This window comes from Coffea arabica, chromosome 7c (assembly GCF_036785885.1).
Source record: "Coffea arabica cultivar ET-39 chromosome 7c, Coffea Arabica ET-39 HiFi, whole genome shotgun sequence".
NCBI lineage: Eukaryota > Viridiplantae > Streptophyta > Magnoliopsida > Gentianales > Rubiaceae > Coffea > Coffea arabica.
Window position 1 is genome coordinate 36,775,173 of NC_092322.1, and position 72,089 is coordinate 36,847,261.

The following is a 72,089-nucleotide window of genomic DNA, read 5'->3' on the forward strand; positions in this document are numbered from 1 at the left end:
GATGGTTGACGGTAGTATGGTAGACAGGACGAGAGTTTTGGTAATATGGATAGGGTGATGAATAGGTGGGGCGGTTCTGAAATTTGGGTCTAATTGAGGGGCCTTGATCCCAAATGAAAGCGGTTTCTCCTTCATTCTTCTTGAATTGAGGTTTCTTTCCACTGTTATTTTGACCTTGCAGGGTTTCCAGTTGCATTTTCAACATTGACACGTTAACTATCTTTCCTACCTTGACGAACTCATCAAACTCTTCCAATTTGTTAACAATAGTTGCAAATGAGCATCCAGCCATACGAAAGATCTCCTCAAAGTACGGCGGGTCATGGGCTTTGATAAATGTGCGAACAATTTCTTTCTCGGTCATGGGGGCTTCTACTTTAGTAGCAAGCTTCCATTTAGCATATGTTTTATGATCTCCCGACGGCTTCCTTTTGGTCTCTTCAAGCATGGTTTTTGTCGGCGCAAACTCACAGTTGTACTCATATTGCCTCACAAAAGCAGTAAAATCTAACCAAGTCTTCATCTTCTCAAGTTTTAGATTAGAATACCAGTCGAGAGTGTCACCCTCTAAACTTTTATGGAACAGACGCACGGGCAAGTTTTCATCATCTACTGGCTTTCCTAACTTGTTCGCGAACATCCGGAGGTGCATCTTTGGATTTTCGGTGCTATCTTATTTGCTAAATTTAGGAGTCTTGAAACCTATAGGCAATTGCATATCGGGAAAACACAGAGTTCGTCGTAATCCAAGCTTCCATGCTTGTTCAATCCCTGGTTCTTTTGCATGAATTCATCAAAATAATCCAATCTATTTAATAGATTTTTGCCATTTGACATAGAAGGCTCACCTATTTCTGTCTTTGCTTGAAAGGCGGTGTTTAGCATGAATGGTTCTATGGTGAGATGATGAGATCCTTGAGGGTCAGAGGGAATGTGCATGTTAATTGATGAATAACTTTGGGGAATTTGATGGCTAATTTGGTTGATGAAGATATTGCTTAAGTATGTATGTAGCAAACTGGGGATGGGATAAGTAAAAGCGCCTTCAGATGGACTTGTGAAAGGCGGAATAAAAGTAGTTTGCTGGTGTGACATGTGAGGTGGTGGATTTTCTAACTTGTGTTGGTTATTTTCGACAGGTATTTGATCGTTTCGGATACCACCAGTGTTGTTCGAGGCCAATTGATCAATTATGCACCTCTGTGTTGCCATTTCTGCACTTAATTCATTAAACCTATTCAGCATTTCGCTCAATTGGGTCCCCAGACTTGCAGCGTCTGAAGATGAAATTATGGTAGATCTCTCTGACAACTCTGGGTGAGAACTCATGTTTTCACGATTTTTCAAGGTTCGGCTGCAGGACCGCGTAATGATGGGACTTCTACGGGTAGCTATTTTGAAAAGTACCTAATGACAATGAAGAGAAATTGGCTCAGGAGTGTGTTTTCTATCAGATTGCTATAATTTATTGAAAAGAAAAAGGAAAGGAAAAAGAAAAAGGTATGAGTTAGTAAACATCACAATAATTCGGATGCATGTCCTAAGAGGGAGCTATTTTTATGCCAAGGGTCGATCTAACAAAATGCAACACCTTCAGAGTGGGGTCCGTTCATCAAACCTATTTTTAGCAACGGTATTGCATGAAAGAAATAAGTCATTTCATTGCTAAATTTGCAGAATATTTACGTCATTTCTCGAAGGCAGTTTCGTACAAATTCATTAGTACTTTTCAACCTATCTATTACAGCGTCTTTGGATTCTCGGGAATAAGGATGGCTCATGCGTTCCGTTTGATCATACAACTCTCCGCATTTTCTTTTCAGTTCTTGATGCTTTTCTCGCATTTCTTCATACAACCTTATGTTTTTCTCTGCCAAATCCTTAGTAGTTTCGACGGATTTCTTCAGTTGTAGATTCTCCTTATCCTTTGTCTCGATAATAGCCAATAGTCTCTTGACCTTATCGAATCGTCCTTCTTGTAGTCCTCTTGTACCAGAGTCTCTAATCCAATCCTCGAATTGTGGGGTGACCAAAGCTTTTTGCTTGAGTTTTGGAATGTAGGCAATGCTTTCATCATCAGACAATGTTCCCCAAGTTTCGATGATCGACACCTTCATTGGAACTTCACTCGGACAGACTCCATTGTTGAAAATGATAGTGAACTCAGTTAGATCAGATGTAGGCGGTAATCCTTGGACTTGTCCTAACTGTCTAAGAAATCTCTTTGGCATGTTAGCCATGACGCCTTGTGTTCCTAGTATTGAGATGAATTCTGATGACTTTGCACGTAAAACAGGTTTGAAACAATCAGTCCAATCCGAAACTCATCTAATCTCTTGATCCGACAGCATCTTCAAGAAACCCACGTATTCCGACACACTCTCGGTAAATCATTTTTATCAATCCTCTTGTAATGGGTCGCTATTCAATTGTACCCAACCAACGGCAAACTATCTAAAATGGGTAATTTTCTCTTGAAATGTTCCATAACTCACATGTGAAGGATCAAATTTGGACCATGGAAGAACTTCGCTTCTCTCTGACAGTTGGTACAGGCGATAAATAGGTCGGCTAAAATGATCGGTACTACAGAGCATGGTCAGTTTTTAACTCCAACGAAGAGGTCGAATATAAGCTTAGTGATCCTAAAGGTGATCTTTTTGTTTCTTCGTGATCCTAAAGGTGATCTTTTTGTTTCACCATTTGACTGAACGTTTTTGAGATTTCCAATTGGCCCCAAATGAGATGCTATTTAGTGGATTTCACCTGGTGAAAGGAGTGTGGGCCACCTCTGAATTTCGATCGGAATTACCAGCAACTGTTTGATTCGTCGAGGGCTGTCCATCTGAATTACAAAATCAGGGTCAAATACCTTACCTTCGAGCCCCACCCCTCTAGTCCCATAGCGATTCAGATACCCAGGAGAGAAAAGGTTGGCATAATCTTAAAGTGGGATTCCCTAAATGGTATTCCCTTCTAAGGTTGATACATGATACCAGCTTATTAAAACAAATAAATATGCAATAATGGGGATTAAACGTGACCTGAAGAAACCCTTTTATATGTCAGGGTAGGCCTAAAATGATGTGCAATATTAAAATGCAATAACTCATAATTTAAACATGTGAGAATCCATCTACTAAGGTGGGCTCTAAAAGAATACCATACCAGAACTCTTATTTTCTAAAATTGGTAAATGCAAGAGAAAACAAGGAAAGGTTAGTTTAACAAATAATACATAACACGTTGGAGCAATAAATGATATAAAAGCGGAAATTGAAGAAAGTGGGATAGAATCCCTCCCCTCGTGTTTAGTGTTCCTAATAGGGTAAGGTTGACTCTATTTTAGGCAATTTCTAACATGGATGCATGAGGTTGGGTTCACTAATGTATATAGACTCCATAAAGTTTCAGACTCCCAAACATTCAGACCAAAAGACGAAGGGTCATCAATCCCAAGGCCTTTAGTTGATGGTTCGAGTGATTGCTCAGACATTGCTACGTGCATGTCGTGCCATAGTCACATGTCCAAGTAAATCGATTCTAATCCTAATAGGAAGGAGTCGTGTGACAACCACTAAAAAGAAAATAAGATGCGGGGTTAGAAATAAATAGTGTATGCATGTATGAACTGCTCCTTTGAGAGGAGGGATTGACATTAAAATACGCGTGAAGGCTCTAGGATAGCTATACCACCCCACTCAAGATGCAAGGCGCGATATAAATACATGAGAATAAATAAATAAAATATTCATCGTATACACGGATATCGAGAGATGATTACGTGTGTGAAATGCAAATACCCTAAAAAGAAAAAAGAAAAGAAAAATACAATCTAAAACATCCCAATGTGAAATGTAGAAGGGTTAGAAAAAGAAAAGAATTGACAAAACTAAATGCTTGGACTCTCTAAAACTCCTCAGTGGAGTCGCCAGCTGCCGCGTCCCATTTTTTGAAAAATAAAATAATTTTATATTATATATAGGTTATTGAAAATTTTGAGTTTATTTGGAAATGATGAGTGAAAAATGAGTTTTTTATTTTAAAGAATAAATAAAAGAAAAAGGGCCTAAGATGGGGCTTAAAAAGTGCGATGATTTTGACTCAAAATAATAGTCTAAAAATTATTTTTAGAAAAAAATAAGAGTCACCACTTGGTATCGAGTTTAGGTGTATCAAGTCACATAAAAATGTATTTTTAATAAATAATAGATAAAACCTTTTTTAGACGATTGTAGGTTTTTAAGAACAAGAGAAAAAAGTTCGGGAGTCACGGTTGAAGAAAGGAAAGACAAAGATTTGATAGAATCAAATCTAAAACACCCTTTCAACCTAACTTAGTTGCGAGATTTAGTCGAAAATTTTCTTAATATAACATATAAAACTTATCACATTAGGGTGTTTCCTAGATGGATGCAAATCTAGACCTAAAAAATATCGAAAGGGTCAGAATATCTCTTCAAAAATTAATTGGTGCAAATCACATTAATTGTAATAGCAAAAAATGATTCATATAAGAGGTCACGAATGTGCAAAAATGAGACTTGAAGAAAAAAATTATAATATATAAATATACGTGAACTAAAAGAGAGCAATGCAACATAACGGGTACGAAAGACTAAGGTTCGTGACTTCAATTTTCCTTTTTATAGAGAAGATATGAGCGTGCTAAGATTAAGAAGCCATACTCGTGCATTTTCCATATATTCCTTTTGTTGTAGGTATTTCAGCGATGGTGAACCTAGAACTTGGAACCCTGATTCAACTAATTTGGAGATGTTTTTTACAAACAGTTTCTGAATAAAAGTTGTTCAGATCCCTACCAAGAAAGTATAGAAACAGAGAATCCGCTCCAAGAACTCAAAACAATATTGGAATTTAGTGATGAAGAAGGCTAACGGCTCAACCTGGTTACCGTATTTTTCCAAAAAATCTATTTTTTTCCTTTTCTCACTTTTTTCTCTCTTTTGGTTTCTTTTCCACCACCTCCTTACTTGTTCCTCTCCTTCTCTCTCTTTCTCAGACCCCATTTTTATCTATTTATATGGAATCAAAATCTCCTCCAACCCTAATGTCAATGGGTGTGATGAAACCGATTTTTAGGGATGATTTTGAGCCTTTATATGGCAGATTTGGGATAAGAATTGGAAGATGATCTGTCCCCTGTACTGGGGGGCTTAAATGAAAAGAAAAATGCAACAAAATTGAGTGGAAATGAGATGGAGTTTGTTGCTGCCATTTTGTACCTGGGCTCCGTTCATGGCGTTGGAATGAAGCCATGAACTACGCGCGTGAGCAATTTTTTTTTTTTTTTTATAACAAAAGCTGATTTGATTTTTCTTTTCTTTTTCTTTCTTTTTCTTTTCTCCGATTTTTCAAAAAAATCGATTTTTTTTCAAGAAATGGAATTGAAACAAAATAAAATAAAATAAATAAAATTTAAAAAATAAAATGGTAAAATTTTGGTGTCTATACTAACAATTGGGCTTTGTGAATGAGGATTTCAAAGTCAAACTTGGTCAAAAGGAAAATTTTCTATATTGGACTCAACTCTTATTTAAAGCTCTTAAGTGGGTTAGGTTTTAATCAATTTAACCCTAACTTAATCAAAATTTGGTCTATTATTTAATTGGGTTTCAAATTAAGGTTCAAAAACTCCATCAAGCTCTATTTTTTAGAGCTTGAATGGGCTGAGTTTGAGTCAATGCAAATTTTTATATATCAAAATCCTTGATTTACGTTATAATTCTAAAGTTTCAAACTATTCTATTTTAATAAAATTTATAAATATTAAGTTTTTATTAAATTATTTTATTAAAATTCTAAATTATTTTATTAATATTTTATAAAATATTAAATTATTTTATCAAAATGAATCTGCAAATTAAGTGGTACTTTACTCATTAAAATAGTAATGTTACCTCATCCAATCTCCAACCAAACTAAGGATAGGATTATTTTCCAACATATCTTATCCAACTCAAAACCAACCAAATAATAGATAATTTGGATTAATAATCTGAGGATGAATCAACTTAAAATTAATAATTCGAACGTGAGTCAACCCATCTCATTCGATTCGTGAACCAAATTGACCCTCACAGTGTGTACACTATCACCTTTGAATATATAGCACATATGTACAAAATTGATATTCAAACTTAATTTAGGATTCAGTGGCATACATGCAAGATTCAAGAATAAAAGTTTATATATTGTTAATGTACACAAGATTAATTCTTGTTAATATATTTAACATAATAGGATGTGGGTTGGGCTCTTATCGGTCCAAGTTTAGTGTAGACCAAATTTAGCCCATTTCAACATTGTCCATTTCAATAATGTCAGAAACCTCCCCTGAGATTTCTAACAATTTCACTTAATACTCCTTATATTTCAAAAATTACACCTACGTCCCTTGTCCATTTAAAATGACAATACTAATCTTAATATTTTAATAAAACTATGCTATTGCCATATTTATACAAGTGAAGGATTTTTTTATTTTATCATTTTTTCCTTTTCTCTTGTTATTCATTTTTCTTATATTTCATTAGAAATATAGAAAACTATTAATATTGTTTCTAACTTCTATCCTGATGTTAACTAGTAATATTTTTTTGATAACTTTTAAAATCATCCAATTTTTTTGTAACTCTTATTTTTTTGTATCAAAATCAAGAATAAATAAAAATAACTAAAAACAAATAGCTTAAAATCACTAGCAAACTATGGTGGTTTCATCATTGAATAGTCCATAAACTTTGCTTAAAAAAATAGTTCATAAAATTTTTTTTAAAAAAAGATAATAATTTCTTCCCTATCTTAAAAGGAATCTACATCCCTAATAAAGTAATATGAAAAGTAGCCTATTATAGCAAAAGATTTATTGTTATAGTTAATTATCAAACAACAAATATTGGCATGAAAAACTTGATGCACATTTCTTTTATAATTGTGCAAAATTACTTTACAATTATTTAGTAGAAAAGATTAAACTTTATAAGATAAGGGCACTTTAGAATATTCATTAGATTTTTGACCTATTTTAAGGTTTGGTTACCAAAGTGTCAAATCAATGGAGCTAAGTGTAATTTTTAAAATTTTGAGAGAACTAAGTGAAATAGTTAGAAATCTCAGGGGAGATTTTTAAAATTATCTCCATACTTTTAGCCTAGACTCAGTTTAGACTGTACTATATCAATTGTGTCCAACGATTAACTTTAAGGTTAAATGGGCTGGGCTTGGGTTAGCCTAACCATATTGACAATCTTGTCATCGGATTTAAAGAAACTAATCCATTATAGTTGGAGTTGTTCAAGTGCCTAGATTTTGTTCTTTTTCTTGTTCTAAATCTATATTCTAATTATTCTCTATTTTGTCACAATATTTAGTTAATTTATAATTGAAATTTAAAGTTTATGTATTGACAAAATAAACTAAGGAGCAAATATATATTTGGGTAACTACAAATCTTCCAAAGTTTGATTTTTCTTCTATGAGGTAGAGGGTGAGGTAAGTATTTTTTCTTTTTCTTTTTTTTTTTTTTTTAGGTGTGTCCCGCAGGGAGTGGACCCCGCAGACTATTCACCACCCTCAGCAACTTGCTGGCAGCAAGGTTCGAACCAGGGACCTGAAGCTCCATTTTCAGCAATCTCAACCACCAGACCAAGCCCCTGAGGGCAGAGGGTGAGGTAAGTATGTTTTGAGAGAGGTAAGCATGTTCAAGCTTAATTTGAAGCGCAAACTTAGCTCGAATCCCTAAATTTAAGATAAGCTAATATTAAATTTTTTGTTTTTGTTTAGTAGGGAAGGGATGACACTTAAGAAGCGGGGAGGGGTTGTGAGATTTGAACCTAAGACCTTCAATTCCTTGGATATTAACTTTAATTACTCGACCAAGACTTTCTTGGTAACTAATACTAACTTGTTAAATCCTACACATGAAGCGCAATTTGCACACCAATGAAAATTTTAGGGATAATTTCAGAAACATCGCCTAATGTTTCTGACAATTACACGTAAATACCTTCTAATTTGAAAAATTACATTGCCTTCCCCTTGATGGACATTTTTTATAACAAACAAAGTTCATGTCAGAAAACTAATCCCTAAAGTGATGAATAAGTCTTGTCAAACAACTATATTCCAAATTTACCTTCATTGACCCCATAACAAAATAAAATAACATTTTTTGTTGGCAAGGAAAATAGCAATTAAAAAAAAAGGAAGGAAATTTAGGTGTAAATTGATCCTTTCAGGACGTGAATATAATATTAAAAAAAATCGATGTGTTGGATCATCAAGTGCCAAAAGAACCGTTGGAGGCAACAGTGGTGCTTTGAAGACAATGCACAGTATAAAATGCCAAGGAAGGTTCCAAAACAGAGGTCATTTTCAACCGAACACAAAGGCAACCAGAGCCATGGTATCATCAATGAGTATCATTCACAAGCACTGCATTTGAAGAAACATGTCTTCATCAAAGCTACCAACGAAGCTCATTTCATATAGGCATATCATTGAGGATCAAGAACAGAAATTGTAGGTGTGGACGCAAAATATTATGAAGCTGAAGAAGTGAAACAAGAAGATCCAAAGCAAGTTCAAAGATCAAATAGCATTGGCAGCAATCTAGTGTCACTTATCCATATCCTAATAATGATCAGCCTCAGCATACTAGCTGTATTCATATTCATTCAAATTGTAAAATCCATTTGAAATCCTTGCAAAACAGTCTACCGTCAAAGTTTCAGCCTTGAAATGCCCCACACTCACAAGTTCTCTCTGAAAAATTAGATATGTAGCACTTGTCAAAGTCCATTACTTCAAACAATGTCTCACTGGCCATGCCAAGCTCACACTTTCTAGATTGTGTAGCAATTTGCTTCAGTTTATCTACAATCCTTGGAGGCACAAACCTGTGTATGTCCCCGACCAAGGCAGCTTTAGCATTTAAAACTATATCTTCAATTCCCAGATTCTCTTGTCAATGACAAAGGTGGTTGTTGTTGTCCACCTCAGGCATGCTAGGAGGAATTACATCCATGTATACCACAAACACGTTGCTTACTAGCTCATTTTCATGTACCTTAAACATATCTAGAGCTGCCTTGTCAGTGTTATTGCAGCACTTCTTGGAATCCGACACCTTATACGTAGCAAGTAGTTAAGATTTCTAGGTAATTCATTAAGTACTTTTTCACACACATCATTCAAGTGCTCTACTTACAAATACTTATCAGGATCCACATTCGGAATCTTGATTTTGCTCCCTATGTAGTGAACTATAATATCATGTGCAACCACAAATGACATCCGGTTTCATACAAATGAATCATCAATATCATACTTGTCATTTACTAACATAAGACTCTCAATAATGAAAAATAATTTTCTTTTCCATATACTCAAACCAGAGAGCAAGTTTTAAAACTACAAATTTCAAGCTGAACATCAGTGCAACCAAAAAGCTATATAATTTAGTAGAAGCTGAATTTTTTTTTTCCTAAATTAATGGCACCAAAGAGATCTATAACTCATCAACTCTTCCTATACAAATCCTTCAGCTATATAAATACCATTGGCTCAAAAATCCATCAAATACACCACATGTATGTATTACCAATCACTGATTTATTATTAAAGTGATCACATACATGTATGTTCTGCCATAAAACCATCATCTAATTCTACTACCTAACTTTTGAAACTATATGACAGCCATATCTTCATCTTATAATGTTAAGAATAGATAACAAGCATATGGATCATTAAGATCCACTATTACTGTCTGGTACTTTGTAAATCGATACAATATACCTGAAAAAGTTGTGATCTCACATTCCAATAGCTACGACGGACCCAATATGAAGCAGATCGGCCACAGTTGTCACTGGTCCTTCACAAGATAAAAGGATTTTTAGCAACTTTCCTATCTGATTCCTCTCCTTCTCTAGAGCTTTCTCGACAAAGCACTTCAGAAGCAATATAACTGCTCTAGCACTTGAAGGTCTATGTATCACAAGCTTAATGGTGCCAATTTGAATAAAAAATTATACTTGTTAGGCAAGACTTTCTCTGCATTTCTAGTATTTGGGGGCTATTTTTATGAGGGCCTTTTGGTTTATACGTTGCTGCTGGCGGTGACATCCTACCACATCCAAGTGAAAGGGGAAGGCAGTGTAATTTCTCAAATTAGAAGGTATTTAGGTATAATTGGCAAAAATTTCAGGGGAGGATATCGTACAATATACACCACGTGTGTAATATTAAATAAGCCATAATTCTAGATGTATAATTTTTTAAAGCCTTCTAGATGGATAATTTCAATTTTATAGTTTTATTTTTGTACTGCTACTTCAAGAACTCAGATTCTAAATATGATTCGTCATGCTTTAGTACCTAAGCTTTAGAATATAATTTTGTTATTGAACCATATAAGTACCTTTTTTTTTGTTTTTTCTACTTTTTTAGAATGAATCCAATTGGTAAATGTTATATTGTGTTTTGAATCTTTACTTGGACAACAACTTAGTCCTAGATACCATAATAATTGTCAATTGCTTTACATGATAGCCTCAATATATGATGTTCATTGTAACACCTTTGCTTGCGCTTTCAGTTGCCCTTGAATTTGTTTTAACCATAACTTTTTAGACAATATCATGAAATTGAGGTAGGAAAAGGGTAAAAAATGCATTTGAAAGTCACATGTATAAGGACATTAGCTAAGAAAAAGGTTATGTACATACATTTGCCAAACATAAAGTGTACTGTTCTTGGAGAAAATAAAATTACATGGACTCAATCGAATCATACACAACACCTGTAAATGCTTTCAACGGAGTTAAAGGATAAATGCTTCCTACTTAGCTAAAGAAAGATGCCTTTGGTGTATTTTTTGAATTAACATATGAATGGGATTCCATCTAACCACAAGTTTTTAAATTCAAATTCCACGAAATAAGTGGAATTCTTTATGTACCAGAATTAGCATGAATAATCACATAACAAAGTTAATTTTAATGTCTCATAAAGAAAAGTTTAACATTTCTAAGCTAGAAAATCCCACTCTATAGACTTTTAAACTTGAGATTGAAATAATGTCACAAAATCATGGTTGAAATATAGCAGGATAAATGCACGATCTACATAATCAAAATTGGTGAATCAATAGTAGAATATCTTTATTACTCAATCAACCAGGGATTTTTGTAGTGGAGAATTGGTATCAAACTTAAGAAACTAGCATGCTGGTCATATACGAAAATACGGTTCTAGGCTTAGAGAGTGAAAAAATTACAAACATGCTAGCAAAATAACACAATGCAACAAGAAATATGTAAGCGATTTAAAAATAATGACTGCAAAAGGTAATTAATCATTTTTCATTTCACTAGAAAAACGTCGAATGGTTTCTTCCTTATGTAATGTAATTATAACCGCATTCTATAATCTCATAGAATATCAATAAAAAGAGGAAATATACAAGAAAGTAAATTCCAACAACTATGGTATAGGTCTAGGTACTTTTTTGCTCTACCAACTTATCAACTTACTAAATACAATCATCCCATGTATAGGTAAAAATAAAGAATTCCTAAATTTTAGCCTAACATCTAAAAACAAAAGTATTGATACACTATTAAATTTATTGAGGAATTCATAGATAACTAAACTAAACAAAACAAAAATTATAGGAAAAGGAACAAGCAATTTTTCCATTTCAAGACATAGTCAAAGGAGACAAGAAAAGGAACAATTATACATTTAAAGAGCACCCAACCTTAAATCTATCAAGGCAATTGTGCCCACTTAATTTTTTAAATTTCTCTATATATTATGTACTTTATGGTAGATTTTTTGACCCATAAAAAAAAAAGGACATTTGGGGTCAATATTAACTCGGACTAAAGTGCAAAAAATTAAGAGACTCGTAACTCAAAATGTAAAAATTGCCATTTTTTATTTTATAATAAAGATAGACATAATGACAAACGAGTCTTCTCCTCTTTCTTCCTTATTTTGTACCAGCAATACTTCACATATTTTGCACGAGAATATATTTTCCTAAGATATGACATCTTTAAGATATTAATTGTTTCTTTTGGCAAAATTTTGATTGTTACCATAATATTGACTAAGAAACTATGACAAACAAAATCAGGTAATTGCAAGTCATTTAAAGCATTTTTTTCTTTAAAAACAAAAAAAGGAATTGGATATTTATTATACTTTGGAAATTACAAAAGCTCCAAAGATGAGAGGTCACTATATCCAATTAAGCTAAATTGTTGTACTATCACTTTACTAGAGTTGCAATAGCAAGAAGAGGAAAAATTTCAAGATCTGCTAAATTCATACATGCAATCAAACTTGAGTAGAATTTATTTGCAAAAACATGCATAATTGTAGCCGTTGCAAAAGAGATCTTGGAATAACCCATTCTTGTTTGCTGTATAATGGATGGTTCACAATTTAATGTTAAAATTTGGCCCCACTGTTAGTGTAGGGTGTTCACTCGCCACTATTTTGATAGGGTGAACGTACTCCAGCTAGAGCATCCTTGAGAATTCCATAACAAGAGAATGAAAAGGTGAATCAAACCTGTTCTTTTGGGCCAAAAATAAAAAATGTATCGGAGAGGTCCTTTTTATGTATCACGGTTTCTCACCCACCATCTTGTTAAGAATTTAAGATCATTAAATAATAGTTAATGCCCTTTTTTTTTGTCATCATTGTGGGTATCCGGGTCTACACCCGACTAATTCCACGGGCCCGATCGATGCTGAAGAAGATAACAACTGGATTGCTGTCCGGAATCGAACCTAAGTGAAACTCATCTAAGGAGACTACTTCCACCAGACCAACCCAGCGCGGGCTACAAGCTCTTTGAATTTTATTACTGGGGCAGAGGTTCCAACCTTATCTGCAAAATTCAAATCTTATTGCCTTTTCTTTTTGTCAATCATCAACTCTTATCTTTACTCCTATTCTAATTTATACTAGGAGATGGTCCAATTGAACCAAAGGAGCTAAATAAAAAAGATTCCACCTGTAAACTAACTAAAGGGGCGCACTACCGTACAAGCTCTTTGAATTTTATTACAGGGGTAGAGGTTCCAACCTTATCTGTAGCCATCAAATCTTATTTTTCCCTCTCAATTCGTTCATGAGGGTTAACTTTAGTTGGCCCTCTATGGCTGGATGTCATAGCACTCTATCCCTAATGTAAAGAAGAACTTTGCACAAAAAAATACATGATGTTTGCTCTTTCAACCAAGAAATACACTAATTATTTTGACGGTCCAAAGTTGTGACAATTCAACCTTTCATAAAATAGTCCTAAAAATTTGTCTTCTTGACCAATTTGTACAATTAATGTACTCAAGCATAAATCCTCGAAGTTTGATACTTGAAGTACATAATCAAATCGAAAAAATGCAATACTATTTAGAATTTGTTTATTCTATAATTGTTAGGGAATAGATGAATACTAGATGTCTTCACTATGGAATATAAGTAATCTTCCAAATATATATATATATATATATATATATATATATATATATATATATATGTAAGTAATCTTCTATGGTTTTCTCAAACAAATAAACAAAAAATGTGGCTAATAGTATGAGAGCATGTATACTTAAGAACATGTCTACGTATACCACATATTTCTTTCATTTCATTCTCTTACTGCATCAACGTAAGAAGTTCAATAAGTACATTGAAGACTTGTATATTGACAGAATGAGAACATATTTTATCCAGTGTGCTTACTCCTTTCTTTCATAGTAGTAAAATCAACAAATTATTGTTGTAAAAAATGCAAAGCAAAAATCATTTGCATAAAAAAAAAAAGCATCGGATATGAACAAAAAATACTTCTATAATTTAACCAATATTCGTTTAAGGTAAATGTGTATAACCCACAGATTGGTTGCTTATTTTCTTTAAGATAATACAAAAGTTTTATTCTGGCCATTTTTTTTCTCATCTATTTTTCCATTTTTCATTCACTGTTTCCTTCTTCGATCGAAATGAAAAGAAAATGTAGTGAAATGAGAAGAACTAATGCATTTCTTCCGATTTATGTCATCTTTTATAAGTAATCTTCTATAATTACTCAAGTAAATAAATAAACGAAAAAAATGTGGCCAAGAGTATAATAGCTACTATAATTAAGAACCTTTCTATTAGCAATGATGGTCAATTCATTGCTGATTTATCTAAAAAACAATTAAGAGCCCAATTGATGTTGAACTAGGAGAAGCACTTGCCGCTAAAGATGCATTTTCACTTGCAAAGGTCTTGATGATACCAACCTTCATTTTGGAAGGGGATTCATCATAAGTTATTAAACTAGTACGCTATTCTGAAGATATACTCTCAAACATAGGTTTGATAATTGAGGATGTATGCCTAACTCTATTAGATCAACATATGGTGGATGTAGTATGAATTCCTATAAAGGCAAATCTGGTTGTGCGTAACTTAGCACATTATGCTAAGACTGCCAACCAATTTGAATTTCTTTGAAATTCTCCTTCGACCTCTATAAAGCAATTGGTGATTGATGCATTCCAAAAATCTCATTAATAAATTCCTAAAGAAAAATGAACCTTTCTATGTATCCGACATATTTCTTTCATTTTATTTTCCTATTACTTCAATGTAAACATTAATAATAAGTACACTGAACTCATATAGTTTGATAGGATGAACGTATGTTATTTAGTGCACATACTTATTTCTTTTGTGATAGTAAAATAAAAAAGAATTGATAATGTAAAATTTGAAATCAAAAATCATTTTTCAATATACAATATAAACTTTTTTTCCACGTGACAAGCATTTTATAGACATAACATAATTTGAACAAAACATATTTTATATTTCAATTAAAATTAGTGTCACGTAAAGGAGCTAAGGCGAAGATCCCAGGATTTAGAAGCTCTGGATTCAAGTCTTCGATCTCTATCCCTATTTTTTAAATTCCATCCCACCCCTATTTGGAAAAATAAATTAAAAAAAATAGTGTCACATAAGAGATAAGAGTTTGACATTGACCATCTTATGTTCATTTCTTTTCCAACTTCCATTGAATGCTTTCTCTTATTAACGTGGATAGTACAAATACAAAGTAGAAGTGCAAAAAATTTTAAAGCAAAAAGTTGACAAAGAATATAAAAGAATTTAGAATATTTGAAGTATGAATGATCACTATTCTTAAGATTTTAATTGCCCCACTCTAGAGAGTATGTAGTATAGGAATATGACAATTTATCCCTAAGATACAACAAGAATAGCGAAAAATTGATAGCAAACATCAAATTTCTCAAACTAAAAAAAGATCAAATGATTCAAGTTGGTTAATTTGTTTGAGACTTGTTATTGATAGTTAAAATGTATCCAGCTAAGACCACACAATGATCAGATATATGCACTCACATTCTGGATGCCAGAAGGCAGCATCAAAATCTTTTTCAAACATGGAAAGGTGTTAGAAAACGTATAACAAAAGCTAACTGTTATAAGGGATCTGCGTAAGGATCCCCTTGCCCTAAGTCACCGATCCATCTATGGATCAGGTTTTGAGAGTAAGCAGTGGTGGAGCGAAGACCCGGGACTAAGTGGGCTCAGACTTTAATACAATAAAATTTTTACAAAATAAAAACTATAACATAAAAGGCATGAAAAATGCAAAACTATAATATTACATATATATTATAATTGTCCTCTACTAGTACTCATCTTTTGAAAATATTGCAAAATCAACTCATTGTCAATTTTGTTAAGTACATCCTTTTCAATGTAAGTAATCAAACAATCATTCATCCATTGATCTCCCATACGAACGATTGCGCGATAGATTTTTGACAATCTTCATTGCTAAAAAGGTTCTCACCACAGTTGCTGTTGCAACAGGCAAAGTAAGTGCTAATTTTATTAGCAAATAGATCAATGGATATACAATATTCCTTTATCTTGATCAATTGGGTCATATTAAGAAATCTTAATACGTAAACCCGGATCTGAAGGAAGATCAGCCAAATTAACTGGAGCTCTTGATTTTTTAAAAAATATTTCACGAACCACTAGCAACTTGATCTTCTACAAGCTTCCTTTTAAGAAATTTATCCATAACCTATTATAAATAAAAATCATAAAATAACTTAATTTAGTATTATAGCATGAATTTCAGCATCTAATTCAACATATAAAGGTTGAGGGGTTGAGCACAAATATATAGCCCATTTAAAAAATGAAAAAAAAATTATGAATAGAGCTAATTTAAGCTTCACTTTTGAGGTCCAATATGTACCTACTAATGCATATAATAATAGTCAAAATCCATAATTTAGAAGAATTTTCAATATTCTATTCTACTTGAAAGAGAATTTAAATTATAATAATGGAAGCAAACACTACTTGTTGATTATTTTATTGCTCCTAATCCATGTCTAAATTAATCAAATTCCAACTCATATTCTAATATGCCCAATGATCCTTAGTCAAAATTCAATCTAACCATCCCTAAAATTGATAAACAAATCCATATTTAATCATATAGACAAATAGTTTCACAATATCTAATTGACAAAGTAAATAGCAAAAAAAATTTACACAAAAAAGGCAATAAAATATAACACAATCAAATAAAAGAAAGTGAAAAAGAGATGAACTCAACCAAATTTTTTTTTAAAAAAAAAAGGCAAAGGAAAAGAATAACGATTGTTACTTACCAGGATCAATGCAATGCTAAGCCTGGTTCAGCAAGTGGAATGAACAAAGGTGAGGAAGAATAAGGATTGTTACTAATGTTGTCTCCAATGAGACTTAACCTAAAAAGAGAAAAAGAGATCTAAAATAGGATGAGACAAGAAGAAAAAGAAAAAGTAGGGAAGGAGACTTCTAGTACGTGTGTTTGGATCTTTAACTTTTGAGCTTCCAAAACTTTTATGCAAGACAAGCCATCCACTTTGAAATTGTTATTTTAATTTTTTAGTCCTTTAAATTTGTTAATTAAAATTTTGACCCCAAAACCTATTTTTTGTGGGGTCAAGCAAGAGCATCATGTATATAATATATATAGAATTTTAAAATTTAATTAATTTGGAACAACATGGCTCGGCCCTTGAGAGTAAGTTTCTAGGATTCGCAAATGGATCCTTTTAGCACTGAAGCGGATCTAAGGCGTGAATCAGATTCAGAGAATAGGGAACCCCTTAGATTGGATCTGTTCTTGAATCCATTTTGGTTGAAGCCTTGATCTGTAGCCAGATTTGGACCCGTGCATGGTTCCATGGGGTACCAAGGCAAGACCCATGCACAGATCCTGAGCCTAGAATACTGGACTATTCTAGACATCATCCACCCCTTGGATCTGTGGCTTCTAAGCTCGGATCCATGCATAGATCTTCATCAATCCAGAGTCGCTCGTAAAGTTTCATAATGTCAACATGTTTCATTTCCATTTAATTTTACAAGCTATTCCAACATCTCTTTGTAAAGAAAGAAATGGATAAATGACTCCAAATTGTCTTTTACCATTTACGATAATCATATTTGGTTTTTCACTCTTAAAAGTTTTATTAAGGCCAAATCTAATTTGGCTGACATCCCTCTCTTGTATATGAGGTTTGCCACAAAAAAAAGTCTAATTAATACAATTCATATCTCCCATTACAATTTAGCTTAATGTTAGCTTGCCCCCTCCTAAGTTTATAAAATAACTAAATTTCCCCGTCTTAGTAGTTAGATAAACATTGAAATCTTGACTAGTTTGACTAACAAAAAATGACATACCAACTTTGTTAGTTGTGTTCTAGCATATTATGTTCTAATGCGTTGTTATGAATATTATCCTTCTATCATGGGGTTAATTAAAATTTTTTAATATTTGATGATAAATTTAGTGAAAAATACACCAACTATGTAGAATTTTGTGTATCTGAAAAAGCAAAGCAAACAAAGAAGAAAAAAGAAAAAGAAAGCGAAACATGGGAGCCACTATTTTAATTTTATCTTTATGTCATCTTTTATTTTCTAAATTTATCACAATATCTATGGTGTTGAATATACAAAAATAAAATAGAAATTTCATAAAAGTAAAATATGTTTTCTTTATTTTCTTGAAATCTTTTCCTATTTTGCCAATTGTTTTCAGTATGATAGACTTTAAATGGAATAACGATGATGATGAGGTCGATAATAGTAACAATAAATAAAGTCAGCAAAATATTGCAAACAAGTAATATTAAAGTCGCAAAGTAAAGCGTCATTTTCACACGAAACATGCTATAGTTATAATCTGATTTGAACAAGAATATATTATACTACCTACCAAATTCCATAATACAATATGGTGACCCAAAAAAAGCATCTACTTAATTCTCACAGTCCAAGCTCATCCCTGTTTCAATTTTCTCATTTTAGAAACAAAAAGTAATTGTAAAGTGAATGCAGAGATGATAATCTTAAATTTTTGTGTTCTAAATGAACCCCAAAAAGGAAAAAAAATGTTCTTTACCAAGGTCACCCTTTTCATAGCCACCATGTCCATAAAACTCGAGTTCTAGAATGCCACACTAAAATCATAGTATACCTTTTTAAAATCACAACTAATTTCGTTAGTAGTTTTATATTAGTTGAAAGGCACTTTATGGATTGGAAAAGCAACATTTTTATTTTACAAACACATGTTTCAATAAAGATGTTGTAGTAATGCTTTTTAAAACCACTTAACACAATAATTACTAAAGCACAATCAAGTATTCCATTTGCTTTTTCAAATGATTTGTTCTTTAAACCAACCCATGCTGTATTTTGAATTGATTTAACTTAATCAAGTAAATTATTACTAAGTAAATCCTTAGAAAATCACTGGAGTTGATCCAATGATCAGAGGAGGACTTTTTAAATTCTCTCTACTTTCAAGTTTAGGGTTCAAATCATGCATACCTGGCATATCTGGATCTCAGTAGTTAGCTTCTTCTTTGTTACTTTTACTGGTCATTTACTCGTCTTGATCTTTTAGCTCCATTTCTTGAGCAGTCCCTAGCCTATAGTTTTCTTCTTTTTACTTTTACTCCTTTTTTTTATTTGCCTAACTTTGTTGATTCTGTTTTTTGAGCTGTCCCTTGCCTCTATTTTCTTCTACACCTATTGTTGTTGTGATTTGCTAAGTGATAAGGTTCAAGTCCCTCTAGTATCATATCCTCAAATCATGGTAGATGAATTAGTGAAAATAATGAAGAAATTTATTCTGTCTCAACGAGAAATAGGGAAACTAGCTTGGATCTGGGTGTTGCGGATGCTGGCATAGCTGAGTGCCAGAACAGCTTGATAGGAAAGGTTATGGGGGAAAAAGTGGCTAATTACACAGGTGTCAAAAACTTTGTCACTATTGCTTGGGGCTTTCCTAAAGACATGAAGGTAGTAGAATTAGGGCCTAACTTGTTCCAATTCATAATTCCTTCACTTGAGGACAGAGAGAAAATTGTAAATGGAGGGCCTTGGAATTTTGATAATCAACCACTGGTCCTAAGCTATTGGTTTGAAGAAGTGGAGGAGGATAAAGAAGCTTTTAATATAGCTCCATTGTGGGTACAAATTTGGAATCTCCCAATTCACTAGATGTCTAAGGAGGCAGGAAGAAAAATTGGAAGAGTATTTGAAGAGGCAAAGGAAGTAATCATCATACAGACAAGAGGCAAAGAAGGGAGACATATTAAAATGAGAGTGATGGCAAACATTGCTCAACCCCTGCTGAGGGGAACCATGGTTTGCATGAATGGGATGAATAAATGGGCAACATTCAAGTATGAGAGATGCCCTGATTTCTGCTATGATTGTGGCAGAATAGGTCATAATGAAAGATCCTGCAAAACCAACATGATGGCTTGTAAAAGATAGAACCAAAACCAATTTGGACCCTAGATGAGAGTTGTGACAGGAAAGATTCACCTCAGAAAACGACCAATACTAGCACCTATTCCACTGAAAGAAGCTACTTGGGGTTTTCCAATAGAGAACTGGTAAGGAAACAAATCACATCAGAACAGGAAGGAAAAGATGCAGGAGTAAAAAACACACTAGAAAAAACCAAAAAGAAGAAGGATATGGACAAAACTGGCCAGAAATCTAGGAATAAAGAAATAGCACTACAGGTGGAAAGGATGCAAGGATTGAGATTAGCAGAAAGGGAGGAGAATAATAGGAATAAGATCTTGGATATAATTTGGAACACAGTTGGAGAACAGGAGAACAATCAGAAAGATGGAACTAGTCAAGGAAAGGAATGTCTGCAGCAGCAAATCAGAACAAGGAATGACACTACAGAAGTAGCAATAGGCCACACAGAGAGCGTAAGGAAGATCATCAGTGAGATAGACAGGGAAAAACCAAATGAACTGATGCAAGAGCAGAATAACCAAACAAAGATGCAAATTGACATTGAGGTTAATGCAAACCAAAGTGTTGAGAAAGATACTACAAGAAAGAGAACAAGAGGATACATGAGAGTAGCTAACAGAACTAGAACACCATTGAAAGAAAAACCAACACTGAGCAATTAGCACAGCAACAATCGAAGAGGAAATTGCAAATAGGAGATGAAGAAATGGAGGAAGCAGATGTTGCTGGAAAAGCAATAAAGAAAGGGAAAGCAATATCCACAAGGGAAATGTCTAGTAATGTGGTACAGGGGGAAGAGGCTAGCCCTACCTGACCCAAGGTGTAGGGAGCCCCTTAACAATTCCCCATTTGAAGGAGGAATCAAAACTCCTCTCGCCCAACATAATCTTTTTATATGAGACAAAAAATAGGATAAGTTACATGGAAAAAGACCAAAGGATCCTACAAATGGAGAATAGTTGTATAGTTGAAGTTGTTAACAAAGCAAAAGGAATGGTAGTGTACTGGAGTAAGAAAACAAAAGTGATGAACATATACAAAACTACTTTCGTCATAGAAATCCAAATTGAGGACCAAGGAGCACAGTGTGACTGGTGGTTCATAGGGTTTTATGCAAGCTGTGACAAATAGTTTAGGAAAAAACAATGGCAGGTGATTAGTAGAAGGAAAGCACTATGGGGAAACAACTGGATTATTATGGGTGATTTTAATGATATCAAGTCGAATGAGGAGAAATGGGGAGGCAGAATCACAGAAGAAGGAAGTTTTCTGGATTTTAAAGAGTTTATTGGAGATAATAACCTAGTGGACATTGGTTTTGAAGGTCATCCATGAACATGGTACAACAACTGGGAGGAAGAAGGAATGATTAAACAAAGGTTGGATAGAGGCTTAAGTTCACCAGAGTGGGCTTAGTGTTTCACTAATGCAAAATCCTCTCACATCACTACTTATGCTTTAGACCACAACATGTTATGCCTAAACACCAATCTAGACCCACCAAAGAGTAGAAAGAGGTTATTTTTTGATAAAAGGTGGATTAAGCAAGAGGAGGTAAGGGAGGTGGTGAAAAAGGCATGGGAGACACCAATGGAAAGCAACAAGATGTGCAGGATAACAAGGAAAATTAAAAACTGCAAGATAGAGCTACTGAGGTGGAATGGAAGCAGGAGTAGAAATGCCAAGAAAAGGATTGAGGCTTTAAAAAAACAACTGGACCAGATTAGAAACTCAGACATGGAGGACAAAAAAACAGTTCTTGGGAGTGCAAAAAATAGTTAGAGGAGGCATATAGGAAAAAGGAGGCCTTTTGGCAACAAAAATCAAGAGTGAGTTGGTTGAGAGAGGGGGATAAAAATACTTAGTTCTTCCATGCTCGAGTCAGGGGGAGGAGAAAAAAGAATAGAATTCAATGTTTATAGAAACAGGATAGACAATGGATAGTAAATGAAGAGGAGCTGGGAAAGGAGATTGGGGCATTTTTTGAACATCTTTTCACTACTTCGGTTGTAGGTGATTTGGATGAGACACTAGAGGGAATTCCAATCTCTATCACTGAGAATATGAATGCGCAACTCACCAAACCAATAGAGGAAATTGAGATTAAAAATGCCTTCTTTTCTATGGATCCCAACAAAAGTCCTGATAATGATGGTATGACACCTCTTTTCTTTAAGCGTTTTTGGGAAATAGTCAAATATGATGTTGTTAAGGCCATTCAAAATTTTTTTGTGTCAGGTCGTATGTTCAAAGCTATTAATCACACTATTATCTCTCTCATTCCTAAGATAGGGTGCCCAACTGATATCAAGCAATATAGACCTATCAGTCTGTGTTGTGATCTATAAAAGCATTGCAAAATCTTGGTCAATAGACTTAAACCATTTTTTAGAAATTGCATCAGTAAGAACCAATCAGTCTTTGTTCCTGGTAGGCAAATTTTGGATCATGTTATTCTCTCTAATGAATTCCTGCATTTCTTAAAAAATAAAAATCAAGGCAAAGAAGGTTACATAGCTGTTAAATTAGACATGTCTAAAGTCTATGACAAGGTGGAATGGCATTTCCTCGAAGCCATTGTGGCAAAAATGGGATTTTGCAGCAAATGGATATAATGGATCATGACTTGCGTCAGCATAGTACCTATTCCTTCAACGTGAATGGAACACAAAGAGAGTTCATCAAACCAACTAGAGGAATAAGTCAAGGAGATCCTCTCTTTCCCTATGTTTTTCTTGCTAGTTTTAGAAGGACTATCCAACTTATTGCATAAAGCAATTCAAAGGAAACATATCATAGGAATGAAAATCAGCAGAGGTGGACAGTTACACACTTATTTTTTTGCAGATGACTCCCTAATCTTCTGCAAAGTAGGTGGAAGAGAAGCAATGCAGCTCACTCAAGCATTGAAGAAATATGAAGAGGCTTCAGGCCAGCTTAACAACGTGGAAAAGTCTTCAACACTATTTAGCACAAAAGGTGTAGCAGGAGAACAAAAGGAGATCTGCAGAGAAATAAGAGGGATAAAGCAGGTGAACCAAGGTAAATATCTAGGCCTTCCCATGGTTGTCACAAGAGCTAAAGAACAGATGTTTGAATTCATCAAGGACAATGAATAGCTAGAAGAACAAATTGCTCAATGGGGCAAGGAAAGAGGTCTTGATCAAGGTAGTAGCTAGGGCCATGCCTACCTATGCAATGGCAGTGTTTAGATTGCCTAACAAACTATGCAAGGAAATATTCAGCTTAACGGTAGATTACTGGTGGGGAAGCTCAGAAGAGAGAAAGAAGATTCACTGGTGTGCTTGGCACAAAATCACAAGGGACAAAAGCAAAGAGGGGGTTAGGCTTCAAGGATCTTCAAATGTTAAACAAAGCTTTACTAGCCAAGCAAATTTGGAGATTCATCACTCAACCAAATTTGCTAGTTAGTAAAGTGATGAGGGCAAAGTATTACCCCATGGAATCAATCTTTCAGTGCAACATACCCAAGAACGCTTCATGGATCTGGAAAAGCATCACAAGCATACGAGCTGAAGTGGACAAGGAATGGTGAGGAGAATAGGAAATGGTGAGAGTACCAAAATTTGGACTGACAAATGGATACCAAGCAATAAATCAAGAAGACAAGCAACACCAAAACCTGAAAATTGTGAACTAGAAAAAATGGCTGATTTAATTGTTGATCACAGATGGAATAGGCCTCTAATCTACAGAACCTTCTAAAGACAAGATGCAGAGAACATACTTAAGATTCCATTGAGTGTCATAGGCAGAGAAGACGACAACCAATGGATATTCAGTCAACAAGGCACTTATACTGTCCAGACAGGATACAAAATGCAAGCTCAAGCAAAGAAGGAGAAGCAGAATCCAAGTGGAAATGAGAATGGTAGCAAATTCAGTAGAGGCAGAGCTAAAATGTGGAAAACTTATGGAGCAAAAAAACCAAACCAAAGCTAAAGATGTTCTTGTGAAAAGCTCTAAACAATGCACTTCCTATCAGAGAACGAATACACTCCAAGACCAAACAAGAGGACCCAATATGCAAAGGGTGTGTTGAGCAAATTGAAACCATAGAGCATGTGCTATTGCAATGTGAAAGAGCAAGGGAAGCATGAAGGATATCACCGATACAATGGGATGGAATTTAGCACCTAACAGGCTATTTGAGGAATTAGTGGTCTACAATAACTGAAGCTCAACAGAGCAGAGGAACAAATGATCATGTTCCTCTAACAATGAATATTCTCTGGCAAATCTGGAAAGCAAGAAATGGTAGGGAATTCGAAGACGAGTTAGGAACCACTTCATATCATGCACAAAGCTCAACAAGAAGAGCACTAATAGAATAGATGATCTAACTACTAGGAATGGTGCCAACCAAGTAGAAAGGGATGAGCTACAAATCAAAGTGGCAGTGCACAAGCTACAAGGATCAAATAGAGTTGGCATTGGGATCACGGCAATTGACAGTGACCAACGAATATGAGCTGCATGGGCTCTATTAGAAAGAACAATCATGAGCCTGATACAAGAAGATGCAGAAGCAATAAGATTGGTCCTGATGAAAGCAATGGACAAAAATTGGATGAGGGTATAGGTAAGGATAAGCAACAAAATGTTGGTCAAAGGCCTCCAGCAAAGAATCTACCTTGACGCTAGATGTGCAACATTAATAGATGATATCCAGTCCCTTAGCTTTGTGTTGTCAAAGTGCTCCTTTTTTGTACAAGAAATAAAAATATGGATACTAGTAGATTTCTTAGTGAACATGCCCTCGGCATATTTCAAGATGACGAGTAGAATGACTTCACTCTACTCTCTTTCAAGATGAAGAGTAGAATGACTTCACTCTCTTCCCTAGGCATGTTTCAAGATGAAGAGTAGTTTTGTAGGACCTTTGTATTTAAGGATGATTTTATCATCTTCTGTGCTAAGATGCGCCTTTTGTAAATTTGGACCTTTGTCCAATTACGCTATAATTTTGATATCATAAATGCAAAAGCTAACATTTCGAAAAAAAAGGCAATCGAGGTTAAGAAGCATGTGGGGAGAAGAAGGAATGTAACAAAATAAATAAATAAATCCTTAGGAAGGCTAGGTGGAAATTAATCAATATCACAATTTCCAAGAGAATGAGACTATTCTTTTTTTTCCCCCAAAGGCATACTTAACAATTCTCTAGCGAGAGGACATAGATATGACCTATCACTAGTGTACTATGTGCTATAAATAAAAGGGATATTTCAAAAGATCTTGTCCCACATCGAAAACTAAAGGGATTTATCATCATTTATAATGCGTAGTCTGTTATTCGGCTTATGTTAAGTTGGTAACTAGTATGGGTTCGCACGCATGAGAAGGAAGTTGAGTTGAGCCGTTTCAATAAAAACTAACGGATTTCCCCCCTCCTGCGCGTGGGTTAAACGCGGTCCAAGTGAGTTTTATTGCGACCAAGAATAAATTTTACTTTATATTTTACAAATCAAAATTTGACTCTTTCTTGAGAAGATAAACTTTTATTTCATCGATTACAAAGGTCTGGTATATTTCTTAACATTCCCTTTTAACATTACTAATAGTTAACATAAATTTAACGTTACTTTCGGTTACACGGAATAAATTAAATGTTACTTTCGGTTACATAGAACATTAGCCACTTTTTTTTAATGTTATCAGATATTAGTTTTCACCAACGTACACTTTCTGCTACCTATAAATAGCAGTTGTGCTCCTACTTTAGAGATACACCAACAACTGATAGTAGAGACCTTCGTGCCAGCTTTCTTGCTCTACTTCTCCTTCTTTCCCTCTCTGCTGGATTTAACCGAGAAGAAGGCTTGTTTAATTGTGGGAAAATATTTCAACCTCATGAAATAATTTCTTAGAACAGTGTTATTAAGTATGACTCAAACTACATTTTATTAGTTTAGTTAACATTGTTTTTTGGCTATTTCTGACTACAATCTAAGAAACTATGGCCTCCGGCAATGTTAACACCTCACAAGCTGCATCCGACTCAGTTGCTGTTACGCTACCTTTGGCAAGACCTTTTGCAGACGTCTCCAAAATTGAAGTTTTTGTCAATGAAAACTTCAAAAGGTGGCAAGAACGTGTACACTCTCTACTGGACATTCATGGAGTGGCCTACGCAGTGATAGAAGCACAACCAACTACAACTATGAATGTTAAGACGCAAGAATTATGACAATATGCAATAAGGTATGTCGGCATACTATTTTACAAACACTTTTAAATGAATTATTTGATGTGTACTATAGCTGCAAGGAACTAAGACAATTTGGGAAGCCTTGATAACAAAATTCACCACTGAAGACGCCACAAAAATTCGTTGTGGGAAAATACAACCAATGGCAAATGACAGAAGACAGAGAAATGAAAATACAAATCACGGAGTACCAAATGCTACTCGAGGACCACAAAAATGAAGATATAAATTTACCTGAAAATTTTGCTGCTGGCATGCTAATTGAAAAGTTGCCCGAGTCATGGATTGACTACAAAAATAACCTGAAGTACAAGCAAAAAAATTACACCATTGATGAGCTTGTGAAACATATTTTGATTGAAGACTCTAGCAGGAAGGAGTTAAGGATTGTCAAAACTAAGTGATGGCTCTCAAATCTAATCTAGTTCAAAGCAATAATAAAAGGTACGCCAATAAATTGCAGAATTACAAACCCAATAATCCCAACTTTAAGAAGAAGAAAGGCATTTGCTATGTTTGCAGAAAACCAGGACACCATGCTGCTCAACGCAGGCACAAAAGAAAGGTGAGACAAAGTAAATGGCAATCTTCTAAAGGTTAATTTAACTGAAGGAGATGATATAATTGTTGCAGTCATCTCTCAAGTCAACATTGCAGCCAATGTGAAAGAGGGGTAGTAGACTCTGAAGCTACTCGGCACATATGTGCAAATCGAGAAGTATTTTTCTCCTATACTCCAATAGAGGATGATGAAGAGGTGGTCTACCTTGGAAACTCACGAACTACTAAAGTTGTGGATAAGGGTAAAGTTCTCTTGAAACTCATTTCAGGAAAAACTGTGGCCCTCAATGATGTGCTGCACGTGCCGAATATTCCGACAAATCTGGTTTCTGTAGCATTGTTAGAAAAAGTTGGGGTGGAAGTGTCATTTAAATCTGATAAAATTGTAATGACCAAAAATAATGTATTTGTGGGTAAGGACTACTGTAATCAGGGATTCTTTGTACTCAACGTTTCAAATGTGATTGATAAAAATGCATCTTCTTCTACTTATATTATTGATTTAATTTCTTTATGGCATGCTAGATTAGGACATGTTAATTTTAGCTACATAAAAAAATGCAATCACTTGGATTACTTTCTAGTGTTAATAATAATGATATAAAAATGTAAAATATATGTAGAAACTAAAATAACCAAGAAAAGTTATACAATTGTTCAAAGAGAAATTGAATTATTAAATCTAATGCACACAGATTTAGGTGATTTAAAACAAACTATGACAAGAGGAGAAAAGATATTATGTTACTTTTATAGATGATCATTCTAGATATACTAAACTTTATTTACTTTGAAACAAAAATGATACTCATAATGCCTTTTTATCTTATAAGTCTGAGGTAGAAAATCAACTTAATAAGAAGATAAAAAGAATTAGATCAGATAGAGGAGGTGAATATTTAGCTTTAGATAAGTTTTGTGAACATGAAGGCATAATACATGAAACAACACCTCCTTACTCACTAGAATCTAATGGAGGGGGTGAAAAAAAAAATAGGACACTAAAAGAAATGATGAACTCTATGTTAATTAGTTCTCATGCTCCAGGGAGAAGCTATATTATTGGCATGTCATTTACAAAATAGAATTCTACATAAAAACACTGGCAAAACACCTTATGAATTATGAAAAATTATAAACCAAATTTAAAGTATGGGGGTATCTTGCTAAAGTATTATTACCTGAATCTAAGAAAATAAAATTAGGTTCTAAAACTTCTGATTGTATGTTTATTGCATATGCTGAACATAGTGCTACATATAAATTTCTTGTTTTAAGAAGTGATTTATTTGATTGTAATACAATTATTGAGATAAAAAATGCTAAGTTTTTTTAACATATTTTTTCATTATCCAATAAAATTTCTCGTGCACCTGTTGAAAGAAATAAAGAGATAACCTCTAATGAGGAATTGAGAAGGAGTAAAAGGCCGAGAAAAGAATTTTCTTATGGGAATGATTTTCAAACCTTTCTTGTTGACAATGATCCTTTAACTTATTCTGATGTGATTTCTTCTTCTGACTGCAAGTTTTGGAAAGAAGCAATTAAATCTGAAATTGATTCTATTTTGAAAAATAAAACATGAATTTTGGTAGATTTGCCTCCTGGTGTAAAACCTATTGGTTACAAATGGATTTTTAAAAGAGAATATAGAGCTCTGATGATTTTATAGAAAAATATAAAGCTCGTTTAGTAGCAAGAGAATTTTTCAGAAACAAAACATTGACCATTTTGACACATTTGCATCAGTAACAAGAATTTCTTCTATTCGTGTTTTATCTGCCTTAACTTCTATCTACAAACATGTTGTTCATCAAATGGATGTCAAAACAGTTTTTTTAAATGATGATTTAGAAGAAAAAATTTATATGTTTCAACCTAAAAGATGTGTTAAATCTGGACAAGAAAATAAAGTGTGTAAATTAATTAAATCTCTTTGTAGTCTAAAACAATCTTCTAAACAGTGGTATGAGAAATTTGATCAAGTATTGATGAAAGATGATTTTTCGTCTGTAAAAGTGGATAAATGTGTATATACTAAAGTTGTAAATAATCAATATGTGATAATTAGTCTATATGTGGATGACATGTTTATATTTGGTACAAGTATAGATATTGTCAATAGTACTAAATATTTCTTATCCTCTAAGTTTGATATGAAAGATTTGGGTGAAATTAAAGTGATATTGGGTGTTAAAATCATAAGGAATGATGATGGTATAATGTTGTCACAAGAACATTATACAGAAAGACTTCTTAAGAAGTTTGAAAATTATGATGTGACACTTGTAAGTACTACTTATGATGCTAACACTTAATTAAAGAAAAATAATGGTGATCCAGTTACTCAATCTAAATATATTCAGATTATTGGGAGTCTAATGCATTTGATGAATTTTACAAGACCTGACATAGCTTATGCTATATGTCGACTGAGCAGGTATACTCACAATCCTAATAGTAAGCATTGGTTTGCATTAGTTAAACTAATGAAATATTTGAGAGGTACCATGAATTATGGTATCTTATATTGTGGATTTCCCCCTATATTAGAGGGGTACAGTGATGCTAATTAGATCTCGAATTCAAATGAGACAAAATCCGCTAGTGGTTATGTATTCACCCTTGGTGGTGGCGCAGTAGTATGGAAGTCAGCTAGACAGACAATCATTGCTAAATCAACTATGGAATCAGAGTTTATAACTCTGAAGTTGACTGGTTCTGAGGCTGATGGGTTAAGAAACTTCTTAATCAGTATTCCTACGACTAAGGATCTATTGTCTCCTGTGTCCATACACTGTGATTGTCAAGCAGCAATTGCTATTGCTAAAAATAAATCATATAATTATAAAAATCGACACATGAAACTAAGACATGATGTCGTAAAGCAACTGCTTAAAGATGAAATTTTTCTATTGATTTTGTGAAATCAAAATTGAATTTGGCCAATCCTCTAACTAAGCCTGTAGAAAGAAAATTAATTCTTCAAATTACAAGGGAAATAGGACTAAGGCCAACAAGTTGTCAATAGAGACAATAACCCAACCTATGTGACTGGTGATCCCATGAAGTAGGTTCATATGGATAATAACAAGTCAATATTGACCATAAAGTAGTTTGAATTTAAGTCCCTCCGGAGATAAGTGCTTTGATTACTAATAATTGTGAGGGTGAGTTTAAAACTCATATGAATTCATATCCCTTTAGGGAGGTGTATTTAAAATAATATACACTTGATGAATTCATCTATATGAGAGTGGAGTGAGACCACTCCTATAAGATTTATTAGCCGAATCTTTAGAACTCTCATGAATAACTAGGCAAGCGCACGGCCTAAAAGCGCAAAATCGCGATAACAGCAAATTATGGGTTGTAGTGTGATTGATAAAATCTTTGTCATACATCAAGAGTTATTGGTTCATAAAAATTCATATTTCACCAATAATTTTGTAGGTCATGTTTTGTCAATCTAAGTTTGGTTCATAGTCCAAAAGACACCAAACTAATTACATTTCACCCAAATAATCCCAGCAGACTATTTCTTTTGTTTTGACTAAAATCTTTCGAAATAAGAAGGAGATTGTTGTAAATAAAAGGGATATTTCAAAAGATCTTGTCCCACATCGAAAAACTAAAGGGACTTCTCATTATTTATAATGTATAATCTGTTATTGGGCTTGTGTTAAGTTGGTAACTAGTGTGGGTTTATGTGCATGAGAAGGAAGTTGAGTTACGTCGTTTGAGTATAAACTGACGGATTTCCCCCCTGCACATGGGTTACGCGGCTCAAGTGAGTTTTACTGCATCGGTTACGAAGGTCTGCAGCTAACAGTTCCCTCTCTGTTTTTGCTCTACTTCTCTTCTTTTCCTTCTTTCCCTCTCTGTTGGATTTAACCGATGCTTGCTAAAGTTCTAAACCTTCTGTTATAAACAAGAAGAAGACTTGTTTAATTTTGGAGAAATATTTCAACCTCATGAAATAGTTTTTAAGACAATGTTATTAAGCACGACTCAAGCTACATTTTATTAGTTTAGTTAACGTTGTTTTTTGGCTATTTCTGACTACACTATGGCCATAGATATGACTTATCACCAGTGTACTATATATGGCCTCATAATTTGTCATTAATTTCTGAGTTCAACTACTATAAATTTATGGTGAATCTAAGTGATCCTTTTGGCTAAAAAAGAAATGTATCATAAGACTCTTTTGTTATATCAAAGTTTGCACCTACCATTTTGCTCAGAACTTAAGATCATTGAATGATAGTTAATGTCTAAGTTTTAGCCACCATAAGTTTTTTTTCCTTTCAATTCCAAGAATTTAAGATCATTGAATGATAATTAATGTCTGATTTTGAGCCATTATTCTTGTTTTACCTTTCAATTCCATCTTTTTCTTAGTACGGATGTCATTGCACTTCCCCTCTTTGATTGTAAACAAAGCATTTTGCACTAGGAAAAGAAATATGATGTTTGCACTTTTAACCAAGAAATCAATAACTATTTTGTGTTAAAAACTATCGACAATTGAACCTTTTGTACAATTAGCCAAAAAAATGTCTTAAAGTTTGAAAGTTGAACTATAACAATCAAATTAAAAATAAGTGCAATACTATTTAAACATTGTTTACGCTATGATTATTGGGTAGTAAATGAATAGTAGATGTCTTTACATGATGTGGTGCAGAAGTGTGATCAATTAGACGGGTTTTACGAACACCCTCTATAAAAAAGAAATAAGGGTCGATACATGATCAAACCCTAAAATATCAAGATTCAATAAGAATCTAGAAACATGAAAAAACTCACACAATTAGAATTTTCAATCATAATTTGAATATTATTTAATAAAAGAGAGTTAATACAAAAAATCCTATACATGCCCATTTATAGTCTACAAGCACTGCTATGAATACATAAGGAATAGGAAACTAATGAACTAAAAAGAAACTCCTAAAACATCTAATATAAAAAGGAAATAAAAATATAACGAAAATGATAACAACACGCACATTTGCTTATGACAAAGTCTGGCACCGGTCTTCATATTGAATATCCTTGGACCATCAGTATAGGGAGTCCAACGCCAGTCATACATCAGGCCGGACTTCCTTGGGAGTCAGATACGCATACCTGTCTTCTTGCTCTCTTTCGCATGGACCTACACGGCTAATAATAACAATAACAATCCTACCAAAAAATATAAAAACATACATAAAACAATAGAAAAGATTCTAATTAAGAACCCTAAACTAAGTATTATCAATACAAACAAGAGACATGAGAATCTAGGGGTCCTTATTCTGTATCAGATTCCCCCACTTAAAAAGAACTCGTTCCCGAATTCCAGGGAGAAATGCACAAGCCATGAGAAGAAGCAATTACAATTCGTCCATGAATTTTGTAGGGTCAATACTTTTGATGGAACCTCTGCATCCAACTATGAACATAAGAAACCAGGTACGATCCTGAGACAATTTCAAAACCAATAACTTCGTTGTCCACCATTATGAAAACAAATTTTATTATTTTTCCATGATTGACATGAAACTCAAATGTCTCGGTCTTTGTGTGAAATATCAATAAAAAAGAATTTTTCAAAAAACAGTTTCCTCATGAAGACTAATATTTTCCTAGCTTGGTAAGATAAGTGACTCCATATCTTTAGCTAGCAACTCATGGGTGGTAGTGGATTTATTGGTGACAAATATTGGGAAGTTTCATCTACCATCAAATCATTTAATTCTTGCAACACACTGGATTGATATAGCCTGAGAATCAACTTGAAGTTTAACAGTCAAATCCAGAACCTCCTTAACAACATTGGCACCTTCAGCTTTCTTTGTAGCTGCAAATAAATTACAATCTGCATGTGCAATAGGTAACAAATTAGTCCTATTTAGCTAATTGGACTTGGATTTTGAACCTGGGTTCAATGGCACAAGAATAATATATTTTTAGCATTTTGACAAAATGATAAATATTGTCGTGTCTACTATGTGTTGCATCTACGTCACACTACCAAAGGCTAGCAAGCAATAAGTGACAAGCATCCATATCCATGATATCACACAAAAATTTCATTAATATGTTTGTTAATAGAAAACAAAACAAGGCATCTTGTAGTCATCTCTACAGGTTCAACCCCTTTTATCCAACCAACTCTACAAAGGCTGGGGATGCTCTTCAACAGGCAATTTTAATTTATCAACCAATTTTTTAGAAATAGAGTATTTGAAGAGTTACCACTGCCAATCACTAAATCAAAGACTTTAATAAGAATTCTTTATCTCGTTCAAAATAATTGATGTCATCGTGTATCATCATCCCTCCTTGACAAGAGATTGTGAGCCATACATGTGAGTAGAGGTGGCAAATCAATCCACTTAATTAAATTTACCCATACCCACCCGCCCATGAATAGATGGGTATGAGTATCTTAAATTTTTGTATATGAGTATAAATGGGTTACCCAATAATACCCATTTAATAAATGGGTATTATTGGGTAACCCATCAAACCCAATTAATCCATTTAAAATTTTCTTCCCCCCAAGTCTCTTCTTTTCCCCCATCCATTTTTTTTTTCAAAATTTTCATTTTGTCATGATGTTAACTACGTTTGTTTCATTATTATTATTATTATTTGTTGGTTTTATCTTATTATTTTATTTTCTCTTAGTTTGTTAACTTGCTCAATTTTCAGCATTACTAATTTATGATAAATGTTAGCCTATTTTATTATCTTTCTAAAATAAAATTTTAAATTTATATATGAAAAAATGTTAGGGGTTCAAAATTTTTGGATTAAATTTTTATATTAATTTTTATAGTACTTAATTCAAAATTTTATATTCTTATTATTCAATTATTAAATAATAGGTAATTTTGTGACATAGAGTATAAATGAAAAAAATTGGTAATTAAGTTTATTGAACATTATAAATAAATATTTAAAACTAATGATGGGTACAAAGAGTGGTATAAATTGATAACTTAGTTTGCAAAAATGAATTTAAATGAGCTTACAAAAAGTTAAAATAAATGGGTTATAAATAGGTAATTGGGTTACCCAATTCATTTTTTGATTTATCCATTTATACCCATCTGAGTTGACTCACTTATACCCATTACCCATTTTATTCAACCCAAACCCGCCCAAATCACTCATTTTGACACCTCTACATGTGAGCTATTTGTTTTGATGAAAGTCTTCCCTAAGATTAGGGTTTAACCCGACAAAACTTGCCAAAATGTCATTATCCAAAGATGACTCCTCATAGTCTGGCTGTCTACGAGGTTGATGAGACCATGTTAAATAAGGGTACAGTCAAAAGCAGTTCTCCAGGCGCAATCGACCTCTTCTTCATGATCCAAGGTATGGTGATATGCATCACTGCTTGTTGCAGGAAAAGCTTACTCTAATACCACCTGATGCGATATGAAAGCGTGATAAATTAAAGGGGTTTCACAAACACCCTCTTTAAGGGTTGATGCACAATCAAACTCCAAAATATCAAGATTCAACAAGAATCTAAGAACGTGAGAAAACTCACACAATTGGAATTCCCAATCATTTTATTTAACAAGAGAGAATTAATACAAAAGGTCCTAGATATGCCTATTCATAGGCTACAAGCACTAGTATGAATACATAAGGAATGCGAAATAATTAGTCTCAGAAACTACTGAACTAATAAGAAACTTCAAAAACATCTAATTATGAAAGGAAACCAAAATACAATGAAAAATGAAAAACGATGATAACACACGAATTTGCTCGCGACAAAGTCCGACGCTAGTTATGGAGCCAGTCTTCATGTTAGATATCCTTGAATCATCACCGTAGGAAGTCTAGAGCCGATCACGAAGCTGGACATTGGGCTGGACTAGTTCCTCTGAAGTTACTTACGCGCATCTTTCTTCGTACTCCCCTTTTGCATGGACCATAGCCGCCAACAATAACAATAATGATTCTACTAAAATAAATAAAAAATAATGTTAAAATCATAGAAAAGATTCTAACTAAGAACCCTAAACTAAGTATAATCGATACAGACGAGTGACATGAGATTCCGAGGGTCCTTATTCTATATCATCATGTGTAATATAAGTGATCTTCTATGGTTCTCTCAAATAAATAAATGGATTAATTTTACTTTATACCTTCGAGCTTGTACACCGTTCTCATATTCCACTCTAAATTTTAATTTTGGATATTTTATATCCTAATCTCTCAAATTTGTCCTATTTAAATCCAATTGATAATATCATTTGCAAAATTAAAGAAATAGAGGACCATGTTAAATAATAACAATGTATCATTTTCTTCTGATTACAACCCCTTTGCTTTTTTTGACCACACATTACCATTGATTTGCACAATTTTTTGTTGCATTGGATGTCATCACTTGGATTTAAGTGGGACAAATATGAGAGGTTATGTATATAGTGTCTAAAATTAAATTTTAAAATGTAAAGTGAAAGCGATAAAAATTTAGGAGTGCAAAATGGAGTTTGTCCTAAACGAATAAACAAAAAGATGTGGCTAAAGAATGTGAGAGCATGTAGACTTCATAACATGCCTATGTATTCCATTATTTTGTTTGTTTTTATTTTCTTATTGAATGAAAGTAAAAAATTAAATAAGCACATTGAACCACAGTTAATAAAAGTGAGACGGGTATAATACGAGATATTATATATACATATATTATATGAAATTATTTTTAAAAAATAAAATTAAAAATTCAATGTAAAAATGCATGTTTGACAAAATTACAATATAAATTCACACATAAATAGTGTGGATTATATGTTTGAAAATTCAAGAAGTAAAAATACAGATAAATTTACTATAGTTTTCAAGGACCATACTACATTAGCGGGTGAGGCACACCCATATTATAGAAGAAAGTAATGAATACATAAATTTAAAAAAGACAAAGAATACCAAATTAATTAGAGGAATAAGGGGTGTAAAAACATTATGCAACTTACAGTTATATTTTTTTAAAATATTATATGAGTATCATGGGTTACTAGTAGTTTGGAGAAAGTTATGCTAAGTATCATTGAGAAAGAAAGGAGAGTGGGCAAGAGAAAGAAGTTAAAGTGGGCTGTGAAAGTGTGTAAAAGAAGAGGGTAATCTATTAAATGATAGTGAAAGTGTAAAAGAAGAGGGTAGTCTATAAATAATAGAAAATTTTAACACTAAAGGGTGCTTACACTTTAGAGAGAGATGTATAGCAATTTTAGACTTATTTTTGTGTACAAGACATTAAATTTATTAAAATTTTGTCATCTTATTACTTAAATGTGTATACATCTTTTGTTATTATGATATACATTGCTCTTATTTTGTATATAATTCAAAAGTATGTCATTATCCTTATTCAAGTTTTAATTTTTTTTCAAAATTTGAAGTATAATTCATGAAGTATATATAATACATCAAAAGTTTACTATATGTTTTATACAGTTAATTGAAAAGTATGAGTAGATTTTAAATATACGAAATCTGAAAGTTTTTCTTGAATGATACGTACAAACATGTATTATACAATGCGAGTATTTACTAACTAGGCATTGAACACATATATTGAAAGAATAATAACATATTTGATCTAGTGCACACACTTCATTCTTTCATCATAGTAAAATCAACAAATTAAATATTGTAAAGGGAAAATCGTCCAAAACGTCCCGCACATTTTGTAAAATAACTTTTTTCGTCCCTCACTTTTAAAAGTGTAATTTTATGTCCCTTACATATTCATATCGGTCAAATTTAGTCCCTAACTAGGTTTCCGATCATTTTTTGGCCGGAATCCATCATGTGCAAGGCACGTGATCATTTTTTAAGGGTGAATTTGTCAAATTATATTTTACATAATTTGATCTATAGTCCTCCACATTTTATAAAATAAATTTTTTTCGTCCCTCACATTTTATAAAATAATTTTTTTCATCCCTCATATTTCACAAAATGAATTTATCTATCCCTCACATTTCAAAAAATGAATTTTTCATTTCTCACTAATTATGTGTGTGAATACATTTTTTTTAAACACATGTATATGTCTATTTGATTTTGCTTAATAATAATAGCATAAACGCATGTGTGTAATTGGGCCCAACTTGTGGGCTATCTTCTCTTTTTGTATGATTATGACTAATATTTATCAATAGAACCTTAATTTGCATATTCTTATTGTATTTTGACCGAAAATAGCTTTATTGGCCAACTTGACAATGAATGCAAGATTTTTTACTAGCTAATACCAAATAAAATCAAATGATCACGTATAATATATGGTATTCATATTGTTAAGTGAAATTAAATAGACACATACATATATTTATGCTATTCGTATTATTAAGCAAAATCAAATAGACATATACATGTGTTTAAATAAAAATGTATTCACACACATTTTTTTTTTAGGGTTTCCCTTACACACATAATTAGTAAGGGATGGAAATATTCATTTTTTGAAATGTGAGGGATGGAGAAATTCATTTTGTGTAATGTGAGGGATGAAAAAATCATTTTATGAAATGTGAGGGACGAAAAATTTTGTTTTATAAAATGTGGAGGACTATAGATTAGATTATGTAAAATATAATTTGACAAATTTACCCTTAAAAAATGATTACGTGCCTTGCACGTGATGGATTCCGGCCAAAAAATGATCGGAAACCTAGTTAGGGACTAAATTTGACCGATGTGAATATGTAAGGGACATAAAATTACACTTTTAAAAGTGAGGGACGAAAAAGTCATTTTACAAAATGTGAGGGACGTTTTGGACGATTTTCCCTATTGTAAAAAATGCAAAGCACAAATCATTTTAAAACAAACTGTCTGTAAACATGAACAATAATAACTTCTAATCATCCAACCAAATTTCGTGTAAGGTAATTGTGGTATCACCACAGGTTGATTGCTTGCCTTGTTTAGGATGCTCTAAAAGTTTGAGTCTGACCATCTTTTTCTCATGCTTTTCCACTTGTTATTCAGCAGTTTCCTCCTTGAATATAAAGAAAAAGAAAAGAAATTGAAATGAGAAAAGAACTCATGCAATTCTTACAATCCAACTACATCCCTTTCTTTGTGCTCGCTTTTGAATTTTAATTTTTTTGTCGATATGATAGTTTCCTACACTATGGGGGAGGGAGAGGGCCAAAAGAAGTTCTGAGATATTTCAGAGGGGATTGAACTAGCACTGAACTAAACATGTGCATTATTCGTCTGAATTTTTTTAAGCAAAATCACATTTAATTATGAGAAATTGATGGAACCTACCAAACCTTAATGCATGGGTGAGGCCCACCAGCCCAAAGCCTTTTCGGGCCTTTTGGGCTGGTGGTTGTGCTCGCTTTTGATAGAAAGCAAAGAATTGTGAAGCAATTCTAGAAGACCCGCGGTTTTGTAAATGTTCTTTTCCCATGCCATGCCTAGTTTTTCAAGATAATTTTCTTTTTGGGTTCCACTCTCATATCATGGGCTAATTCCTTAAATTATAGTAAAAAAAAAGGGAAAATCGTTCAAAAAGTCCCTCACATTTTGTAAAATAATTTTTTTCGTCCCTTACTTTTAAAAATATAATTTTATGTCCCTTACAAATTCGCATTAGTCAAATTTGGTCTCTGCTTAGGTTTCGACTAGTTTTGTATTGGAATTCACCACGTGCCTTGCATGTGATCATATTTTAATGGCAAAATTGTCAAATCAAATTTGATATAATTCAATTCATAATCCCTGACATTTCATAAAATAAATTTTTTCGTCCCTTACATTTCATAAAATGAATTTTTTCATCCTTCACATTTTTCAAAATAATTTTTTCATCTTTTATTGATCATGTGAGGACTCGCAAATTTCTTATATTTTTCCTCAAAAATGACTTTTATTTGAAATTAATATTTATTCAAGGCCTCCTACCCAATCCTTCCACAATAAGTGTAAATAAACCTAAAAAGTAGGGTTTCACTCTTCGGTTTCAAGGTTGGAGCAAAATTAGGGTTTTCGCGATTTTTCGCCGGATGAATTTTCGGAACGGAGCAAGGATCAAATTTGGTGATTAAAAATGACTTTTAAATGAGAAATAAAATATGATTAGGAGCAATGAGATAAGGTTGGTGAATAGGAAGTAAAAACCCGTTAAGAAAAACGGCGCGAACCGGCGGGTCCCGCGCACTACAGTTTGAACGCACCACTTGACCACCACTTTCTTACCATACAAGCTTATTGATACTTGAGCAAAATATCCTCTCATTTTCAGCTAGGTTTGACCGAATTTTAAGGCTAGAATAACAAGGAAAAAGAAAGAGAAAAATGAAAGGTGGTGGTGACGACACTAAGGATTTCTTGACCAAGAGTTGGTCTTTCTTCTTATCTCCAATTTTTACATCTTTCCTCCTCATTTTTTCTGTGCTTGGCCGAACAAGAGAGGGAGAGAGAGATCAAGAAAAACCACCATCCTACATCTTGATTTTCATCTACAAAGTAAGAAAACAAAGGAAATAAACCGATTAAACTCACCTTTGAGTGTTTAGTTAGTGAAGTGTTGGTGAGATTTTGAAAGGGAAAGGTAGGGCTTCACTTGGTGGATACTAATCAAGGTAAGGATGATGATTTCTCTAATTCTTACTTTCAATCTTGTGTAAATTAGCTTAGTAACTCAAGTTTGTGATGAATAACGGTTGTTAGCATGTCTTGGGGGTTGTTTTTCTTGTGGACATATGAGTTAGGGTTTGGGGGAATTGCTGCCAGACTTGATGTATGACTAATATATGTTGTATATAAGATTATATAAGGGGCTTTGGTAGTGTTGGAAGTAAGAAATCAAGAAAGGTTGCATTGAAATCAACAAATTCCAGATTTCTGGAAAATTTCCCCTCTTTCTGCCCGGTTTTGTTGCTCCATGTTAGAGGCCGAATTGGCCTTAGGTTAGAATATGAAAGTTGTAGAGAATGGTAGTTTATAACTGCCTACAAAATTTCAGCTCAATCGGAGCAACGTAGCTTGTGAAAAGATGAAAATACCCTTGCTGATCTAGGTCACTTTCCAGAGTTCCGCGTGGACAGTTTAGTCTTTTTGGGTTGAATTATTCACTATAATCCGTTCCGATTTAGTCATTTTTTAAAACATGAAAGTTTCAGTGCCCTGTCTTAGCTTTGTAACGCCGTCAAGAACGTCATAAACGGACCTCGGTAGACTAAGATATGGTCATTTGAGTGCAGTGCGGTTGATTAGCTGAATAGTTGAAACCAGGTTATGTGAGTTGGGAATTTGATCAGGTTACACTGAAAATTTGACTGAGTGGTCTTCATGAAAACTGTAGGCTTTTGTCTTAGCTTCGAATTGGTATAAGTTGTGCCTCAATCCGACAAGTGTAGCTTCGGATGTGGCCGTTCCGCAAAAACCCGGTAAATCTGTCTTTTGCTGGATTGCCTTTCCGCACTTGTTATCACTTTGATTTTTGTTCTTATGTTGTTTTGAGCCTATGGAATGGCTAATGAACTGAAATTATGTTATGGATGACGTTGGGTTGGATTGAGTAAGGATTGAAGCCTAAATGGCTGGAAATTAGGTAAACACAAAGGGCATGTTGCCCAAATTTACGTTCGAGGGCTATAAAAATACATTTGCAACTTGGGTCGAGTTGAGATGAATAGTACTTGAGCCATTTAGGATTTTGGCTATCTTGAATCGAGGGTTATACATTAAAACCTAACCGAACTTGTACCCTTGAGAAAAAGACATAATGGCCAATGTAAACTTGTATTTCCTTGTACTTCCAACTCAAGTGTTATTTCCAAATATATATGCTACAAAACCTTACGATTTGAAAAGCGAGCAAGTGTTTCACGAATGTCTTCCAAATGAATTTCAATTGGTTAATTCTTAATGAACGGAACGTTTAAGTTTCGAATCCTACTCGTGTTTCAAAGTTTTCAAACTGAATTTTTATCGCAGATCTGGACTCCAAGCCTGGAGTATAATTGACCGTGAATACTTGAAGCACTATATTTTGGTGAGTGCTTCCAAATAACCGATTGTACTTGATACATGTGTTCCTTACTTGACTTGTATGATTACATGAAAATGAATGATAAGGCAAGGGTGTACTTTACTGCACTTGCCCTAATATAACTTGTTCTTGCTGTTGATTACGCTTGACTTGCTCTACATGTACTTGAGATATGTCTTGCCTGGAATTTCAGAAACCCTGTGGCTAGTTAATCGAGTCGACCCGACAAGGGTCTGGTCGATTAGATAACAAATCCTGGGTCACTAGTAATGTCAAGTGGAGTGCTATCTCCTTGACTAAACGGTATACTCGAGTATTACCACCCATGTTTCGTGTGGCGTGCGGGCCCGGAAAAAGGGGTTGATCGGTGGATGGAGACGGGCGTGTAGTGGAGTTTTGTTTGGATTAGTTATTACTTGAAAGTTGACGGAGTGTCAACTACCGATTGATCAAGCTGGAATGGAGCCGAGACTTGAATTACTGTATCCTTACATGTGAATGTGAACTCGATGTTGCTAGACTAGCTCAAATGCTATTTCTCTGATTTAACTTGTTTGCTCACTGTTTCACTATTATTTTGCTATCACTTGGTTGCTGGCCAATTTGATATCTGGAACTTCACTGAGATTTGGCTCACCCCTGTTAGTTTTGTTTTCCTTACAGGGGTACGAGCGAGGCGTGAGACTTGAAAAAACTAGCGTAGCCTTTTATTTTTGATCTTTGACTTTTGGGCTTGTACTCGCACTATTCCTCGAATGAAATATTTTGTACTTGGATTGTATACGATTTGAACTAGTTTGGTATATTGAGACTTGGTACCTTGATTTGTATCAATGTAAATTATAAACCTGAATTGTGGATGTTATTTATGATTCATGAATGTGTGTACATGATTCGAGTTCCATAATGAGTGAGTCCTGGCGAGAGTTGGGCAGGTGGTCCGCCGACCCCTTTGGTACGCCTTAGGGGGAGGTGGGGTCGTCACAGATCATGTGTGTGAATAATTTTTTTTAAATTCATGTATATATCTATTTGATTTCACCTGAACAGTATGAATAACATGTGAAATCAAATAGAGATATATTACATACTATTCGTACTGTTCAAGTGAAATCAAATAGATATATACATGGGTTTAAAAAAATTATTAGTTTTTCACTTATATTCATTTTCTTTTACTGAAAATTTGAAAATAAAGAAGACATTTAATCCTAAATATTATTGAGTGTTTATATCGAATTAAATTTGGACAAAAAATACACAAAAGAAAAGTATGACAAAAAGAAATAAGTGATTGACACTTTCAAATTTTAAAACAATCACAAGGTAAGTAATTCAACTGTTGGTCTTAAAAGTGTCAAGTAGAAATTCAGATTTAAACTGAAATTTATTAGCATAATTATAGAATTCAAGTTAAGACCCATTAATTAGATGACCTTATTATACAACTCAATAAATAAATTATTATAAAAAAAAAAAAAGAAAGGTCACAAATATTGAATTGGTTCAAATGGTGAAATCATATAAATATATACATGGGTTTCAAATAAAATTATTAACTTAAAACTCCTATATATATAAATATATATATCTATTGAATAGCATGTGTATAACTACAATTAGTATGTTTGGGGGGAGGGTTGGGTTGGGTGGTAAGGGGGGAGGGAGTGTAAGCAAGAGATCTTGGGTTCGAATCCACTCACTTACACTAAAAAAAAAAAAAAAAAAAAGGTACAATGACATATTTGCCTGCACAAACAATATGGCAAAAAAAAAAAACCATGTTTAGATGAAATCCAATAGAGATAAATTACATGTTATTCATATTGTTCAGGTAAAATCAAATAGACATATACGTGGGTTTATAGAGAAAAAGCTATTCATACACATGATCAATGAGAGATGAAAAAATTCATTTTGAAAAATGTGAGAAATGGAAAAATTCATTTTTTGAAATGTGAGTAATGAAACAATTCATTTTGTAAAATATTAGGAACGAAAAAATTTATTTTGTAAAATATTAGGAACGAAAAAAATTATTTTATGAAATGAGAGAGATTACACGCCAACCAAGCACAGCAGCAAGGCACGGCAGCCAATCTTTTTTTTTTTTTTTTTTTTTTTTTGGTACCTATGGTTTTTGCTTTGTAGATGCAGAAAAGGATGCAAGCAGGAAGCCAGGAAGCCGCGGTTTTAGGTAAAGAATATTGAATTCTTGTCTAGTCTAGTCTAGTAGGACTAGGCAGCAAAGCTGAGAAGCTAGCAGTAGGTAATTACAATGGATAATTTAGAAACCTTTTCCTGAAATTTTTTATTATTTTACTATTTTCTTAAAGTTTTAAAAATTACACATACCTTTCTTGATTTAATACTTTAGTAATCAAATCTTAAAATAGGGTAAAAAATTTAATAAATACCCTTATCTTATAAAGTTTAAATTTATTTTTTTAAACAATTCTAAAGTAATTTGACATAATTGTAAAAGAAAAAGAGTCTCAAGTTTTTTACGTCAATATTTATTATTTGATAATTAATTATAACAATAAATCTTTTGCAATGATAGACTTTTTTTATAGTTCTTTATTGGAGATATAGATTTTTTTTTTAAATAGAGAAGAAAGTGCTACCTTTTTTTTTTAAGTTTATGGACTATTTTTTTAATAAAAGTTTATGAACTAGTTTAATGATGAAACTACCATAGTTTTGTAGTAATTTTGGGCCATTTAGTTTTAATTATTGTTGATTTATTCTTAATTTTGATACCAAAAAAAAAATAAGTTACAAAAAAATTGAATAATATTAAACGTTATCAAAAAAAATATTACTAGTTTAACGTTTGATTTGAATAGATATTAGAGATTAAAAATTACAAAAAATTAGATGATATTAAAAATTATCTAAAAATGAGTTTTATTAAAATATTAAAATTAGTATTATCATTTTAAATTGGTAATGGAGATAGATATAATTTTTAAAATTTTAAATAAGTCAAGTGAAATTATTAAAAACCTCAGGAAGGTTTCTGAAATTATCCCGATTACAAAAGCCAAAAGGAGGCAGAAGGAGAATGCCAGCGTAAATTCGTTGTGCGGTTGAAGAAAGGAGGCACGCCCGACTCCATCTCCGCAACAGCAACAACATCTTCAATCTTTACCAAATCCCAAAAGTTCTTCTCTCATCATCTCAATACCAGTGGCGCTACTATTACTACTGCGATTAACTCTTTCCCTCTACTTCTTCAACTACTCTTCTTTTGCCGTAGCGTATGGGTGGCTGCCGTGGTTACTTGGTGCCTAATTATTGGCTATCGTGCTTAATTTGGCTACCGCGCTTATTAAGCACGATAGTATTGCCATTTTTAAAAAAATACTAATAATTTAACTACCCTGCTGCACTTCGTCAGCACAGTAGGTTATTAGAACAACAATTCACCAACTTTTTATTTTTTTTTTAGCTATAATATAAGGAATTAGCCCATATTTGGATAGCAAATTATTTGAGATAATTTTGAAAAAAAATATTATAGTACTCCCTTTGTCCCACTTTGATAGTCCTGTTTCTTTTTTCACACAATTTAAGAAAAAGTAGTTAATTTTATTGGAAAAGTAAATTTAAATTGCTATTTTCCTAAAATACCCTCACATTAAATAGAGTACAAATTTATGGGAACTTGAATTAATGGTAAAAAAGAATCAACTCTCATCAAATGAGATAAGTTTATAGTAACAACAATTTACATTAAATAAGGGTATTTTAGGAAAATTAAAATACAACTACATTCTTCAATTGGAAAATGGACTATAATTTGGGACAGACAAAAAAAGAAAACAGGACTATCAAAGTGGGACGGAGAGAGTACTTATTTGATGTAATATATGTGAAATAAAAAAATAATTAAATAATATATTAATGATGCAAGCAAGTCAGTGTGTGCAAATAAGATGAAAATAATATGTAATTCAAACACACTCCATCCCTTGGAAAAGTTTAAGTTAACTACTTCAGCTTTTACATTAATTACAAAATTTGGGGATTTGTAAGTGTAACCGCGTGGGTGTGAATTGTATTTGATTTGCTTTTATATTTCATTTGATCTGCATAGTAATTATGCATTTATTATTTTAATTTTTTTGTAATCATTTAAACATAAAACCAACTAATCCATATCTTGTCTCGTGTTTTTTTATATCTTATTTTGATTATCTCTTTGAATGGCAGTTTTATTTTAAATGTTGCTAAGGATTTTTAATACATCATTCTAAAAATTGTTGATGAAATATTAAATCTTATTTTTTTCAATGGGAATACGAACGCTCCTTTTTTTTTTTGAAAGGAAGAATAATAAAATAGCACTTTTTATCGTGACAATGAAATGCCGAAAGTGGATGTGTGCGCAGGCGCCCAGCAATTTCCTAGGAGTCATCTAGATGTAGGTGAGCCTTGAGTGACGTTAAAATCAACCTGCCCTGACTTTAACTGATTTCGACCGTCAAACAAGAAAGCTTAAAAGTATCTTTTTCAGGCGAGCTAATTTTATTTTGCACCCTTCAATTATACTCTAGTTTAATCTCTAAACTCTAAAAATTACGCCAATTTAGTCCCTAAATTATAAGTTGATCCCCGCTTTGATTTCTAAACTCAAACATAGGACATTTAGTCCGTAAACCATGTCACGGTTGCAAATTTGGTCTCTAAACTCCATCTGTCCCCATAATTTTGAAATTTTTTAAAATTATTGTTTAATCCTTTTAAAATTAATTTTGCCGATTTCCTTAACAATTGTCCTTCAATAGAATGATTTTTATTTTTTAGTTTAGGATTTATATTTAAAGTGTCATAATAAATAAATAAATAGATCTTATATATACTGACAGTATATATATTATTACGATTAAATACATGATACATGTATAAAATTTGGATTTTAAATTCAAATTTAAATTATATGTCATATATCTAATAATGAAAATATATATACGCGATAGACTATCGATGTATAGAAGATTAATTCTATATATATTAGAGATCAAAATGAGAATGAAGGTATAGTTAAGGGGTGCAAGATAGAATTAATCCTTATTAAATCTTAAAAGCAACCCCCATGCCCCAGCCCACGAGATCTGTCAGGCATGTCAGTATAACAGCCAAATCGGGTCCATATCAGTCGCACTAAGAAACAAAAAAGACCATATATCTCATTCTTCCCGTTCTTGCTCTCTGTCCTCCACCATTCCACCTACCATGGCACTTTCCGATGAACTTCCACCACCACCGCCACCGAAGGCTGCTAAAATATCATCTCCAGCACTCCCATGGCGAACTCGAATCTCAATCAAAATCATAAGCACCATAACGACCGCCTCCAGACGTCGAAACGGTACTGTCAACCGCACTCTCCTCAGCATGTTCGGCTACAAATGCTCCGCCAATTCCACACCAATTGGCGGCGTCTCCACCTTCGATATCACCGTCGACCCCACTCGCAAGCTCTGGTTCCGCCTCTTCGTCCCTGTTGCTGCTACGACGTCGTCTTCGGTACTTCCTGTGATTGTTTTTTTCCATGGCGGGGGATTTGCTTATCTGAGTCCTGATAATAGGTCCTACGACGCCGTCTGCCGCCGTTTCTCGAGTTCTGTGCCGGCTATTGTGGTCTCCGTGGATTACAGGCTGGCACCTGAGTACCGTTGTCCCGCTCAATACGAGGACGGATTCGACTGTCTCAGGTTTCTGGATGATGAACAGAAAAGGAAGGGTGTGTTGCCGGAGAATGCTGACGTGTCACGTTGTTTTCTCGCCGGAGATAGCGCCGGAGCTAACTTAGCCCACCACGTGGCCAAGCGAGCTTGCGAGTCGGAGTTTAAAACACTCAAGGCAAGTCCACGGAATGTCTTTTTATTACATCATTACCTAAAATTAATGACAATTTGCAATTTAACCCCTTGATTTTTAAATTGTGGTCTTTGTTCCTCCTAGCATGATCCTTACTTGTCCTAATTTGCATTTATTTTTTTAAAGCTTCGACTGTTATAAAAATCAAGAAGTAAAGTGAAAAATGCAATAGAATTTTGAATCGAAATTTGACATGCCAATTTTCACGTTTTGGCTAACCTTAACTCAAGATTCCCTTGTATCTATTGTTGAGCTAATTCATGTTTGGACCACACCTGTCAATGGAAATGGATCTGAAACGTATCATTCATTGTACGGTGCTGCCTCCGTTGTAGTAGCATAGAATTTAATGTACTTCCATGACAATTTAATCGGGCCATAAATTCAAATCCGCCCAGACCCTGTAACAATTGAATCAGGTCATAACCACTTAATGCACAAAGGCATGATCTTCCATATCCCAGGCAAGGCTAGAAGTAATTTGGTACCACGAATTATTGTTAAAACTTTCCTAATGCATGTGTTAAGGAAAAAGATTGGACCACATGTTAGCCCACCTTACGTTAGATCCATGTCTGCATCAAGGACGCTGATAGAGCAGTTTCAGCAAACCACCTTGAAGCATAACTTTCGTGAAGCCAATCATCGTGCAGATGCATTGGCAAAGAAAGTAAATTTTGTGAAGCCAATCGTTGTGCAGATGCATTGGCAAAGAAAGGTAGCGTGTAGGCATGATCTTCTATATCCTAGGCACGACTTGAAGTAATTTGATAGCACAAATTGTTGTTAAAAATTTTTCAATCCATGTATTAAGGAAAAAGACTAGAGCATGCATGTGCTAGGGCACCTCACATTAGATCCATGTCTCCGTCAAGGATGCTGACAGAGCAGTTTTGGCAAACCACCTTGAAGCATTACTTTCGTGAAGCCAACCTTGTGCGCATGCATTTGCAAAAGAAAGGTAGCGTGTGGGATAGTTTTTTTTGTTTGTTTGTTATGCCCACTGCCCAGCTTTTGTATCCCTTCTTTTGGATGATATTAGGGGCTTAGCTTTGCCAAGGATGACTATACTTAATGACTCTTAATTTGTTGGTTGCATACTTTTAAATTTAAATTATCCTTTTTTCTACCCCAAAAAAAAAATATAAGAATATAGCTAAATTTCTAATTCGGGTTGATTAAAGTTTGCCTTTAGATTCGAAAATTAACTATTTCCTCTGTCCTATTTTGATAGTCCTAGTTTTTTTTTTTACACAGTTTAAGAAAAAGTAGTTAACTTTGTTGGAAAAACAAATTTAGATTGCTATTTTCCTAAAATATCCTTACATTAAATAAAGTTGGCTTTTCATATATCAATATATTTTGGAAAATCTAAATGCATTAAATGGGATAGGTTATATTCAATACTAACAATCTATATTAAATAAGATAGTTTATAGTAACAACAACTTACATTGAATAAAGGGTATTTTAGAGAAATTAAAAAATATCTATATTCTTCAATTGAAAAGTGAATTATAATTTGGAACAGATAAAAAAGAAAAATATGACTATTAAAGTGGGATGGAGGGAGTAGTATATAGCGGGCTCTAGAATCAAGTGTGTTGAGAACAGTGACATGCCCCTTTTGTCGTGTTTTTGTTTGATGAACTTGCTGAGATGTCTCTTTCTACTTTTCTGTTACTATCTCTACCATTCCTTTCTGAGTTACTTTTTTTTTTTTTTTTTTTTTTTTGGTGAAAATTAAGGTGATAGGACTGGTGGCCATACAACCCTTTTTTGGTGGGGAACAAAGGACAGAGTCCGAGATAAGTCTAGCTACCATTGATCCACTGGTCTCAATTGCAAGAACTGACTGGATGTGGGAGGCATTTCTACCGCCAGAAGAAGGGATGAACCGTGACCACGAGGTGATTAATGTGAGCGGTCCAAGAGCAGTCGATCTATCAAGATTGGATTTTCCGGCCACCATAGTTTTCATTGGTGGCTTTGATTCACTCAAAGATTGGCAAAAGAGGTACTATGAATGGCTGAAGAGGTCTGGTAAAGAAGTCTACTTGGTGGAGTACCCAAATATGGTTCATGCCTTCTACGTTTTTCCTGAACTTAAGGAATCGGAAGATTTGATTGCACATGTCAAGAAATTTGTCCACAAGCAATGCTCCAAAGTTGTTGAAAGTTGAAACTAGTTAAGACAAGTTTGTTGGCTTGTTTACCAAACTTTGTAGGGTTTGATTAGGTGCCCCGACTGAAAATTTGGGGGATTAGGGGGGGGTTAGTGAGAGAGGTCATCTGTGAAAAGATTTGTTCCACGTCAAGAATAAATTGGTAAACAACTAAAAGGATTATCCTAAATTCAACGGTATGTATGCATTCACATACACGTTCTAGGGTTGATATTAGCAATAAATCCAGTGTTTAAGTTGCATCTTGAATTGAGCCCAACCGCTGCTTTTCTGTGGACTTGAACCTTTGAAATGACATAAATGCCCTCAAGTTTCTCTCATTATCTGAAACAAAATTGTGGAGGGACCAAGGCTATATCACTCGCAAGCTTGAGGTGTTAAAGTTCGATCAGAAAGATTTAATGCGTTTAATGCGGTGCAAGAATATAAAGTCATGAAGTGAAAATATACCAGCCAAAATCTTTTAAGTTATTTGACGCAGCAAATTTCTACAACGTTGAACAAAAGGGTTAATGGTGTGGGCCTCTCGACCAGGCTGCAATAATGGCATCGTAGCGGAAAACAGAACGTCTCATAATTATTTGTACGAGTTGCGGAACCACAATACGTTCTCGGGAATCGTACATAACACTCAATTATTGTTTGGGTTAATAACACTTTGCCCCTTGAACTTATGGGGTGGTCACACACTTTGACGTCTTGTACTTCAAAAATATACATTTTACTCCCAAATGAATTATATTTTGTACTTTCAATTTTGACCAGCCCATGTGCATTTTTTTTTCAAATTACCCCAAACTTCATAATTTCTCAATAGTCAACTTTTATATTTTTATATTTTCAAGTTCTGCATTTATCGTAATATTCTGCTATTGCATGCTATGACATTAGAATACAGGATAAACTAAATAAAAAACTTCCCCAATTGCTACCTTATCCCTACCCCTTTTCACTACGCATTGTGGCCACTACTTTTTTTAATTTAACATAATTATATATATATATATGTGTCTATATATCACCAATAATATTCGCAATTATCAGTCTTTTGAATATTTAGCCAAAAAACAATTGAAATTATCAATAATTTTTTCACATTTGATACTACGTAAAACAAAAGTGAAGCAAATTGATATAACAAAAATCATACTTTTACTACAAACATAAAAAATTGCTAAGGAAAGGGTACATTATTTTATCACAACAATATACCATTTTGTTAATTTTAAATTACAACACACACACACACACACACATTAGTACTATAATACATTATATATAAGAAGGGGACAAGGTGCAAGTGGAGGTCCTATTTAAATTGATGCTAAATTATGCATAAGTTTACACAATAAGTTAATTAAACTACTATCCAACATCATATAATGCAGTAGCAGAATACTTTGATGAACATATAATAAGGAAATACAACAATTTAAAACTTGACCATCGAGAAAATGGAATACTGGGGATAATTTGGAAAGAACAATATGCACATAGGGTTGTCAAAATTAAAAGTACAAATATAATTTACTTGGAGGGCAAAATTTGTATATTTTTTGAAATCAGGGTTGTAAAGTGTTACAAGCCCTATAGGTTCAAGAGGCAGAGTGTTATTAACCCTTATTGTTTTGCTGTTATTCTTGCTCTAGAAAGATATATTGAATACTATTTTAAGACTTGTACGTTATTAAGTTAGTTGCATGCAATAAATGCTCACATTTTGTAGATACATCAAGCTCCTTTTTTTTTAAAATTTTTTTTAATAGGTGAGATGTAGGATTTAAAAATAAGAACAAGACATTTTGTAGATACATCGAGCTCCCTTTTTGTTTTAATTTTTTAACAGGGAGAGGTGGAATTTAAAAGAGGGATGAGCAGGGGATACTTCAACTTCTTTATATATCATTTAGATCGAGTTCATCATGTTAGTCCCCAATTTCCCATCCCTTTATCTTCTAAAGCATTACTTTAATAGGGGACAAGTGGGATATATGTCATGTAGATCGAGTTCATCATGTCAGTCCCTAATTTTCCATCCCTTATCTTCTATAGAATTATTTTAATAGGAGAGATATGGGATTTAAAAGTAAGGATGAGGCAGGGGATACGTCAAGTTTTTTATATAATGTAGATTTAGTTCATCATGTCAGTCCCCAATTTCCCATCCCCTATTTTCTTAAGAATTATTTCTAGATAAGAAATACAATATTGTGGAAGATGAAGTTTTTTTTTTTTTTTTTTAAGTGAGACGACTTGAATTCACCTTACCATCCAATCCAATTCTTTCTTCTGGAAGATTAATTTTTTTTAATGTAAGTGTGAGGTCTCGAATTTAGAATCTCCCACTTACACTCTTTTTTCCCGTACCACCAACCTATCTTTCCCTTCCAAATGAAGGTTATATCAATTTAGAACTACACACCTTTAACTATCATGTAAATTGAGTTCATCATGCAGGATATTTTGTGCTTAATAAAATTTCCAATCTGAATAGGGAGGTAGTTGATAGCGAGTTCATCATATTGTGATCATTGATGAAAGCCCAATAATATGCCGACACTTGTTGAATTGGTGGAATCGATATGCCTTGTAAGTTTGAGTTTTTTTTTTTTTTTTGTTGTAAATTTGGCCATTGGATTCATGCAGTGAGTTTTTAATATTCTCTTTGATGTGTTTACACCTCAATTTACCCTTTTATCTTACCCCTTGCCCAAAGCCCCATTACAACCTTATAAAAATCCCTTGGATTTTTGTATTGAATTCATAGTAGGTGGTGGAGATGGGATGTATGATCAAACTTATGGCAATGTCACTACAGAGTGCTAATTTGAGAGTTAAATTATTCCCTATACACTTTTAAGAGTGACTAGTGCATTTGTCTAAATTCCTGTGAGGACAGTCGAATTCTGTGCATTTAGATTTTAATGAAGTTGTTGGGAGAATTAGATGCTTGTGCCGGTATATTATGCCATGACATATATATATATATATATATATATATATATATATATATATTATCTTAGTTATGCTTTTGAGCTATGATATACTTGAGAAAAGCCATAATTTAGGCGTGGAGGAGATTGATAGGATGCATAATGGTGATTAAATTTATGAATATTCTCTCGTTATTTTGGCTAAATATAGTGTTAGTTGCTTGATTCTACTTACATTTTGCATTTGGTGACAATTGAAGGAATTGGGAGTAAAAAGGAGCCAAAATGGTGTTTTTCAAAAAACTTCTATTCGGTTAGGCGTGGGCACGTCTAAAGGTGTCTTCAAAGTTTGGGATTTTCATGCGTGTTTCCAAATCCTAATTTATTGCAGTAGAGAACGTGGCTCCTTTCTAGATGTAAAGCCTTCCAATTTGATTAGGATACTTATTAGACTTCTTTTATGTTTCTCTTTTTATTTTTTTTTCCTGGAGGAACTTGGATAAGTTTTAGACAACTATATGAATTGGGAAACACTTAGTTAGTAGGGTTCAACTGTTATTTTTCTCTTTCTTCCTGGCAAGACCAACGACTTTTGCTTCTGCTTGGGCATATGACTTTAGCAATTTTTCATATTATTGTTTGGGTTATCTCCATGAGGAGCAACTAAACTCTCTTTCTAGTCTAGGGAAAACTTGAAGATTTGGTTCTATAAGCAACCGTGAAATCGAATTAATTTTTACTGTTTCTTTTATTTATTGGTATTGTGCATTTTTTGGATTAATTTCTTATGATTGTTATGTTTAGTTAAATATCTAGGGTCCGATATTTGATTGAACTAGATAATCTACTAATAATTAAAATAGTTGAATCTGTTATTGTTTAGTTATTTTAATCCTTGTAGTGACTGGCATGATTGAATTTATATAACGGAAACAGTCAATATAATCTAAATAAATCCTTGTAGTGTGTTTGTTGGTTTCAACTAGGATTTTTCTATTTTTTGTTGCAATTGAGAGATTGAATCTTATGGTTGTATCCAAAGTTATCTTTTGATTAGGAAAATAGTTAATGATTGTATTTTAATTACCGATAAAGTAAGAAAAAGTTGGTCATCAGTATTTGTTGATAGCGTTGATTTTAGTCTCTAACTTTTGATATTTACAAAACAAATGGATGATACTAATATCTTTTCAAGATATACTTTCAGCTATGAAGCAAATCAAATTCAAAAATCAAGTACAATTGAAAGAAACAAAGGTTGTTGAAAGCTGTCAGACGCTTGTGAAGACAGGACCGGACGTCCGATAATCATTGCGCAACTTCGGACGCATGAAGAACTCTACCACCGGATGTCCGAAGGAATTAAGGCATTCCCTCTAACTCACTGACTTCAATCGGATGCAATATATTAGAGCACCGGATGTCTGATAAAGTATGCAGCACTTCGGACGCAAAACATTAGAGGTACCGGACGTCCAAAAGGATTGAAGAAAATTTCTCAATTTCACCATCTGCTTTTAGACGCAAGCATCAGAGACATCGGACATCCGAAAGAATTGAAGAAAATCTCTTAAGCTCACTACCTGCTGTCGGACGCAAGAAACGGGAGTATCGGACGTCCGATACTCCCAACGGCTAGTTGACTGTTCAGCTACTTTCTATCCATTGGAAGCATTAATGAAGCACTTTTTTTGTCTTATATAAATAGTGCATGGTCAGAAACTTCAAGTAACTTTTTGCACATTGAAAATACAATAAATATAAAGTAGTTTTAGTGAGAAAAGACTCTCCAAGGAAGATTTGTAGTTTTGGTGGTGTGAAATTCATTGTAAACTTTTCATTTGTGAGTGAATATTTCAATAGTGTAGGTCTGTGAGGGTTGTCCTGAGGGATAGTAAAACTTTCTAATTTGACTGAGTGGAGTTTGGGGCAATGAGGAAATGAACCTTGCTTTGTACACAAGATTGGTTGTATTTCATCAATTTGAAGAAACTTGTTTGAATTGATCTACAAGCTCAAGAGAAGTTTGGTAGTCAATTGATTTGTAATTCTTCCCTTCTTATTTACTTATTGTTATCTTGTGATTTTTAAATTGTTTATATCTTCTACTTCTCTTAAGTGATTTTGTTCATTCATTGTGTGATCGCTTAGAAAAAAGGGTAAATTTCATATTGAACAAAAGGTGTTTATAATTTGATTAGTTTCTTAATTCACCCCCCTCTTAAGTTGTCTTCGAACCTTAAAATTGGTATTAGAGTTTGGTCTCTTAGAAATTAAGTTCAATCGGCTTAGGAGGAAATATGACAACCAACATTGTTATATTTTTTAAGGACAATCTGTCATTAGACCTCCAATGTTTAATGGGTTGAATTATGTGAGTTGGAAAGAAAGAATGATTATCTTCTTGCAATCAATTAATATTGAATTGTGGTTTATTGTTAATGAAGGTCCATATGATGCCTCTATAATAGATGAAGTTACTCATACACTAAAACCAAAAATCAGAAATGAATTGATTGGTGATGATAGAACCTACCTCATCTTAAATGCAAAGGCTATGTATGTGTTATATAATGTTTTAGACTCAAATGAATCTATTAGGGTCAAAAGCTGCAAGTCAGCTAAGAAAATGTGGGATAAACTAAGAGAAATTCATGAAAGTAGTGAAAATCTTAGAAAACAAAAGAAATATATCATGGTTACTAAACATGAGTCGTTTAAAATGGAACCTCATGAAAATATTGATAAAATGTATTGTAGATTCAATAATCTTATTAAGAATTTAGAGTTTCTAAAAAAAAAAAATACTCCTTAGGGGAGAAAAACAGAAAAATCTTGAATGTTTTGTCTAAAGATTGGGAGAGTAAGGTGACTGCTATTGAAAAGACTAAAGATTTGAATTTTATGCCTATTGAATTTCTTATAAACTCTCTAACTTCTTATGAGTTGAAATTTAAGACCAAAGTACAAGAAGAAGAAGATGCAAAGATAAAAAGGAACATTGCTCTAAAAGTATCTCAAAATGAAGATGACTCGGTTTCATTGGATGGAGAAGATTTAGATGTTGATGACAATGATCTTATTCTCATTACAAAAAGTTTCAAGAGAATCCTCAACAAAAGTACATTCAAAAAAAGGAGGACCTAACAATTTGTTTTTCAATTAAACAATACAAGAAACAAAGGAAAGCAAGAGGCCAACAAAAAATAAGGTGACCAATGCTATGAATGCGACCAATTTGGACACTACATGAGTGAGTGTCCAATGAAGAAGAAAAAAGAAGGAAGAAAACCAAGATTCAACAATTTTCAATTCACATAGAATGAGTGCAACTCCGATGGTAAAATAGAAGAGGAAGAAAAATCTGCTCAATTAACTTTTGTGGCCATTGAAAATAATAAGGTAACAACTTCTAACTCTCAATTTGAAAGTGATGATGAAATTGATGATGATTTTGAATCTTTCATTAAAAAATTTCATGATAATTTGAAAGAATCTTATAATAGAAACAAGAAATTAAAATACAAAATTAGTTTTTTTTCAGGATAATACACGCATTTTTCAAGAAAATAAGAAGTTGAAAAGTAAAAATGATTTCTTGAAAAAGAATGAGATTGATTTACAAAACAAATTTGATAGAAAAACAAAGATTTGTGAAATGTTCAAAGAGGAACAAGGTGATCTGAAAAGAAAAATAGATAATCTAAATGAATTTCTCCAATATAAGAAATAAAACTGTTTTCAAAAAATGGAACAAATCCTCATCTTGGCACTTATGAGACGAAGATAAATTCTAGTGCAAATTATTTTACTGTTTATAAAAGAAAACAAGTAAGATTTATTAAACATGTTTATGCAAATAACTCATTGGTTATGTGTAATTTTTGTTGTAAAAAAAGTCATATGAAAAGCAATTGCTATATGAGGAAGAACATGAGAAGAGACATGAAATACATATGGATAGTTAGGCATGATGCTAACTCTCAAGGATCCAAAAATTAATGGGTATCAACTATTAGTTCTTGAACTCTTGAGTAGGTGAACCTGGTGAACATCATTAAAAAATCAAAGTAGTTCATAGACAGTAAATGTTTAAGACAAATGACCGGTGATCCATCAAAATTCATCAAGTTCAAGCTAAATTTTAGTGGCAAAGTGATATTTAGAAATGACGCGTTTCTACCTCAAGACCATTGAAATTTTCACATCTTGATTTGTTTGGTCCTACACAAATTGCTAACTTAGATGGTAAGAAATATTGTTTAGATATTATTGATGATTATTCTAGATACATTTGGGTAATTTTTCTTACTCATAAAAATGATACTTTCAAAATTTTTTTCTATTGGCAAAAGTTCAAAATTTGTTTGGATATGGTATTATTTGAAATATTATTTGGAATAATTACTGTAACACTTTTTGTGATATGATGTATGTGAGATAAAAAGGTGATTGAAAATATAAAAAGGTGGGTTGGAAAATGTGTTTATGATGCAAGCGAAATATTATTTGGAATAAGTTTTGTATCCAAACACTCCCATTATCTTTTGGTTTAAAAAATTCTTGATCAATTGGATGTTCTCTTTTGGTATTAATTCTCTATTTTTGACAGATGATTGCTGAATGTTGGTATATTGGTGATTGCTGAATTCTGGTATCATTTCTTTATTTTTTATTGGTATTTTGGATTCTCTGTTATGGAAAGTACATTATGGATTATGATTGCTGGATTTTACTCTCATCTTATGATGACAAAAAGGGGGAGAAATGGATGCTATGTATAAGGGGGAGTTATTCTGATATTATAAGTTTGACACTTAAAAATTTTAAATGCAATGAGTGAAGGGGAACTTATGTTCAATCTTTTTACTTTTTTCCATCCATTATTTTGTCATCATAAAAAAGGAGAAGAATGTTAATTTTACTCCCTAACTTTTGATTTTACAAAATAAATGGATGATACTAATATCTTTTCAAGATATACTTTCAACTATGAAGCAAATCAAATTCAAAAATCAAGTGTAATTGAAAGAAAGAAAGGTTGCTGAAAGCTATCGAACGCTTGTGGAAGACAGGACCTGACGTCTGATAATCATTGCGCAACTTCGGAAGCATGAAGAAATTCTACCACCGAATGTCCGAAGGAATTAAGGCATTCCCTCTAACTCACTGATTTCGATCGGACGCAAATCATTAGAGGTACCGGACGTCTGAAAGGATTGAAAAAGATTTCTCAATTTCACCATCTGCTTTCGGACACAAGCATCAGAGACACCGAACGTCCGAAAGAATTGAAGAAAATCTCTTAAACTTACTGCCTGCTGTCAGACGTAAGAAACGAAAATACCAGACGTCCGATACTCCCAATGGCTAGTTGACTGTTCAGCTACTTTCTATTTGTTGAAAACATTAATGAAGCACTTTCTTGATCTAATATAAATAGTGCATGGTCAGAAATTTTAAATAACTTTTTGCACACTGAAAATACAATAGACATAGAGTAGTTTTAATGAGAAAATGCTCTCCAAGAAAGATTTATAGTTTTGGTGGTGTGAAGTTCATTGTAAACTTTTCATTTGTGAGTGAATACTTCAATAGTGTAATTCTGTGAGGGTTGTCCTGAGGGATAGTAAAACTTTCTAACTTGACTGAGTGGAGTTTGGGGCAAAGAGAAAGTGAACCTTCCTCTGTACACAAGATTGGTTGTATTTCATCAATTTGAAGAAACTAGTTTGAATTGATCTACAAGTTCAAGAGGAATTTGGTAGCCAATTGGTTTGCAATTCTTCCTTTCTTATTTATTTATTGTTTTCTTGTGATCTTTAAATTGCTTATATTTTCTATTTCTCTCAAGTGATTTTATTCATTCATTGATTGATTCATTGTGTGATCACTTAGAAAAGAGGATAAATTTCATATTGAATAAAAAGTACCCGTAATCTGATTAGTTTCTTAATTCACCTAATTCACCGCTTTCTTAAATTGTCTTCGATCCTTAAAGATAGCTATAACTAATTTATCATTAAATAATTGAATTTATTACTGTATCAAGGATCACTTGTGTGAGCCATTTCTAAAAGTCACTCTTTTGGCTTGAGTTTTACTATTTATTGATTTAATTTTAGTTTAATTATTTTAGTCTGAATGAATTATTTATTTTAATTATTCAAAACCCCCATTAAATCTTGCTCTAAAATAAACAAAATTTCCCCAATTCCTGTGGAGACGATTCTACTAATTAATATACGCAATATTATATTTTCTCGAATAGGCATTTTATTATTGAAAAAATTTGATACCTATCAATTTTTGGCACTGCTGTCAAGGGTTGGTGTTTTGGTTTATTTGTTTCTTTTGAGTTTTTTTGTTTTATTTTCTAGTATTTTTGCTAGTTTATGCTTCATTCTTTTCATACATGTGAATTAATCTTTGATCTAGAGATTGAGAAAATCGTGTGTAGGCTAAAGAAAGAAACCAAAAAATGTAAGAAAAAGTAGTCACCTCCTGCATCTCAAAGGCTAAATTTTGTTATAGAGTTGGCAGATTCTTTAAGTGACTACTTTAGTGATTCTAATAAAGAAGAAGGCATCATGGCCAATGACAGAACACTAAAGAAGTTGGCTGCTTATGATTTAAACCAACAACCACTTTGCATCACTTTTCCTCTTTTAGATGAAAATACTACTTTTAAACTAAAATCTGGTCTTATACATCTCTTGCCTTCTTTTCATGGTTTTCCAGGTAAGAAGCCACATAAACACTTGTAGGAATTCCATGTGTTTTGTTCGAGTATGAAGCTCCCTGGAGTTATAGATGAGAAAATTAAGATGAGAGCCTTCTCATTCTCTTTGAAGAACACTGTAAAGGACTGGTTATACTACCTATTTGTAGGAAGTTTTATAGAGTTTTTGGAGAAATATTTTCCTACATCTAAAGCTGCTAGTTTAAGGAAAGAAATATATGGAATCAAGTAGTTACATGGAGAGTCCTTGTAAGAATACTGAGAGAGGTTTAAGAAATTGCGTACAAGATGTCCCCAACATCAAATTAGTGACCAATTGTTAATCCAATATTTCTATGAAGGCTTCCTTCTAACGAATAGAAATATTATTGATGTTGCAAGTGGAAGGGCACTGGTGAACAAGACTCCTAGAGAAGCTTGGAAATTGATTGAGAGAATGACAAAAAATTCACAACAATTTGGCACGTGTCATGATGTTCCAACTTGTCGGCTGTATGTGGTAAATACTCAATCTATTCAATAGCAATTATATGAGTTAACCTCTTATGTTCGATAGTTAGCTGTATGAAATATGCTATAGGCCAAGGCACGTGGAATCTGCACAAATACAGGTCATCTAACCGATACGTGCCCCACATTTCAAAATGATCTTAATGAATGTGCAAATACAGTTAGAGGATTCTCAGATCTGCCACCAAGGTAATATGATTCTTGCTCTAATACCTATAATTTAGGTTAGAGGGATCATCCAAACCTGAACTATGGAGGAAATAGGTAGCGAAATATCTTTCCTAATAGACAGTAAGGTTTCAATCACAATGTCCACCTAAGTCTCAACCTTCCTCTTCTAAATCAGGTGCATCTCTAGAGGATATTGTTAAAATGTTGGCTTCTAATACTTTGCAATTCTAGTTGAAGTCCAAGTTGAGCATATAGAATCTAGAGAATCAAATGAATCAAATGTCCACTGTAGTCAATCGCTTGGAAGCCAAGATGGAGGGAAGATTACCATTGCGGCTTAAGGTGAATTTAAAGAATGTGAGTGCTATGACTTTAGAAGTGGCAAGAAGTGAAAGGACGCATAGTGGTGATTTCGAAGGATTGGAGTGAGAACTAGATTAAGAAGGAAAGAAGAATGGAAAGTTGAGCAAAACCAAAGGTAATTTCTAACCTTGAGGTTAAAGTTAATTACCTTTTTCTAACAGGTTAGGAAAGTTAAAGAAGTAAGACAAGGAAAAGTATATTTTTGAATTATTTCGCAAAGTGGAGTTTAACATTCCTTTGTTGGGTGCGATCAAACAAGTGCCAAAATATGCTAAATTTTTGAAGAACTTGTGCATCAATGAGAGGAAACTAAAAGGGGATAAGCAAATTATGGTGGAAGGGGATAAGCAAATTGTATTGCAAAGGAAGCTTCCATCCAAGTTGGCGAGTGGGGAATCTAGGTATGTTTAATATTTCTTACAAGACACGAAAACTAGGATAAGGAATATCATACTAGATTTAGGGCCTTCTATGAATGTGATACCCAAAACCATTTATGATTCCCTAAATCTAGGAACTTTGAAAGAAACATGGATAATAATTCAATTAGTAGATCATACATATGTTTATTCGGATAGGATAATTGAGGATCTTTTAATTCAAGTAGATGGATTAGTTTTTCCTGCTGATTTTTATGTGCTTTACATGGATGATGAAAGCTCTCCAAACCCATAACCTATTTTGTTAGATAGACCATTTTTTGAATACTGCCCAAACTAGAATTGATGCTAGTAAGGGTATACTTATGATGGAGTTTGATGGAAAAGCAGTTCATTTTAATATTTTTGATAAAATGGAACATTCTATTAACTCTCATTGTGTTTGCTATTCATGCTATTAACTCCACTGTACATGAATTTCCTAAGTTTAATTGTAGGGGTAAGTTCAAAATTGTTGCAAATAAACATCATGGGTTGAAAACAACTTATGATGAGAAAATAGGCAAAAAGTGGAAAAACATGCAATCACTCAATAGTGATTTGGATCTTGAAGAAATTCCACTAATTGCAAAAAAGTTCAAATTACATCCAGATTAGAAAATGATGCTTTATATCTATCAAATACATTAAAGATAGACGCTTATTGGGAGACAACCCAATTTATTTTTAGTTCATTATTATTACTTTTATTTAAGTTTTCTTATTTTCTATGTGTTTTGTTTTGATTTTGTTGTTTTGATAGATAGAAGACTAATATCAGGCAAGACGTGCCAGTGCCTAACTGATGAATGAGTAGTCATGACATGCTCAGGAATTCCAGAAGACTAGTGGTCAATAGGATGTACCCGCGCCTCTTGGGCACACAAAAATTGGTGAGATTGAAAGTTTTTGACCAAAAGACTCTATACAACTTAGGCATGCCCATGTGTTGTATAGTGGAAGGAAGAAAAAAATTGCATAAAAAAGTATTTTCCTTTTTCTTTTTAGAAACCCTAATTCTTTTTCCTATTCTTTTTCTTTTCTTTCTTTACTTTCTTTCTTTCTTATTTCTTTCTTTTCTTTTCTTCTAGCTACAATAACTACCTTAGTTCATCGCCGTAGCTGAAGTTGCTGGCTGCTAATCACCTATTGATTGCAGTTCGACAATCATCACCATTGTTGCTTGAATGTTCATCTTTTCCGATCGTTCAATGCTCGCTTTGTATCCTCCATTGACGATCTTTATAGATCTAGTTTTGTTCAGCATTTTTGGGTCACCATCAATCCATCTGCAGTCGCACGAATCATCGTCATTGATTTCTTTCTTTCGATCGCCGCTACTCCCCGTTGTTAGTTTGCTTTTGATTATCATCGTTCAATTGCTACTTTAACATCGGTTGTTGTTGCTGCAGTAACTGATTGCATGCTCTTTGCTATTCCACCCATCCATGGAAACGTTAGTAGTCAAGAGGAAATAGTAGTGAGCATCTTCGGTCAAAAGAAATGGCTGCAGATTGGTGGCCGTTTACCCTCTCTCTGCTAGAGCTCTATTGCCCTCAAATCCACCATTTATTCTACCTTTTCAGTCACGGCTTGGCAATTGATTTTCATCATTAAGCAACTAAAATTAGCATTTCTAGACCTTCTACATCTACACTACCTCTACAATCTTCTTGGGATGCATAGTTTCACCAGTTATGTGAGTAGCTTTAACAGATAGATGGTCATCTTGTCAATGTCGAGCTTTACATTTCTAAGATGATGCAAAATTTGGCAGCTTACTTCTATTCCATTGGATTCATCCCATTTTTTGCTCTCGATCCTTAGTAGTGTGGTACCCTCCTCCTTGTTCAAGGAAGTTTTGTTGTCCCTTTTCCTTTATCTTTTGTTCTTTATTTTATACATTAGGGATAATATACAATTTAGGTGTGGAGGAGGGATTATGTTAGTTTAAGTGTGGAGGAGGGATTATGTTAGATAGGTACTAGACTTACTTTTATTTTTTTTTGTTGCTAGTTCTTTCTTTAAGGTTATGATGAATGCAATCAAGATGCAAGCATGAGTAGTGTGATTATGCTAGTTAGGTATCTCATTTTCTTGACAATGGATTTAGATGATGAGTATACAAGATTTGACATATTTTTAACCACTTGTGAGATTTCGAGCCTATTAATTAGCATTTCATTCAAATTTGTTCTATTGTCTTTGGTTGAGTGGTTAATTCACATGATTTTGTTATTCTAGAACTTGCTCTTTGTCTTAATTTACTGCATGGAGCTTTGATGCATTGATGCAAGGCAATGAGTTGGAACTAACAAGTGTTAGCAAATGAAGTTTACTTTGAAGGTGTTTATGTTTGTTCTCAAAAAAAAAAAAAAAAAAGAAAGAAGAAGAAGAAAAAAAGAAAAAAAATCTAAAAAAAGAAGTGTATGTTGTGAAAAGTTTTGGGCGTAATTGATATGTTGTAATGATTGACAAAAGCCCAAGAATATGCTTGCACTTGTTGAATTGGTGGAAATTATCGATATGCTTTGGAAGTGTGAAATTTTGTAAATTTGGCTATTGGATTCATGTAGTGCCGTTTTGACATTCTCTTTGATGTGCTTACATCTCAATTTACCTTTTTATCCTACCCTGTGCTCAAAATCCAATTACAAGTTTATAAAAGTTTTTTGAAGTTTTGTATTGAATTGATAGTAGGCGGCGGAGATGTGATATATGATCAAACTTATGGAAATGTCACTCCAAAATGTTGATTTGAGAGTTGAATTACACCCTATACACTTTTGAGAGTGATGAGTGCATTTGTCTAAATTTGTGAGAGAATAGTCAAGTCCTGTGCATTTAGATTTTGATGAAATTGTTGGGAGAATTAGATGCTTGTGCTAGTATGTTATACTGCGACATATTTGTTATCTTGATTGTACTTCTGAACTATGATATGGTTGAGGACAAGCATAACTTAGATATAGGGAGATTGATAAGGTGTATAATGGTGTTTAAATTTGTGAATATTCTTTCGTTATTTTGACTAAATATGGTGTTAATTGCTCGATTCTATTTAATTTTGCATTTGGTGGCAATTGGAGGAATTGGGAGTAGATATGACCCTCTCACTTCTCTCAAGGGCAAACCCAAAGGTATCAGCGGGACGCCTGTCCAACTCTCGTCAGGAGTTGGTATAATCTATAATTCAAAACTAGGAATACTTTAAATAACTTCAATATATGCATTTAAAGTACTCCGAAATATCTCACACTTACAATTAGTTAGTTCTCAAGTTTAATACAACCCAAAAGAATATTTACTACAGCCACCTGCTGTAATACAACTTAAAGTTTTCAAAAGAAAATAATCTAGTACTATTCACGAGCACTCTTGGTCTCGAATTCTATTAAGAAAAACAAAAACGTGGAATGAGCTACACAACCCAGTGAGGTTCCAAGACACTCGAGCAGTTCTAATAAATCAAGTAATTTGAGCATACCACATGTATGGTTCAAGGTTGCGTCTTGGGACATTAGCATGATACAACTATCAATGTACGAGTACTTTGAGCATAACATAAGTATGGTTCAAGGTTGCACCTTGGCACATTAGTATGATACAGTTATCATTATGTAAAATAAACACACATTAAAAGATACGGTGTTCCAGTGGAACCATTTTAGTCAACTGCACCTTATAACTTCAGAATCCCTTCGGTTTGTCTGGCCATCACCTTATCCCTCTAGTGGTAGTACTCGAGTATACCGAAACGGTGGTCCAGAATTTCAACCTATCCGACCAAGTCCAGTCCTCGCTCGAGTAGGTCAGCAACCAATGGTAGGGCCCAATTCAGCTTAGAACTTACACCATGCACAAGTAATCAAATAAATCGGTGAATGGTAAAAATTTATCATTTTAGTAGGTCGAATGAGATAAAGTACATACTCGCCTTAACATGGCAGATAATTTCATATGAGTAATTATTAGTAATATTTAACACATAAACACGTAAGCAATATGCAGTAATTTCATATGAACATATAATTTACGGTAATCAAGTAGTCAGGTAATCAAGTAAGCAGGTAATCACGTAGGTAGGTAATCAAGTAGGTTGGTAAACGGTAAGTAATTAAGGTTAACGGTTAACGGTTAACGGTTAACAGTTTACGGTAAGTAATTACGGTTAATTGGCAGATATTTGACATTTTAATAGGCCGCCATTGGCCATTTCTCACTTTTACCACTTAAGAGTCGAAAAGATTCACTCCAGCCGATTTATGCAGCCATAGTATCATTAATCATTTAAACACTTCACGTAAATATGCAATTCAAGTATTTCATGTCGAGTAATTCAAGTATACCTTACTTCAATATGCATGAGTGTGGTAAATACTTGACATGTAGCATTTAACACTTAATGACCATGGAATAAGCATGTCATAGACTTATTCAAATTACGTATTCCGATATGGAACACTCACCTAGTCAAAACAAGGGAGTATGCATCCAAACAAGTGTTTGGGTATCCGCTCCGAGTCTCTCTTGAAGGTCCCCTTGAGCGCCTGAGCAAGTAATAACTAACTTTACTTAAAATCATGCATTTACTAAGAAAGATGCACACTCAATTAGACTAAATCAAAGTCTTAAAAGAAAGCTTCAATTCTCTCTACTTGAGATTCAAGAGTGGAGTTTAAAGTTCGAAGAGAGTCTAACATCGTTCATGAAATCGAGTTCAAAACGTTCAACCTATATCGAGAAAAGAAGTCAAGGTACCAAAATTGTATTTTCTAAGAAATTGGCAAAATTCAGCTTTGTATGTCAAACTTAGAAAAATCATATTTTGCACTCAATAGGTCCAAAAATAGAAAACTAAGTACTGTTGGAAACTAGTTTCGAAGTACTAAAAGTTCTTAGAAGACACTTTTCTAAGATTCAAAATGAAAGATACTCAAATTTTTGCTTAAGGTGGCTGACTTGGACTCCCAAGACAGATTCGGGTTGGTTTTTGGCAAATTTTAAAAATTCGGCAAAATTCACAAAATGCGAACTAGCCTCCAAAATTTAGAACAAAAATAGAGTTGCAATCAAAGTTTAAAACAAAATAAACGGAACAAGAATCGAAGTTTTGAGCGCCAAGATATAGCAGCTCAAATTTGACCAAAAATTCCTCATTGATCAAGAATTTCCAGATTTGAAACATGAACTTTGGGACTTCAGTTGGACATTGAAATAGACTCGAAATGGTACAAAATTTGGTAGTATTACTCTACCATATAAGAACTATTCCTCTGTCAAATTTTATATAAAAATTAGTTCGGAAAATCAGTTAACAAAGCCACTAAACTTCTAAGAATTTTCAAGGCAATTCTGCCTTGTACTTCAATTTTCCTTTTTAAAAGCTTTTTTCAACACAATCAACTTCAATTAATTCAAATATTAAAACTAATATTCCATAAACATCCAATAACTAATTTAGAAGTATTTGACATCAAGGTTTTGAAATATAACTCCTCAAATCAGATTTGACCATTTGACCAAGAGAAAAGGAAAAGTTTTCCAGATTCGAAGAGCAGTTTTGGGACATCATTTGTATATCGAAATGGTCTTTGATTGACACCAAAATTGGTACAATTCAACTTCCATATGAGGAACGTCTACCAAATTTCATTTGAAAATTCACACGGGAAGGTAATGAACTAAACTACCAAATTTCAAGCAAATCCCAAGACCAATCTGTCTTTTGCTTCTTTCTTCATTTTCAAACATTTTGCCCAGTGAAAACGATTCAAATCTGGCCCATTCATGAAAAAAAGGTCTAAGAAATATCCAAGATACATTTAGTAGGTGATTAACACCAAGAATTTCAAGATCACAAGTCCCAATTCAAAAAGAGTCATTCAACTTGCCAAAAAGAGGGTTTTTCATCATTGAGTCAGTTTCGAAATTCAGCCACAACTCACTCAATTCAACTTGGAATTAAGCGTGGTTAGTGGCATTGAAAACTAGATTAATAAAGCTACAATTTCTTAGAAGAAATTATTTTTAAAATCTGTCCACAGATAGCTCATATTTGAGCATCAATTCGGTGCTCAAAAACAGAGCTTCCAGTGTAGACGTGAAACAGGATAGTCATGTTCAAATGATTGGTATGGACTACTCAGGTGGAATCAGAACATACATTTTATACCGTTAGAAATATAGGAATGTCTAGTTTCCAGTGCCGCAAACAGCAATCAATTTCGACATCGGAACAAAAAGTTATAGCCGTTTGAAAAACACTACCAGAGCAGTTACGGGAAAATTTCTAGTTTTGCTAGACTTCTGAAATCACCACATTTGGCCAACCAAATCACGAAATTTTTTAATGAAACTTTGTACACAACCTATATTACATATATACATCAGAAACAAGTCATTAGAACCACAAAAAATTGCTCTAAGGGCCACGGCATGTACAGGGGCAGAAATGGAAAGATTCCCCATTCACTTCCTTTGAGCTTTTCTTCAACAATACAACCTATTTCCACTAGATTAAACACTAATCCAACATTAATAATTCAAAACACAACAAATTAGTCCATCAAATCATAGTGGAAATTCATAGAGCCCACTACCAATTTTTCAACATAAATAAAGCTACCCATGAGAATCCAAGAGCTCATGGGTGCAATATAACTTCCACAAACTAAGATTTTAGTAGTTGATCGTTGGTTACCTCTCTTGATGAACAAAGTAGAAAAATTCGGCCTCTTGAAACTCAAGAAAACCATGGAAAGAAAGCTTTCTTTCTAGCTTGAGGTGGTCTCCAAGTGATTTACAAGTTGTAGCTAAAATTTGGGGTGATTTGGGTAAGGATTTTGTGAAGAAATGGTGAAGAATTTTGGAGAGCTTTGAGTTGTTTTCCTTCTTTTGGTGGCCTGCTGGAATGAGAGCAAGAGAGAGAGTATTTTGATCAAAATGAAACTTCCAAGAGAAGCTTTAATATATGGCTCTAAGTTGGTCCGAAAGTCAACTCTCTCTCCCGCGCGTATGCGCGCATTTCGTACTCGATTCGTTTCGATTTTGTTTCACTAGTATGCTAAACCTCTAATACACTTCCAATTATATTATTATTGTTCACTCTTAATAGTTCAAAAATAAAAGTCTAAAGTCCCTTAATTAAATCCCGCGCGCAAAAACGTGTATTTCCGATTTGTGCGCGATAAAGTGAAATTTCTAAGAAATTCTTATAACGATAGTATAACTATCTAATAATTGAGCACTTAAACATAAGATACCTATTTCAAAACTAATGTACAAGTTTCCAATTTTTCAAACTTATTATCCTCTCGAATCGATTATTGTCTCCAACGCACATTCACTATTCTCACTCAATGAGCTTCCAAAAATTAATTTTTGTAACAAGTCATTTTAAAAATACATGTAATGTATAGTTCCATTTAATTGGGTCCAAAAGGATTGGAATAAAATATTTAGAGAAAACGGGTGAGTAAATAATTAATTAAACTAGTAAAATAAAATAAAATAAAATAAGAAAAATTCGGGTCCTCACAACCTTTTCTCCTTAAAAAGAATTTCGTTCTCGAAATTTATACCTTCCGTAATTTCACATAACCCTAAACCCTGTTCTGTGATCATTTCATATGTTCTTGTAGATGTTACTGGTCGGTTTTCTCCTCCATTGACTCATTGAGGGACAGTTCTATTTTCTTGTGAAGTAGCAGCTTCTCGTGAATACCTCTGTGGACAGTCGTAAACTTTATGGCTGGTGCTCCCGCATCCCATGCACTTCCGCCCCTTTAGCCAACAGTTTTCTTCGGTATGATTTGTCCTTCCATAATATCCACAAGTCGGACGAGCCATTATGACTTGACTTACTTGCAAGGTTTCCTTTGATCGTATCTGTCCTACTGGAGCTCCTTGTGATATAGTTCCTTTTGGTTCTTTTATCATGAGTGGTGAAAGAAGTGATAGTCTTACTCCATCCACCTCTTTTCTAATTTTGGGTGGTGGTCCAATTTCTCTTAGGGTACCATTAGATACATCTATTTTCTTCGCTTGAAAGGCTTTTAATTGGGATTTTGTGTTCTCTACCCTTTGCGCTTTCTCGAGAGCATCACTAAATATTTCAATCTGTGTTGCAGCAAGGGTATTTTGGATTTCTAAATTTAATTTTGGATAAACCATTTTATTCTCTTCCGTTCCGTAGCTACCAATTCTGGAGCATATGTAGATAATTTCGTGAAACGTGTTTCATACTCAACCACACTTAAAGTTCTTTGACGAAACTTTATAAAATCATCTTCTCTCTTTTCTTGGACAAGTGGAGGAAGATATTTCTCATGAAACTCTCGTACAAAATTTATCCAAGTTCTTGGAGTTTGATATTTTTTCCATTTATATCTTATAACATTCCATCAGGTTCGGGCCGCTCCTTCAAGTTGAAATACAGCAAAGGTGACTTGTCTTTCCTCTGTGTAGTCCAAGGCATCGAATATATTTCTTATATTTTCTAACCAATTTTCAGCCACTTCTGGGTCAGACCCTCTAGAAAATTTAGGCGGGAAGAATTTCTGAAACCGTTCCAAAGCTCGATCCTCCCCTATCTCTTGGTTTCCACGTTGGTTTCCTTGTCCAACCCCCTGACCCTGTTGAGCTACTAAGAGCTCTAGTACATCCGTCATGCGAGTTAAAACTAATCCCATTTGGTCATCTCCTTCCCCAACTCTTTGATCAATATCAGACCAACTATCCACTCTTTGATTTTGAGGTTGTCTAGGTTGACGTCCCTTCCATTGTTCTCTAGTTTCCATGTTCACAGCTAATCTATATGCATATGTATAAATCTCACACTAAGTCATAATTGAACTCCACACATACCAATAACAACTTTTAAAGAAAAATGAAATCACTTACACAATTAACATTATTACCATACCAATCAAACATAAACTCGAGCTCATTAAATCATAACACAAGTTATAGTCAAATAAAGTTCATACCAAGTCAAAGTCAGTAAATAAAAGTAAACAAGTGGTTATCAAAGGTACATTCATCTCCAAGGCACAAACTCTTAAGTTCTACTCTCATCGTCCCACTGTAAAAGGTCACAAGTAGTGCTTCACTAGGTTAATTGGAATTAGATGATTTCGGTTCCCTAACACATTCAACTTCAATTCCAACACCAGGATCTTCTGGGCTATGATCTTTTCCACCTGCTGCTCTTAATTGTTATGCCATTTTAGCCAAACGATTATTGGTTTCCTGTAACTATTCATGTGAACTATCGGTTCATTCGTATTCCCCCACAAATGGAGATCTCAAGTCCTTAGAATTGCGCTCAACTCTTAGATACTCGGGTACAAGAATCCAAAATAAGGTAATTCACAACTTGAGTCGGCCGGTCCCAAGAGTAAATCACCGTATTCGAGATTCCTACTCAACATACATATCTAATTTTTCCTCCAAGTATCAAGATAAAAGATTTATACTTATCACATTCATAATCTATAACTTTACTCTAGAAGAGCACTTAAGTCTGTACTTATTCATATAATATGGACCATAACATCACTTGGTCCAAACTCACCCGCGCAGAGACCACACGAAGCGGCTCTGATTTTCATTCCTACAAATAGTCTCTTAACTTTCAAACCAATCCTACAGTCCTGCATCCTAAACTTTTAAACCTAGGATACACTATAAAAATCTGAAACCTAAGCTTTGATACTAACTGTGACGCCCCATTCTCCTAAGAGCAACCCAAGGTTATCGGCGACACGCCTGCCTAACTCTCTTCAGGACTCTGTACAATCCATAATTTAAAACTAGAAATACTTCAAATAACTTAAATATATATATATTTAAAGTACTCCTAAATATCTCACACTTACAATTAGTTAGCTCTCAAGTTTAATATAACCCAAAAGAATATGTACGACAGCCACCTGCTGTAATACAACTTAAAGTTTTCAAAATAAAACAATCTAGTACTATTCACGAGCACTCTTGGTTTCGAATCCTGTTAAGAAAAAAAGAACGTGGAATGAGCTACACAACCCAGTGAGATTCCAAAACACTCTAGCAGTTCTAATAAATCAAGTAATTTGAGCATACCACGTGTATGGTTCAAGGTTGCGTCTTGGCACATTAGCATGATACAGTTATCATTATACGAGTACTTTGAGCATAACATAAGCATGGTTCAAGTTTGCACCTTGGCACATTAGCATGATACAGTTATCATTATGTAAAATAAATACACATTGAAGGATACGGTGTTCCAGTGGAACCATTTAGGTCAACTGCACCTTATAACGTCAGAATCCCCTCGATTTGTCTGACCATCACCTTATTCCTTCAGTGGTAGTGCTCGAGTATGCCGAAACGGTGACCCAGGGTTCCAACCTACCCGATCGAGTCCAGTCCTGGTTCGAATAGGTCAATAACCAAGGGCAGGGTCCAGTTCAGCTTAGAGGTTACACCATGCACAAGTAATCAAATAAATCGGTGAACGGTAAAAATTTATCATTTTAGTAGGTCAAGTGAGATAAAGTACACACTCGCCTTAACATGGTGGATAATTTCATATGAGCAATTATTAGTAACATTTAACAATAAACACGTAAGCTTTATGCGGTAATTTCATATGAACATATAATTTATGGTAATCAAGTAGTCAGGTAATCAAGTAAGTAGGTAATAACGTAGGTAGGTAATCAAGTAAGTTGGTAAACGGTAAGTAATTACGGTTAACGGTTAACGGTTAACAGTTAACAGTTATCAGTTTACGATAAGTAATTACGGTTAATTGGTAGATATTTGCCATTTTAATAGGCCGCCATGGGCCATTTTTCACTTTTACCACTTAAGAGTCGAGAAGATTCACTCCAGCCGACTTATGCAGCCATTGTATAATTAATCATTTAAACACTTTACGTAAATACTCGACATGTAGAATTTAACACTTATTGATCATGGAATAAGTATATTCAAATTACGTACTCCTATATGGAACACTCATCTAGTCAAAACAAGGGAGTACGTGCCCAAACAAGTGTTTAGACATCCGTTTCGAGTCCCTCTTGAAGGTCCTCTTGAGTGCCTGAGCAAGTAATAATTAACTTTACTTAAAATCATGCATTTACCAAGAAAGATGCACACTCAATTAGACTAAATCAAAGTTTTAAAAGAAAGTTTCAATTCTCTCTACTCGAGGTTCAAGAGTGGAGTTTTAAAGTTCGAAGAGAGTCTAACATCATTGATGAAATCGAGTTCAAAAAGTTCAACCTATATCAAGAAAAGAAGTCAAGGTTCCGAAATTGCATTTTCTAAGAAATTGACAAAATTCAACTTTGTGTGTCAAATTTAGAAAAATCATATATTGTACTCAGTAGGTCCAAAAATGGAAAACTTAGTACTGTTAGAAACTAGTTTAGAAATACTAAAAGTTCCTAGAAGAAATTTTCTAAGATTCAAAATGAAAGACACTCAAATTTTGGCTTAAGGTGGCTGACTTGGACTCCCAAGACAGATTCGGGTTGGTTTTTGGCAAATTTTGAAAATTCGGTAAAATTCACACAATGCGAACTAGCCTCCAAAATTTGGCACTAAATTAGAGTTGCAATCAAACTTTAAAACAAAATAAATGGAACAAAAATCGAAGTATTGAGCGCCAAGATATAGCAGCTCAAATTTGACCAAAAATTCCTCATTGATCAAGAATTTCCAGATTTGAAACATTAACTTTGGGACTTCAGTTGGACATTGAAATAGATTCGGAATGGCACAAAATTTGGTTGTATTACTCTACCATATAAGAACTATTCCTCTGTCAAATTTCATATAAAAACTCGTTCGGAAAGTCAGTTAACAAAGCTACTAAACTTCCAAGAATTTCCAAGGCAATTGTGCCTTGTACTTCAATTTTCCTTTTTAAAAGTTTTGTTTCACACAATCAACTTCAATTAATTCAAATATTGAAACTAATGTTTCATAAACATCCAATAAGTAATTTAGAAGTATTTGGCATCAAGGTTTTTGAAATATAACTTTTCAAATCAGATTTGACCATTTGGCCAAGAGAAAATAAAAAAATTTTCAGATTCGAAGAGCAAATTTGGGACATC

General features: G+C 33.6%; 1 protein-coding gene across 1 annotated transcript; it reads left to right on the forward strand.

Moving 5' to 3' along the window:
* Positions 1–45,849: 45,849 nt before the first annotated feature.
* LOC113699126 (probable carboxylesterase 18) lies at positions 45,850–49,077 on the forward strand. The gene is made up of 2 exons (XM_027219247.2): positions 45,850–46,631; positions 48,398–49,077. The coding sequence occupies exons 1-2, from the start codon at positions 46,002–46,004 to the stop codon at positions 48,830–48,832; spliced, it is 1,065 nt and encodes a 354-aa protein (XP_027075048.1). The 5' UTR covers positions 45,850–46,001; the 3' UTR covers positions 48,833–49,077.
* The last annotated feature ends 23,012 nt before the right edge of the window (positions 49,078–72,089 follow it).

Coding starts and splice junctions, on each gene's coding strand:
- LOC113699126 (XM_027219247.2), top strand. CDS start 46,002: ATGGCACTTTCCGATGAACTTCCACCACCACCGCCACCGAAGGCTGCT. Junction 46,632..48,397: donor CGGAGTTTAAAACACTCAAG/GCAAGTCCACGG, acceptor GTGAAAATTAAG/GTGATAGGACTGGTGGCCAT.